At 40.5% G+C, this 68,203-nt stretch overlaps 2 protein-coding genes across 2 annotated transcripts; both read right to left on the bottom strand.

Moving 5' to 3' along the window:
• Positions 1 to 7,636: 7,636 nt before the first annotated feature.
• Positions 7,637 to 9,583, bottom strand: LOC138885012 (uncharacterized). Its single transcript, XM_070165895.1, has 3 exons — positions 8,893 to 9,583; positions 8,465 to 8,830; positions 7,637 to 8,361 (listed from the first exon to the last, which is right to left on the bottom strand). Exons 1-3 carry the CDS (start codon positions 9,581 to 9,583, stop codon positions 7,637 to 7,639), a joined length of 1,782 nt encoding a protein of 593 aa, XP_070021996.1.
• Positions 9,584 to 23,184: 13,601 nt separating this feature from the next.
• On the bottom strand, positions 23,185 to 24,061 carry LOC138885011 (secreted RxLR effector protein 161-like). The gene is made up of 2 exons (XM_070165894.1): positions 23,970 to 24,061; positions 23,185 to 23,686 (listed from the first exon to the last, which is right to left on the bottom strand). The coding sequence occupies exons 1-2, from the start codon at positions 24,059 to 24,061 to the stop codon at positions 23,185 to 23,187; spliced, it is 594 nt and encodes a 197-aa protein (XP_070021995.1).
• Positions 24,062 to 68,203: the final 44,142 nt, after the last annotated feature.

Genomic DNA, 68,203 nt, shown 5'->3' with positions numbered 1-68,203 from the left:
TCGTCTATTGGCCCATTTGTGATAGTAGGCAGGGGAATGTTCATCATATTAGGAACCTTTTCGTCCCGGGGAACGATTCTTTCAGCTTCAATCAAATCCTCAACTGCCATTTTGAGGGTCCAATGACCAACAGTCCTTTGTACCGTGCCCCACTGCTCCAGAGTGGTATTCACATCTAGTATCAGCTCGATGCAGGGAGGGGGGACTCGGTGTTTGGCCGATTTGGGGCCACTGGCTGCAGCAGACTTCGCCTGACTAGCTTTTGGAACAAGCCGAAGTATGATTCACCAATAGAGGTGAACTGATTCCTTTTGAAAGACTCTCTTGGGTGAGGATTGTACTGATGAACATTTGATTGGGGGGACTATATGGAGCTTGGTAAGGATGGGCGTTTCTGGGAGGTGGAGCTCAGTTTTGTGTATAATGTTGTGGCCGCGTGCAAGGTTGCTCATCACTGCATACCAACAAAACCAATCACCTGAACAGAATCTGGTTAATTTACTCACACACACAACCTTGTTAGTTTTGAAGCATTTAACATATAGGAAATCGCACGATGGGATGCAATGCACCTAAACAGTTAAACGCTTTTACCATGTGTTTGAACGGGTTGCATGTTTCATCCCGATCCTAAACTAGCCCTCTTCACTATGTACCTCTTTTCTTTTATTCTTGCCTCTCTTTAGTCTCTCTTGATCTTGTTTTTGCCGCTCTCTTTTTTTTTTTCTTTTTTTTTTCTTTTTTTTTCTATTTTCTTTTTCACTCGATTTTATTTTTCCTTTTCTTTCAGTTTTTTTTTCAATTTATTTTATAGCTATGATCGAATCCGATGGAGATTGCCTACGTATCATGACCCCGCATGAATCAGATCTTGCGTAGTTCGGGCCGAATGAAAGGTAAAAGCAATGAAACATTTTTTTCTTCATAATAAAAAATTGGGTTTCAACACTCACAAAATGCAACCGAACGGTTATTTTTGCAAACGTGGCCCCTTCCAAATTTCACATGAATTTTGAGGCCGGGGAGGATCATTTTACAAACTTGTCCGTTCTTTTACGAAAATAACCTTTCGACAACTGAAAGATACTCTAAGGCTACTTCGGCAAGAACGGTTTAAGACGCGACCGAAGCTGGCTCGGCTTATTATGACAAAATTCAAACGGTATTCACCCGACCGCTGACCCTTTGTTTTTTTTTTGTTTTTTTTTTCAAATTACAATAAAAACCTGGTGTTGCAAACACGGCCCTTCAGCGCCTCGGGGCGAAGGTTTTTTAAGGCTGTGTGGGTCAACTGGACAAAAAGATACTAAACAAGACCCAAAGGTGGCTGTTTATGCAAAGTCAGCCTTCCGGCGTCCCTTTCGGGAACATTCGGCTATTTATGACAAAACAACATCACCTGACTTATTTATGACTCTTTTTATCGTTTTTCAAATTAGAAAACTCAATATTGCCAACACGGCCTTTCAACGCCTCGGTGACGAAGATTTTAAGGCTGTGTGGGTCAACTGGACCAAACCTTAAAAAATGACCCAAAGGTGGCTGTTTATGCAAAGTCAGCCTTCCGGCGTCCCTTTCGGGAACATTCGGCTATTTATGACAAAACAACATCACCTGACTTATTTATGACAGATTTAAAATTTGACATATATTTTTGGCTATTTTTAGCAAAAGGGAAGGTTGGACACCACCCAACTTATTTATGGCAAAATTTAAAATTTGACACGTTTTTATTTATTTATTGATTTTGGCTATTTTAGCAAAAGGTGGGGTTGAACCCGATGAGGGTTGCCTACGTATCTCGCATCCTACGAGAATCAAACCGGCGTAGTTCTCGCATCGAAAATGGAGTAACTAAACTAACCCTTTTTTTTGGAATTTTTGAAAGAAATGCTTTTAAAAGAAGAAAGAATTTTTTTTATTTTGATTTTTGTTTTATATTTTAAAGAAAGACTTCTAAAAAATTTATTTTCTTTTGACTTGAACTTTGGGAATTTTTTTTGTGTTTTATTTTATATATTTATTTTTAAAAAAACGAAAAAAGAAAATGTGTTTGGTTGATTTTTTTTCATTTGTTTCACCTTTTCTACGGAAGAAAGAATGCATATTTTTTGATTTATGATGTTGCCTCTTAAATTTTGAAAGAGGGACTTTTAAGAAAATGAGGTGGAATTTCTGAGTTTTATTTATTTACAAAAGCACTTCTAAAGAAAAGTCCTAATATTTTGGAATTCAATTTTTCAACTATTTTTTTTGAACATTTTACAAAAGAGAGACTAAAAAGCAAAAGTATTTTTTTTTGGATTTTTATTGCTGATTTTTAATTCTTATTTCATTATTTCACATGAAAGACTTCAGAAAGAAGGAGATTATTTTTTATTTGAGTTTAAAGAAAACTTCTATATTATTTTTATTTCTTTTTTTGTATTTTCTAAGGAAAAATTTATAAAGAAAGAACTAAAGGGAAATATATTTTTTTGATTTTTGAAAATTGGGGCCGGAACCGATGAGGTTTGCCTACGTATCTCACATCCGGTGAGAATCAGACCCGCGTAGTTCGGTCAAATTAACCGAATTATTTTAGAACAAAATTCTTTCCTTTTTTTTTTCAACAAACAACTTTCCAAATATAAAAGACTATTTTTCTATCCTTTTGTTTTTCTTTTTCTTAGTAAAGTAAATTATTGAAAAAAATAAAACATTTTTCCTTTTTATTATCTCCAAATTTCAGCAGAGTTTTGACAGTAATTGGGCATTGTTATTTTTTCAAAGTAGAAAATTAACCCTATACACTGCTATATTTTTTTGTTTATATTTTTCAAATACTCCAAAAGTCAGTCAACATGCATGTCCGAGACAAATAAATGCACAGAAACAAATAGGATGCAACATGATGGCGTTTTCATTTCAGGTTGCTAGCCCTAGACGGACCCAACCCCTGTGTTGAGTCCCCTAAGTCAAATGCAACATGATGCAAATAAGTGTTCCTACTAGGGATCCGGCATGAGGCTTCGTTATACTAGGTTTATAACCTGGGTATTTGTTCTAGACTGTGTACCCGAGCGGACAACTCGAGTCGAGGAGGGGGCTACGTACCGGGGACCCGCGAGATCGTCCGGATTTGTAACTTGTCCGACCTCTTTCTTATTTCAGGTATCGACACTAACAGAATAGGGAGTCTCGACCTGCGAGCTTCTCCCCGGAGGTAAGAAGAGAAGGGTTTCGGCACAGTTTATATACAATTCAGATAATATCAAAGCGGTAAAAGACAACATTTAACACGTTATGCACAACATGTAATAAAGATCAGATAATAAAGCCAAATATAACAACTATTTTAAGCTCGAATTCTTGAACCCTGAACCACTGGTTCTGGGTTCACCTCCCCAGCAGAGTCGCCAGAGCTGTCACACCTCCTTTTTGCGCGCCCGCCCCCGAAGGGTTAGATGCGCGAGGGAGTTTTTCCAATTTAAGTGACAATATTCGAAATGTGATTATTTATTTAATTCAGAGTCGCCACTTGGGAAAGGTTTGGCTTTTGGTGTCCCAAGTCACCGGTTTATCTTGAATCCCAAATCGAGGAAATTTTCGACTTTTCCAAATGAAGTCTGCGAACCAGAAATTCTAAGTAAGGAATTCTGTTGACCCGAGGGAAGGTGTTAGGCACCCTCGAATCCCGTGGTTCTAGCACGGTCGCTTAAATTGTTATAATGGCTAAATATCTGATTTAAATACATGTTGTGACTTATGTGCTTTTATTAAGTTTAAACCGCTTTTATTATTATCATTTATTTTTATAGAATTGCAACGTCGTGAAAATGCATCTCGAACCACGTCACAATCAATGCACCCGTGGTCGTCGACACATTTTGACTCCGTTGAGATTCGGATTTGGGTCACATCAATGTGCACCCGTGTTTAAGAAGGTTAAATTATTAAGCCGCGCCTAAAGAGTCTAGCGCGTTATTATTTTTGTAGAAGGCCATGAAATTCACTAAACGGCCTATCCCGAATTCTAAAAATTTATTATGGTTATTTATTGAGGGCCCCGCAATTTTGCGTTTTATTTGGCGAGGCTCGTCTCTATTTTAGAAAGGATATCCTAAAGTGGCTACATTTCTAATGCGTTTGTCTCTAATACTAGAAGAAAAAGGTACATGCTAATTTAATTATATGCTTTGGCCTAATCCGGATTCTTATGGTTAATTATTTACAAAGTTGAGAAAACATTGTACTTCAATGGAAAAATGCTTTAATTTGACAAAGAAATCCGTTTATTCTAACGAAATACAACACTTAATCCGAATAAACATCTTTAAGTCGAATTTAGATTAACTTGCTTAAACAGGGTTAATAGAATTCCTTATTAAAGAATACTACCGATGATATTCAAAACTAGTCCTATAAACTGCCTAAAGAAATCGAAACTGGGTGATTCAAAACTGTATTATATTTGGCTAGATTTAACAGCCATTTGCCTCTACTTATTGAAAGCATGCTGAAAGAGTGAATTTAATTTTAACAATCGCACTAAATAGTTTCACATTCCATGAGTTATATTTACATCCTGTATGCTACTAAACGAATCAAACACCACAGTTTCAAATAAACATTAATTAAGTACAAACTTACTAATGTATTCTCTATTAGGCTACAAGTTAAAGGATTTATACAACTTTAACAATATTCGCAAAGCTATAAGTAAGGCAACGGATGATAAAAAAAATTCTTCAGATCTTTCGATTCATGCTTTTCAATGTTACAATTAGCTACACCAATGTGAGACTCGAAATGTGTACCTGGAAATACTGAAAATGCAAAGGAGAAGAGGAAGAAGATAGGGAAATCAGCAGCAGCAAGAAACAGAATAGCAGCAGCAGCAACAAGCAAAATAATTGGAATAGAATCAAGATCCCGGCTAGACCAAGTCCCAGAGTAAACCAACAAACAACCAGTAGACTCAGTTGGATTTAGAAGAAATCAGTATTGGACAAACAGGTCGAGACCAGTGAAATCAAGACAGCAAGAAGAATGCAATTTCTAGTTTTGTCTGTCTGTGTTATCAAACAAAGTTCTTTTCCAGTTTTTCTGCTTTTTAGAACTTCAACTCTCAATCTCCAAACTAAGTTTTCTGTGTGTATTCTCTTTTTCTCTGTCTGTGTGTGTGTATCTATGTCTGTGTGTGTATATCTTCAGTTCCCCCTCTCTTATTTTATCTCCTGATCTCCTGATCTTCCTCTCAATTTACTCTCTCTTCTCAATGTCTGTCCCTCTATGTGTGTATAAAAAATCTCCCTCTTCTATTTCTCTCTTCCTTTCAAAAATCTCTCCCCTCCCTGTTGTTATCCTCTCCTCTTATCAGATCTATCCTCTGTCTGTGTGTGTTAATGTGTGTGTATTTTTGCTCTCTCTTCTCCGATCTCTCTGATGTCCTGATCTTTTTTTTAACTGATGGAAGTCCCCCCTTTTATAGCCTAAATTCCACCCTTTAACATCCTGTTTAGACCATCAGAACACCCTCCCATGTGCTACCCCTTTTCAGTTTCCACTCACTATTTAAATAAGAACACAATCCCATGATATTCCCTTGGCAGGCTTACCTTTTGAGTAATGCTTATTATTTCTGAAACTAAAGCAGAATATGGGCAGCAGAATGTATTCTGACAGCACATGTTGTCCATTACTTTGTAATGCACATGCTGCCCAAAGCTGAGAGATTAGTAAACAATGCTATCAACTAAATTAAACCTAGCTAATAAATCAATCCTTTAAATGTCTTTCTGATTTGGCTAAACAAATTAATACCGAGTGGCAACAACATTAATCTGATTCAACAATGCTTCAGTAAATCACAAAAGCCTGAGTCAAATTGCTACCATTCTAACATGAAACCATTTGACGACGTATATCGATTCGACTATACTAGTTAAAACACATACAATCGAAGCCAAAATCAGACATTTAACAGTATCGAACTTATGATTTGAATTGTACTGACTAAGCAAAATTGTACTCGAGGAATCAGTTGATCAGTCAAAATTTGAAGTTCAATTGTCCGCACAGCACATACACATATACACATTATCAGTAACAAGTAGAGGAAAGACTCAATCAAACATAGAGGTTCAGGCAAGGTGGACAGGACACAGTTGGTAAAATTCAAAAACACAAATTAAAATAAAACATGAATAGACCTTTGATCAACACATGGAATAAAGAAAAGAAAAGAAAACAAAACTCACCTTAAATCCCGAAAAGTCAAAGAGCCTTAGCTTGGATTCGAACAGGCCTTTCTTAAGGCTGAACGGACTTTAATCGAAGTGTTTCTTAGATGAGAAACACTTCGATTAAGGTCCATTAGACCTTAATATCTGTGGCTTAAATAGATACGGAACATGCACGAGGTTTAAGCCTAATCCCTTGGTTTAAACAAGCATGGAACAAACACAAGGTTAACCCTAATCTCCTGGTTTAAAACAGGCACGGAACAGGCACGAGGACAGGCACAGAACATGCACGGAACAGGCAAGGAATAGACACGAGGACCCTAGGGTTCAGAACATCAGATCTGGGATTTGTGTTTCCCTGGTCAGATTCGGACCAAACCAAGCATGGTTTGGTCACGAGGGGGTCCGGGGACTATCTGGTATGAAACTGGGGTTAATAGGTATAGGTTAAGTTCCGACTCGAATCTTCAAATGAAGATTCGAGAAGGTGGGAGGGGATTCGAGCTAAGTGGTTAACAAATCCATGTTCAGGGTGGCAAGGGGGTTCTATGGTGTTAAGGATGGGGTCACCGACGTCCATGCCGCCGGCTTTCATGGTGAAAGTATACAGGGGCGGCTAGGGTTTGAAGGTCTGAGGTCTGGTGAAGACGACCTAAGGCAGGGGGGGGGTTTGGATCAGGGCGCGGGGTGAAGGGTTGTAGGTTTATATAGTTAGTGGATAGATGGATCCTGGCCGTTGGATGAGACACGATGAAGGGCCAGGATCCTTCAACTAACGGGAAACGGTGTCGTTTCAAGGGTGAAGGGTTGGGGTCGGTCCGGGTGAGACGGGTCGGGTCTGTTAGTGGGTACGGGGTGTGAGATCTTGGCCGTTGATCATTCAGAGATCAACGACTCTGATCAGACTCAACCACTACGACGTCGTTTGGACGTTTTTGAAGTAGGCTGGTCCAGACCGGGGCAAGCACAGGTTTTTGGGCTGGGTTGTTTGGGCTTTGAATTAAAAACGAAAATCAGCCCAAACTGATTTTCAAACTAATTCTGCACTTATCTCTTATATGTTTTTTATTATTATTACTTTTTTTTATTTAAAAACAAAACCTAAGTAAATCAAATTAAAATCAAATAAACACTTAATACAATTATTTGCACACACATATTAAAATATTTAAAGCAGGTAAAATCAAACAAAAATCACGGACAAAGATACCTATTTATGGTTTTTCTTTTTAACAACCGGATTACGGTTCAAATTACGCATGACACATATATTTTGTATTTTATTTTAATAAAATGGGCAAAAATCATAAATAATTAACAAAATGCCACGTAAAATCCGAAAATTGTACAGCAGGACCAATTGTTATTATTTTTATTTCTTTTGGAGCGATTGTCGCGTAAAACAAAAATCACGTGCTCACAACGCTGGAATTATTGAATCCAGACAAGATATGCGCCTTTGGTATCTTTTTTTCTTCAGCTTGCATTTCACGTAATACCCTTAGTAGGATAATATTTACAGAACTTCCTGGATCAATCAAAACTCGTTTCACATTAGTATCATATACAAATAGAGATATTACCAGTGCGTCATTATGTGGAGATAATACACCATCCGCGTCTTCATCATCGGAGGTGATACTTTCTTCCTCCAAGACTTGTCGTACTCGCTTCTCGTGGGTAACAGTAACTTTAGAAACTTTATTGGATGCTGTATACGTTACACCGTTGATATCTTCTCCCCCGCTTATGACGTTGACGGTTCTTTTGGGAGATGGTGGTTTTGGGGGCACCTGCCTATTTTTCATATAAGCCTCATTGCCTTTCTCACTGAACAATTCAGTAAGATGCCCTTGTTTTAACAAATGATCGACTTCACTTTGTAAAAATCTGCAATCAACGGTTTTATGGTCGTGGTCATTATGAAACTCGCACCAATGATCAGAGTTACGTCGGTTTGGATTCAACCTCATTTCTTTTGGCCTCCGGACCTTATCTCCCATGCTTCTTAAAACTGCTACGAGCTCGGAGGTGGTGACATTGAAATTATAACCAGCGAATCTCGCCTTTAAATTTCTATCATCATCTCGTGACTCATGATTGTTTCGCTCATTCCTAAACCTTGATGAGGAACCTGATTCATTGTTTCTAGATTTATGATCGTACCTTTGATTATCTTTGTCTTGACCGTGAGTCTTTTCCCGCAGGTCCCATATAAGGCTCGTATCTGTTTTTACCGGACCTCTTTTCATTTTCTGAACGTCTCGAACCTACCTTTTCCTCTTTTTGATATCGTGGAACAATATCTTCTTCAATCCGCAGCTTCTTGCTGTACCTATTATAAACATCATTCCACGTTGTAGCGGGAAATTCTCGAAGGCTCTCCTTAAGTCTCCTCGTGGCCTCTGAGCTTTTTTCATTCAAATTACTTGTGAAGGCTATAGCTGCCCAGTTGTCAGGTATACATGGTAAAGTCATTCTTTCACGTTGAAATCTATCCACGAAATCACGAAGTAGTTCTGAATCTCCTTGCTTGATTTTGAAGATATCTTTCATTCTCTTCTCTACCTTTTGAGCTCCTGAATGTGCTTTGATGAAAGAATCTGCAAGCTCAGCAAAAGAGTTTATAGAATTTTTAGGTAAGAGAGAATACCAGGTTAGCGACCTTTGGTGAGTGTTTCCCCAAACTTTTTGACTAATACTGATTCGATCTCCTGTTTGGTCAAATCATTGCCCTTTACGCCAGTTGTGAATGTCGTTACGTGATCTCGTGGGTCAGTTGTTCCATCATACTTTGGAATATCAGATATCTTAAACATTTTTGGAATTGGAAGGGGAGCAACACTTGGCTTCCAAGGTTGTTGTGAATATTTGTCCATATCCACTCCTTTGATCATAGGTGGAACTCCGGGAATTTGCTCTATGCGGTCATTTTGTTCCTTAAGCTGTCTCTGCAGGGTTTGCACTAAATTTTGCAAATGAGAATTAGTTGAATTACCTGGTTCTCCCTCTTGTGATGCACTAGGGGTTCCTCTATTTCCTGAGTTAACAAGCCCAGAACGAGGGTTCTCCAATGTGTTGTTATTGGGTGTAGGTGTAGGCGGTGCAGCAGGTAACTGACTAACTAGAGCCTGAACAACTTTGTGTGCAGCAATTTCTTTTTGTAAGGCCTCATCTACCCCTTCAAAATTCTCAGATTGCTCTTGTGCACCAACATGAGATTTAGGAGTGCCTTCACGAGATTGCCGTGATGAACCACGTGGAGAAGGAAACAGGTGAATGTTTTGTAAATCTCCCTGATCTTGCTGGTTTTGATTTACCTGATTTCCTAGAGTGTTATCATTGTTGTTTGCCATAGTAAATGAAAATAGATTATCAGATTCCCGGTAACGGAACCAATTTGTTTAACCAAAAAATAGGTTTTTAGTCAAAGCTAAAAATTAAGAAGAACACGGGTTACTGATAATCGGAAAAGAATATAAAGAAAAGACTTTTGAGAATAAGATAATAGGAAAGCAAGTAAATCAAGTGTATTCCATTAATTCCTTGTGTCGTACAATTGTTGGTTCTTTCCCCTTTTATAGCTTTTTTGAGACTAGGAGCCTTGCCTTAAGCTATAATGAGGCAATAATGAGTAATGAATGTCATTTAATAATATGTTACATAATCAAATATTAAACAAATATTCTCTAACGTTTTTAGTATTTAATACGCATTAAATACTGTATCTGGTCTCTCATAGACTACCAGGTTCATTCCTTTAATTCCCTTTGATCTTTGTGCTTTAAATGTCTTGAATAGGTGCGGGCTCTGCATCTTCTGAGTAATTGCCCGTGCCTCTTCCACAACCTTTGCTCGCATCTGTTATTGCTCGTGTCTCTTAGCTAACTTTGTTCTTTTGACTATTTGACTGATCCACGTGTCACAACACGTCATCTCTAATATGTAAACTCGATTTTTCCCAATACACGCCCCGCCTTTTAAAACACTGGTCTTATCCATTTGAAATTTTTATTGACACGGTGGACTAAAAAAGAGAATAGCATTTTCTTGAAACGTGTATTTTCTAAAACTTTTAAATAGAAAAATTATAGTAGCATAAATTACTAGTGATGATTTGTTTCGTCTTGTAATTTGAAATATTTAAGCTATTTGTTTTACGAAAAAAATGTTAGTGTCACATTTAATTATTTTTTATTTTAGCTTGCGTTTTATTTACTCAGTTAGATGTGTATGACTTTCATTGTACTAGTCTTTGGGTACGCGCTTTGTGCGTGTACTCCATCTCAATATGTAAATATATTTAAAATAATTATATAAATATTCTATTAAAATTATGTTTGAGTTATAAAATAAAAATTTACATAATTTAAATAATATAAGAATTCGTATAATATGTACAATATTAAAAATTTAAATACAATTTAAATAGTGAAGGATTTAATGCATAAAATTTAATTAATTAAAAACTTTGAAATATAAGGGAAAAGTTAAATAATGATAATGATTATACTTGATATACATAAATTAAATGATACGGATGTAATAATAATATCTTTGTCTGCTCTAAAATTGGATGTATCATTTGAACTTGACGTGCAATTGTCAAGTATCCTTTTATTAATTAAGTATTTCTAGAATCTGATATTGATTTAAAGAGTATAATATGTACTTATATTTTTATACATAAATGTTAAAGAATGCGTGTTTATTTTTAAGGTTAAAAGATTGTTCAATTTTATATAAGGATTTTGATCTATCGATTTTGCATGAACTTGAAAAGAATGTCCTTTAACTATATCTTTTGAAAAATGTTATTATTTGTATGACTTAATATTAAATCTTAAATTATGGATATTTGTTACTCCATATGCATTTGTCATAATTTCTCAAAGATTTTTAAATTAATACAAATAACTTACTATATGAAAAATTACATTAAGTCATTTGGTGGAATCAATGGAAAAAGAAAAGGTTTTCCTTCGGTGAATTTTGTATGTAGGTGAACACAAAGCCACCAGATTTGGTAGGATTTTTAGAAGACATAATTGAGTGTTTGTAGGCTTTAAACTTGTTTCCATTCATAAAGACTTTAACGTTGAACATTGTTTGAGAATAAAAATGAGATTCATTAATGATCTCAAACTCCTAAATATAAGTAGTTCTTTTTTATAAAAGGAGATTTAGTGCATTTAATATTTCTATACAAAAAGATACATATTTTAAATAAGGAAAAACTTAATGATAAAAATCTTAGATAATTTTAAAGTCCTTAAAATTAGGAAATAACTAAATTACTATTTTGTCTAATATATAATATATTTTTAAAGGTTTGAAAAAGAACAAAACTTTCCAATTGAGGGGATTGAAAATCAAACGAGACTTTGTTAATGAAGAAATTGAAAAGAACTAAACTTTTGTAATGAAGGAATTGAAAAATTAAATGAATTCTCTAAGAGTTAAAGCTTTCCTAGAATGATAAAATTATGACCGAAAAATAGAATGCATATTATTTTTGAGTATTCTTAGAATGTCGTCGTTGAACTCCTAGAATGGCAGGAAATTCAAATATCAAAGCTCTAAATATTAGGAAAATAATTCATTGACTACTCCTAAATATTAGGAAATTAACCAAATAAATATTTTCAAATATTAGAAAAATAGTCAAATGACTATTTTATTTAGTATGAGCTCTATTTTTAAAGGGTAAAAAGGGCGAACGACATTTCGCTAAGAGCCTTCGTGCTTTTAATATAGTATAGATAAGAGGTTTAAGTGTTTGATTTTAAAACATATAAATAACATTATTGTTTTTGCGACTAATTCTCATTGTACAGTGGGATTCAAGTATATTTGCTGGGTATTTACTAAGGGTATTCATGGACCAGATTGATTTGGTTTTTATTAAAACCAAACCAAACCAACTATATCAGTTTGGATTGGTTCAGTTTTGTCGGATTTTCGAGTTTTTTTTGTTACATGAATACTATGTCAATCTTACTTTGTTAAATTTTTCTAAGTAAATATAGGTTTAATAAATTTTATAAAAATTAACAAACATATGATCTATTAAAAATTTCTTATGGGAATTTTTTTAGTGACACATAATAGTTATTTTTTTAGTTATCTGACAATAATTTTTCGTTGATGTACACTTTCAAGGTTAACCGAATTAAATAATTAAATATAGAAATTAATATGATACCTAAATAATGATATATTATGTTTATTTTTTAATTATCGAAATACCACTTCAAATTCGAAAAAGATTTAAGAATTTAATAGATCTTGACATATGAATAAGGAAGAACAAAAAGTTTGTCGCATTTCAACAACACTTGATAAGAAAGTGATCACACAACACATTATTTAAAACTAATAAAAAATGGAGCACTTCATATTTTATTAAATATTACATCCCATAAGAGAATCCCATATTAAAAGGAGAAATGGAGCTGGGTTAGAGAGTGAGAGCTTGAGTCGGTTACAGAGAGAAGGAGAGAGAAAATCTCAATTATATTTCTTCATTCTTAATTAAAATGTATATGTACATGCCTATTTATACAACTTACTAACTAACTAACTTAACTATCTTCTAACATAGTCCTTAACTAACTAATTGTGCAACTAAGTACTACTCTATATCCATCAAGTACAACTGTCACAACTACTAATATTTCTACACTCCCCCTCAAGTTGGGTGATAAAATACATTGATCATCCCTGTGACGACCCAAGGGGTCATCACTTGCTTTTAGTTGATTTTTGTGTCTCTGAGGCCTTAAAACCTCATTTAGAATCACCTCGATTTGCGTGTGCAGTCCGGACGCGTAGCCGGAAAGCTTAAATATGATAATCTGTGAAAAACGATAAGTTTTGATTATAGAATGAGCTAATTTAACTTTGGTCAATGTTTTGGATAAACGGACCCGAACCCATGAATTGACGGTCCCGGAGGGTCCATAGGAAAATATGGGACTTGGGCGTATGCCCGGAATCAAATTCCAAGGTCCCAAGCCTGAGAAATGAATTTTTTAAGTGAAATTGTTTTCAGAAATTTGTTTAAGGAATTTGAAATGAAAACTGATTAGAAAGTAATGGTATCGGGCCCGTATTTTGGTTCCGGCACCCGGTACAGGTCTTATATATGACTTGAGTCATTCCTGTGAAATTTGGTTAAAAACGGACGTCGTTTGATGCAATCTGGACCTTAATTGAGAAATTTGATGTTTAAAAGAGTTTTGAGAAATTTCATTGATCTCGAGGTTTAATTCGATGCTCGTGATGTTATTTTGGTAATTTGATTACACGAATATGTCCGTAGGATGTTTTTGAGGGTGTGCGTACGCTTGGGGTGGAGTTTCGAGGGCTCGGGTGAGTTTCGAGTAGGTTTCGGAATGCCTTAGGCTTAGAAAGTCAAATGTTGCAGGTTTAGGAAGTTGCAGGTCTCTGAACCCTTTAATGCGGTCCGCGAGAAATCGCGCGCGACCGTGGAGGGGCCAGCGAGGCCGTGGTCGCCTTTGTGCGGAGTGCGGTGGAGGCTGTGCGGCCGAGTCGCCTTTGTGCGGTCCGTACAGGGTGCTGAACTGCAGGTCTTCAGGGAGGCCTGTACGGCTGCGGTCCATTTGATGCGGTCTGCATAGGGGGTCTGAGAAGGGTATAAATAAACGGGAATTTCAGCTATTTTTCACTTTTCAAAACCCCAAAAACATAAGAGGCGATTTTTCAAACAACCTTCCTTCTCCAAAACATTGGTAAGTGATTTCTAACTCATTTTCTTCACTCCTTAACATCTTTTAACATAATTTCAACTTCAAATCAAAGATTTTCATGGGGGAAATTGGGTGTTTTGGGTAGAACCTAGGTTTTTTCTAAATTGGGGATTTGGACCTCAATTTGAGGTCTCATTCAAAAAAAATTATATATTTGGATTCGTGGGGAATGGATAATCGGGTTTTGGTCCGAACCTCGGGTTTCGACCACGTGGACCCGGGGGTAATTTTGACTTTTTGGGTAAAACTTTGGGAAAACTCATTTTCATGCATTGGGGTTGATTCATTCAGCACTTATTGATGTAATTAAGTAACTTGTGACTAGATTCGAGTGGATTGGTGGTGGAATCAAGGGGTAAAGCTATAATTGAAGCTTGAGTGGTGTTCAAAGCTTCGAGGTAAGTGTTTGGTCTAACCCTAGCTTGAGGGATTAGGAGTTGAGTCATACTTGCTACTTGCTTCTTGTTGAGTACGACGTATAGGCATGGTGATGAATATCTATACATTAGTATCAAGCATGACCGTGAGTCTTAAATTGAAAGTTGTTGTGTTCTTGAATGACACTTTGTATGTTTTAATTAATGATCTTCTATGATTGAGCATTTCCATTAATTGAACTGAGTACCAGCTAAGTGAGATTGGTTATAGCTGATTCTCCCTTGCCGGGATGACTATTTCGATATTGTTGTTCCCTTGCGGGGAAATTTTTATATTGCTTTTGTTCCCTTGCCGGGAAGTTATTATATCACTTTTGTTCCCTTGTCGGGATTTCTTGTGATTGTGTGATGAACTGTAAAAGGGAGCGGGTGGTATGCCTACCACAAGATAATAAAATGGGAGCGGGTGGTACGCCTACCACAAGATATGATGAAATGGGAGCGGGTGGTACGCCTACCACAAGATATGATGAAATGGGAGCAAGTGGTATGCCTACCACAAGATATATGGGAGCGGGTGGTATGCCTACCATAAGATATTATGAAATAGGAGCGGGTGGTATGCCTACCACAAGATATGATGAAATGGGAGCGGGTGGTACGCCTACCACAAGATATGAGAAATGGGATCGGGTTGCATGCCTGCAACAAGATGGAAACTGAAAGTGAAAGCCGTCTTTACTTCTCTTTATCTGTGTTAAAGGTTATATTGTTAGCTTCCTTGTTATTTTGTTTTGTCAGCTACCCCCATAGCATGTTTCCCTTCCCCAGCTTTAATTTCTTATTACTTGTTACTTTCTGCCATATGTTATATAACTGCACAGGTTTATCTGGAGTCTGGTCCTAGCCTCGTTACTACCTCACCGGGGTTAGGCCAGACATTTGCCAGCACATGGGGTCGGTTGTGCTGAAACTACACTTTGCACTCTGTGAAGATCCTGGAGCAGCTTTCGGACAGTAGTTGGAGGGCTTCCTTCAGTCCACTCGGAGACCCAAGGTAGACCTGTAGGCATCTGCAGGCCCTGGCGTCTCCCTCTATCTCTACTTCCTGTTTCATTTCCTTTGTTCAGAAACAGTGTATTGCATTTCTTCAGACCTTGTATGTAAAAACTCTTAGACAGTCTGTGACATTGTGACACCAGGTTTTGGGGTATTTGAGGTTTCAAAAGTTGTAATAGACGTAGCCTTCAGACATTTCATGGTTATCTTCCGCTTAATTGTTTAAAGTTCTATTGTTTTTATGTTATTGCTTGTAATTGTAAAAAGGAAGTAATTTGGTAAGGAATTAGATAGTTAAAGGTTGGCTTGCCTAGCTCTCATTAGTAGGCGCCATCACGACTCCCGAGGGTGGGAAATTCGGGTCGTGACAAGTTGGTATCAGAGCTCTAGGTTACATGAGTCTCACAGTTCACAGAAAAACTTAGTTGAGTCTGAGTGATCAGTATGGAGACGTCTGTATTTATCCCCAGAGGCTACAAAGTTAGGAAAACTTCACATTTGTTCTTTCTTGTCGTGCGATTCTGTTTCCCAATACTTATTGAATTTCTACTCCATTCTTTCGCAGATGGCGAGAACACGCGCTTCCTCATCTATCACTTAGCAGCCCGAGCCCCCAGCAATAGCTTCTACTAGGGTCAAAGGGTGGGGCCGAGGCTATGTTAGAGGCCGAGGTAGGGGCAGATCTCAGCCCCGAGCAGCAGCCCTAGTGACGGAGCCTCAGGTTGATTTTGATGAGGAGGTTCCGACTCTAGCAGTTCCGGTGGGCCTAGCTCAGGTCTCAGAAGGGTTTATTGCTACCCCAGTTCTTCAGGATGCTCTGGTCCGATTAGTGGACCTCATTGGAGAGTGTCACCCGGGCAGGCTTGCTTCCTATAGCACCAACCATCTCTCAGGCTGGAAGAGGGGCTCAAACTCCTGCTATAAGCACTCCGGAGCAGGTAGCTCCCCAGATTCAGACTCCAGCGGTTCAGCCAGTTGGAGCAGTTCAGCCGGGTGTCGCAGCTCAAACCGGCGATGGAGCGGCGATGTTTGTCGATGCTTTGTGGAGGCTGCATAGGTTCACCAAGCTCTTCACTACTACTTTCAGCGGTGCTTCTTCTGAGGATCCCCAGGATTTCCTATATAGCTGCCATGAGGTTCTCAGGAGCATGGGCATTGCTGAGACCAATGGGGTCAATTTTGCTACATTTCGCTTGTCTGGATCCGCTAAGACTTGGTGGAGGGATTATTGCTTGGCTAGGCCAACTGGATCACCATCTTTGACTTGGGAGCAGTTTACAGTATTATTTCTGGAGAAGTTTCTCCCTGTTACTCAGAGAGAGGCCTATCAGAGGCAGTTTGAGCGCCTCCAGCAGGTTCCATGACGGTCACCCAGTATGAGACCAGGTTCATCGACTTGGCTCACCATGCTCTTGTCATACTTCTTACCGAGAGAGAGAGGGTGAAGAGGTTTATCGACGGTCTTATTTAGCCAATTTGTCTTCAGATGGCCAAGGAGGCCGGGAGTGAGATCACTTTTCAGGAGGCGGTCAATGTGGCTCGCAGAGTTGAGATGGTTCTGTCGCAGAAGGGGGTCATGGGTCAGATAAGAGGCCCCGCAATTCAGGAAAATTCAGTGGTACCTTGTTTGGAAGTAGAGATTCATATGGTAGAGGCCATCCTCCTAGGCCCTTTCAGATAGCTCTTTAGGTTTCTCATGGTGCTTTAGGTGGCTGTGGTCCTCCGATGCAGTATTCTGATCAGTAGTCCTTCAGTGCACCACCAACACCTATCAGCGCACCACCGCTTCAGAGTTTTTAGGGTCGTCAGCCCCAGTAGTCGAGGGCTTGTTTTACTTGTGGTGACACGAGGCACATTGCTAGGTATTTCCCTTGAGCTTCGAGCAGTTCTTCGTATCAGGGTTCCCTTGCTATGGTTCAGGCACCTGATGTTCCACAGCTCACCCAGCCAGCTAGAGGTGGGGGTATAGGTGCTAGAGGTGGAGGTAGAGGTCCTAGAGGTGGAGCTCAAGCCGCCAGAGGTGGAGGCCAGCCAGTTGCAGGCTGTCCCAGAGAGGTAGTTCAGGGTGGTGGGGCCCAGCCCCGATGTTATGCTCTCCCAGCCAGTCCCGAGGCTGAGGCTTCAGATGCAGTTATTACAGGTACAATTCTAGTTTGTGATAGAGATGCTTCAGTGTTATTTGATCCAGGGTCTACATACTCGTATGCATCATCTTATTTTGCACCGCATCTGGTCATGCCTAGTGATTCGTTAAGTATTTCTATTTATGTGTCTACACTGGTAGGTGACTCTATTGTGGTAGATCGAGTCCATCACTCTTGTGTAGTTGTGATTGGGGGTCTTGGGACTCGTGTGGATTTGTTGCTTCTAGACATGGTCGACTTCGATGTTATATTGGGGATGGACTGGTTATCACCTTACCATGCTATCTTGGACTGTCATGCCAATATTGTGACCTTAGCTTTACCGGGTATGCCTCGTTTAGAGTGGAGAGGAACTCCTGGTCATTCTACCCGTAGCGTTATTTCTTATGTGAAGGCTCGGTGTATGGTCGAGAAGGGGTGCTTGGCCTATTTAGCTTATGTTCTTGATTCTAGTGCGGAGGTTTCCTCTATTGATTTTGTGCCCGTTGTTCGTGAGTTTCCTGAGGTATTCCCTTCAGACCTACCGGGTATACCGCCCGACAGGGATATTGACTTTTGCATTGATTTGGCTCCGCGCACTCAGCCCATTTCCATTTCGACGTATCGCATGGCCCCGCCATAGTTGAAAGAGTTGAAGGAGTAGTTGCAGTACTTTCTTGAGAAGGGTTTCATTAGACCCAGAGTTTTTCCTTGGGGTGCGCCGATTTTGTTTGTTAAGAAAAAGGATGGTTCGATGAGAATGTGCAATGATTACGGCAGTTGAACAAGGTCACCATCAAGAATAAGTATCCACTACCGAGGATTGATGATTTGTTCAATCCGCTTCAGGGTGCCAAGGTATTTTCAAAGATTGACTTGAGATCTGGCTACCATCAGTTGAGGATTAGGGCATCCGATGTCCCTAAGATAACTTTCCGCACTCGGTACGGGTATTATGAGTTCTTGGTTATGTCATTCGGGTTGACAAATGCCCCAACAAATTTTATGGATTTGATGAACCGAGTGTTCAGGACTTATTTGGACTCATTCGTGATAGTCTTCATTGATGATATCTTGATATATTACCGCAGCCAGGAGGAGCATGAGCAGCATCTCAGAGTGGTTTTTCAGACTCTGAAGGATAGTCAGTTATATGCTAAGTTCTCGAAGTGTGAGTTCTGGTTGAGTTCAGTTGCATTCCTGGGTTATGTCGTATCAACAAAGGGTATTTAGGTTGATCCGAAGAAGATTGAGGCAGTTACGAACTGGACTAGACCAGCATCAGCTTCAGAGATTCGGAGTTTCTTGGGATTGGCAGGCTACTACCATCGGTTCGTGGAGGGCTTCTCATCTATTGCAGCCCCGATGACCAGGTTGACCCAGAAGGGTGCCCAGTTCAGATGGTCGGACGAGTGTAAGGCGAGCTTTCAGAAGCTCAAGACAGCTCTGACTACGACACCAGTGTTAGTTTTGCCCACAGGTTCAGGGCCTTACACAGTTTATTGTGATGCTTCCCGTATTGGGCTTGGCGCAGTGTTGATGCAGGATGGCAAGGTCATTGCCTACGCTTCAAGACAGTTGAAGATTCATGAGAAGAACTATCCAGTTCATGATTTAGAGTTGGCAACCATTGTTCATGCATTGAAGATTTGGAGGCACTATCTGTATGGCGTGGCATGTGAGGTGTTCACGGATCATAAGAGTCTTCAGTATTTGTTCAAGCAAAAGGAGTTTAATTTGAGGCAAAGAAGGTGGTTGGAGTTGTTGAAGGATTATGACATCACCATCTTATATCACCCGGGAAAGGCCAATGTGGTGGCCAATGCTCTGAGTAGAAAGTCAGCCAACATGGACAGTCTTGCTTATATTCCGGTCGGTGAGAGGCCGCTTGCGTTGGATGTTCAGGCTTTGGCCAATCGATTTGTGAGATTAGATATTTCTGATCCTAGTCAGGTATTAGCTTGCACAATCGCTCATTCTTCTTTATTGGAGCGTATCCGTGATCGGCAGTATGATGATCCCCATTTGTGCATCCTTAGAGACACGGTGCAATATGGAGGTGCTAAGGAGGTTACCTTAGGTGATGATGGAGTTTTGAGATTGTAGGGTCGAGTTTGTATGCCTAATGTGGATGGGCTTCGAGATTTGATTTTAGAGGAGGCCCATATCTCCTGGTACTCTATTCATCCGGGCGCCAAGAAGATGTATCAGGATTTGCGGCAGTATTATTGGTAGCGTAGAATGAAGAAGGATATCATTGCATATGTGGCTCGATGTTTGAATTGTCAGCAGATTAAGTACGAGCATCAGAGGCCTGGTGGACTGTTTCAGAGGATTGAGCTTCCCGAGTGGAAGTGGGAGCGGATTACTATGGACTTTGTTGTTGGACTCCCGCAGACTCAGAAGAAGTTTGACGCAGTTTGGGTCATTGTTGATAGGCTGACCAAGTCAGCGCATTTCATTCCTGTGGTAGTTTCCTATTCATCCAAGAGGTTAGCTAAGATTTATATCCAGGAGATTGTTCGTCTTCATGATGTGCCGGTATCTATTTTTTCGGACTGAGGTACGTAGTTTACCTTGTGCTTCTGGAAAGCAGTTCAGCGAGAGTTGGGCATCCAGGTTGATTTGAGTACAACATTTCATCCTCAGACGAACGGGAAGTCCGAGCGGACTATTCAGATATTGGAGGATATGCTACGAGCTTGTGTTATTGACTTTGGAGGCTCGTGGGATCAGTTCTTGCCTTTAGCAGAGTTTGCCTACAACAACAGCTACCAGTCGAGTATCCAGATGGCTCCTTATGAGGCTTTGTATGGTAGGCAATGTCGATCTCCGGTTGGTTGGTTTGAGCCGGTAGAGGCTTGATTGTTGGGTACGGATCTGGTCTAGGAGGCCTTGGACAAGGTCTGGATCATTCAGGATAGGCTTCGTACAGCTCAATCTAGGCAGAAGAGTTATGCAGACTGCAAGGTTCGAGATGTGGCTTTTATGGTTGGTGAGCGGGTATTGCTCCGAGTGTCGCCTATGAAGGGCGTGATGAGATTTGTGAAGAAGGGCAAGCTTAGCCCTAGGTTCATTGGCCCGTTTGAGATTCTTGATCGAGTGGGAGAGGTGGCTTATAGACTTGTTTTGCCGCCGAGCTTATAAGCCGTGCATCCAGTGTTTCATGTGTCTATGCTTTGGAAATAATACGGCGATCCATCCCACGTGTTAGATTTCAGCACTGTCCAGTTGGACAAGGACTTGTCTTATGAGGAGGAGCCAGAAGCTGTTCTAGACCGACAAGTTCGACAGTTGAGGTCGAAGAGTTTTCCTTCTGTTCGTGTTCAGTGGAGAGGTCAGCCTCATGAGGCATCGATCTGGGAGTCCGAGTCCAATATGCATAGCCGTTATCCTCATCTTTTCCCCGACTCAGGTACTTCCTTCTTCTGTCTGTTCGAGGACGAACAGTTGTTTTAGAGGGGAAAAATGTGACGACCTAAGGGGTCATCACTTGCGTTTAGTTGATTTTCGTGTCTCCGAGGCCTTGAAAACCTCATTTAGAGTCACCTCAATTTGCGTGCGCAGTCCGGGTGCGTAACCGGAAAGCTTAAATATGATAATCTATGAAAAACGATAAGTTTTGGTTATAAAATGAGCTAATTTGAATTTGGTCAACGTTTTGGGTAAACGGACCCGGACCCATGATTTGACGGTCCCGGAGGGTCTATAGGAAAATATGGGACTTGAGCGTATGCCGGAATCGGATTCCGAGGTCCCAAGCCCGAGAAATGAATTTTTTAAGTGAAATTCTTTTCAAAAATTTGTTTAAGGAAATTTGAAATGAAAACAGATTAGAAAGAATTGGTATCGGGCCCGTATTTTGGTTTCGGCGCCCGGTACAGGTCTTATATATGACTTGAGTCATTCCTGTGAAATTTGGTTAAAAACGGACGTCGTTTGACGTGATCCGGACCTTAATTGTGAAATTTGATGTTTAAAAGAGTTTTGAGAAATTTCATTTATCTCGAGGTTTAAATCGATGCTTGTGATGTTATTTTGGTAATTTGATTACACGAATATGTCCGTAGGATTTTTTTAGGGTATGTGTACACTTGGGGTGGAGTTTCGAGGGCTCGGGTGAGTTTCGAGTAGGTTCCGGGATGCCTTAGGCTTAGAAAGTCAGATGTTGTAGGTTCAGGAAGTTGCAGGTCTTTGAACTCTTTCGTGTGGTCCGCGAGAAATAGCGTACGACAGCGGAGAGGCCAGCGCGACCGCGGTCGCCTTTGTGCGGAGCGCGGTGGAGGCTGTGCGGCCGCAGTCGCCTTTGTGCGGTCCGCACAGGGTGCTGAACTGCAGGTCTTCAGGGAGGCCTATGCGACCACGGTCCATTTGATGCAGTCCGCACAGGGGGTCTGAGAGGGGTATAAATAAATGGGAATTTCAGCTATTTTTCACTTTTCAAAACCCCAAAAACATAAGAGGCGATTTTTCAAACAACCTTTCTTCTCCAAAACATTGGTAAGTGATTTCTAACTCATTTTCTTCACTCCTTAACATCTTTTAACATGATTTGAACTTCAAATCAAAGATTTTCATGGAGGAAATTGAGTGTTTTGGGTAGAACCTAGGTTTTTTCTAAATTGGGGATTTGGACCTCAATTTGAGGTACCATTTCAAAACAAATTATATATTTGGATTCGTGGGGGAATGGGTAATCGGGTTTTGGTCCGAACCTCGGGTTTCGACCACGTGGGCCCGGGGGTGATTTTGGCTTTTTGGGTAAAACTTTGGGAAAACTCATTTTCATGCATTGGGGTTGATTCATTTAGCACTGATTGATATAATTAAGTAACTTGTGACTAGATTCGAGTGGATTGGTGGTGGAATCAAGGGGTAAAGCTATAATTGAGGCTTGAGTGGTGTTCAACGCTTCTAGGTAGACCTATAGCCGTCCGCAGGCCCTGGCGTATCCCTCTATCTCTACTTCCTATTTTATTTTCTTTGTTCAGAAACAGTGTATTGCATTTCTTCAGACCTTGTATGTAGAAACTCTTAGACAGTCTGTGATACTGTGATACTAGGTTTTGGGGTATTTGAGGTTTTAAAAGTTGTAATAGACGTAGCCTTCAGACATTTCATGGTTATCTTCTGCTTAATTGTTTAAAGTTTTGCTGTTTTTATGTTATTGCTCGTAATTGTAAAAAGGAAGTAATTTAGTAAGGAATTAGATAGTTAAGGGTTGGCTTGCCTAGCTCTCATTAGTAGGCGCTATCACGACTCCCGAGGTTGGGAAATCCGGGTCGTGACAATCTTTAACTTGCATAACATTTCACTGTGCAGTTGTTTCCCCAAAGCCTTACTTAGAATGTCTGCAACTTGCTCTTTGCTGGCAACATGGTCCGTCTTGAATAACCATTGCTACAATTTTTCCTAGATGAAATGATAGTCTATCTCTATGTATTTTGTACGCTCATGGTACATGAGATTCGATGCTATTTGAAGAGTTGCCTTATTATCACAGAATAACTCCATTGGTAGATCAACACCTCCATTCCCAGTTCCTCTAATAACCCATGCAACCAAACCAACTCTACTGCTGTGGTTACCATACTCCTATACTCAGCATCAACTGAGCTTCTCGACACTATACTCTACTTTTGGACCTCCAAGAAATTAGTGATTCTCCCAGCTTTATGCAAAAACCAGTAACAGATTTTCTAGACACCATACAAGATGACCAATTAGCATCACAAAAAGTAGTGATTTTCCTGGACTTATTGCTGCTCATCAGAAGTCCTAAGCCTGGATGGCTTTTCATATATTTAACCACCCTTAATGCAACTTCATAGTGTGACTCTTTTGGAGCATGCATAAATTGGCTCAAAGTTTGGACTACGAAGGATATATCTGGTCGTGTGATTGACAGATAGAGCAGTCTTCCCATCAATCTCTGATAAGGTCTTCTATCTTCCATCTCTTTATCATTGTCAAGTTCAAACAATTTGCCATACTCCAAACTAGTGAGCTTCTGATTCTGATCCAAATGGATTATAGCTGGTTTTCCTCCCCTAAGCCTCATTCTGATATCAACTCTAGCGCATATCTTCTCTGGTTCATGAGTATGCCTTTGGATGACCTGGCAAAATCTATTCCCAATAAATACTTCAACTCACCCAAGTTTTTCATTTTGAAGTTGTTATTAAGTATGTGCTTGGCCTCTTCTATCAGCTTGATGTCATTACCAATAATTAGCAAATCATCAACATACACTAATATTATGACAATGTGTGTATCCTGCCTTTTAGTAAATAGGGAATAATCTAACTTGCTTTGAGTGAGACCTGAGTTGATAAAAGTAGTGATAGGCTTCAAGTTCCATTGCATGCTTGCTTGTTTGATGCCATATAGTGATTTGAGGAGCCTACAAACCTTATTCTCCCCTGGCTACCAAATCCTTGTGGCAAAGACATGTAGACTTCCTCAAACAAGTCTCCTTGAAGGAAGGCATTGTAGACATCCATCTGGTAAAGTGGCTAATTATGTTGAGCCGCCAAAGACACAATACATCTGATAGTTACCATCTTTACTATAGGAGAGAAGGTGTCATAATAATCCAGACCATCCTGTTAGGTAAAACCCTTGTCCACCAATCTGGCCTTATACCTTTCAACACTACCATGTGCCTTATACTTCACCTTATACACCCATTTACATCCAATGAGTGTTTTTCCTACAGGCAAATCTACCCCTTCCCATGTATGATTGTCAGTGAGGGACTCAATCTCAAGCTTCATAATCTGAATCCACTTGCTATCCTTGGCAGCTTGATCAAAGGATGCAGGTTCAATAATAGAGGAAAGGGCTGTCAGGTAGGCCTGATAGGAAGAAAAAAAGGAAGAATACGATAATGAGGTAGAGATTGGGTAGGGGTGATAGAAGAGTAGACATAATCATTGAGCCATATGGGAGGTTTAGATATCCTAGTGGACTTTCTCAAAGGTGGTAGTGCTATAGGAGATGAGTAGGAACTAGAGGTAGATAATAGGTCAGGGTTTGTAGATTGAGAGGTAGGTGATTGATGAACAGGTGAGTCCAGAGATGGTAAGGAATCAGTGATGCTTTGTTCAAGAGGTTGAAGGACTGTACAATTTGGAAAGGAGTCATCTATGAATGATGAAGTAGTAAAAAAAGAGGTAGATGGTTCAAGGAAGGTGAACTTGGGAAATCTGAAAGGAAACACTGACTCTCTAAAGGACATATCTCTACTAACAAAGAAAGACCCAGTGGCAATATTGTACAATTTGTAGCCTTTTTGAGTGTCTGAATATCCCATTAACACAGTTGGGATTACTTTGAAGGTGAATTTATCAGTGAAGTTGGGTTTGGTTGCATAATATAGACAACCAAACACCTTGAGGTTTTGAAATGAATGGGGTTTACCATGAAAAACCTCATAAGGAGATTTTCCAGAAAGGACCGAGGAAGGCAACATGTTTATCAGGATACAACAGTAAGAATGCATTCACCCCAAAACTTTAGAGGTACATAAGCTTGAAACCTGAGTGCCCTTGCTATCGCAAGCAAGTGCATGTGTTTCCTCTCAGCTACCCCATTCTGTTGAGGGGTATGAACACATGAACTTTGATGCACTATTCCAAGAGAAGTAAAAAGAGTAGTACATTGAGAATTGAAAATTTCAAGTCCATTTTCTGATCTAATAGTCATGATAGAAGCAAAAAATTGATTTTTAATCAAGGCACGGAAATTTCTGAGCAAAACAATGACATCACTTTTCATTCCCATCAAATAAACCCAAGTCATTCTAGAATAGTCATCAATAATAGTAAGAAAATATCTATAACCATTGTAAGTACATTGTCTATATGGACCCCACACATCCATATGTACAAGCTCAAAAGGAGAAGCAGTTTTAGAAGTACTAGTAGGAAATGAAAACCTAGTTTGTCCTGATAAAGGACAAATTGTACAGGACAAAGACTCTATATTGAACAAATGACTTTGTAAAAAAGGAAGTTTCTAAAGAACAACAGCTAGTGCATGACCAAATCTCTGGTGCCACACTGAGAATTGATGAGAGTGAGCAGAAGAGAAGCATTGTTGAGAAGACACAGGGCGGACTAAAGTACCGGGAACATATGCTTTGACAGGTGACAGCTTCTTGGTAGGTTGAAGTAAATATAGACCATCCTTCTCCTTACCAATACCCTTCACCTTGCTAGTTCAAAGGTCCTAGAAGATATAGAAATCAGGATAAAAATCCACACAACATTGCAGTTGTTTGGTCAGTTTTGAGATGGACAAAAGATTATATTTGAAAAGAGGAACACAGAGGACATTTGTTAATTCATCATTAAACAGTGAAAGTGAACCAACATGTGTAAAAGAGGTCACATGACCATTTGGTAAATGAACTTTGTTGGCATTAGGTGTAACTAGTTTAGGATGTAGCAACAAGCTAGAAATCATATGATTTGTTGCCCCTGTGTCGATCACCCATGGAATGGATTCATTGCCTTCAGATAAACTAACATTGGATCAAGTAGATATACCTGCCATATTAGCAACTGCTTCCTGTGAGGGTACTGGCTTGTTGATTAGCTGTAGGATCTGTTGATAATATTCAGGAATGATAGTGGGCATTGGCATGTACTGAGCAGATGGTTGAACTGTAATATTGGAGCCTGATGCATCTGGATGCCCAAAGTAATTGGCACTATTGACTAAAGGTCCTTTGTTATTGGTTCCTAACTGTTATGGCCTCTCAAAACCTTTCTTCCTATTAGTATTAAAATTTTGTAGTGTCACGATCCAAGTTCTCCCTCCGTGAACAGTCGTGACAACACCTAGTCTCTATGACTAGGTAAGCCTAACATTTGTGGAAAAGGAACGAAAACATAAAAAGCTATCAACTAACAAGTAAATTTAAATGAGGAAATGAGATGTTGCTCGACATATACAATAATCACTTTAGAAAAGTACATAAACTCTTCCAAAACCCGAAATGTCATAAGTCACAAGCTAAAGAAAGAAACAGTACTCTCATACTCCAGAGTCTAATAAAAGAAGATATTACAAGAAGTGTTTGACATAAGGAGGAATAGATAGGGACTCCGAGGTCTGCGGATGCGGCAGATATACCTTGAAGTCTCTATAGTTGGCTCGCCTTACTGGTAATGCGGTTGATAAGCAGTACCTAGATCTGCACACAAAAAACATGTGCAGGGAAGGGCATGAGTACACCACAACGACACCTAGTAAGTGCCAAGCCTAACCTCGGTCGAGTAGTAACGAGATCAGGTCAGGGTCCTACTAGTATAAATATAATGGAATAAGACAGAAAGAAATATTACAGCAAAATAAATACGGAAATATAACAGGAATAGAATTCAATGAAAACCAACAACTCAAAATACAGTAATAGCAATAGGGGATCTCCCGGGATACTGGCTTGTAGTCCCAAACGTAAATGTGCAGGGAAATCTCCTGGAGTACTGTTCCATAGTCGCAAAGTAAATATGCAGTGCTGGGGGATCTCCCAGAATACCGTTCCGTAGTCCCAAAGTAAATATGCAGTACAGGGGGATCACTCGGAATACCGTTCCATAGTCCCAAAGTAAATATGCAACTCAACCAATATAACTAGCAGTCACAACAAGAAAATCTATGGTTTGGATTAAGTTCAAATCAAGAAAACCAGGTAATTTCGCTAAACATGTTGTATAAAGTTCAAATAGGCAGTTAAAAACACATAGGCATGCTTTTCTAATCCAAACAGGATAGTACATATGCTAATGTAATTCAAACAAGGAGAATACATGTATGACTTAGTGAAAAATGGAGTTTTACAATAAATAGCCTGTGTACGTACTCGTCACCTCACGTACACGGTGCTCATATATCAAACAATACCAAATCCTAAGGGGAGTTTCCCCACACAAGGCCAGACAAGCCACTTACCTCAAACCTAGCATAATCAATCCGTAATAATGCTCTTTTCACGAATATCCAACTCTGGATGGTCCAAATCTAGCCAAAACCAATTACATAACATAAATATAGCTACAAGAAACTAATATAGCTAACAAAATCAAAGCTAAGGCAAGAAATTAGAAAAACGCCCGAAAAAGTCTCCCCGGGCCCACGTCTCGAAATCAGGTAAAAGTTACAAATTATGAACACTCATTCACTCACGAGTTCACTCGTACCAAAATTATCCAAATCCGATGTCTAAATCCCATTCGAAACTAAGAAATTCGATTGGGGAACTTTTCCCCTATTTTCCCAACTTTCTCAATCAAAATCCTTAACTAAATAAAGAAAACAACAACAAATTAATAAAATATAGCCAAAATCGAGTAAGGAATCGTTACCCACAAGCTTGCTCTAAAAATCCTTTAGATTATCACCTACGAGCTCTCAAAGTTAAATGGTGAAGAATGACATAAACCCTTGATTTGGCCCCCTTTTCTGCCAGTTAAACCACACCTACGGTCCATTCATTGCACCTGCGGGAAATTCATCACAGGTATGAAAAATCGCTTAACTCCTCACGACCGCATCTGCGATAAGGAGGCCGTATCTACGCATGCGTGCCTGCGGAAAGTCTCCCGCTTCTGCGGTCCTAGGCCGCTTCTGTGGTTGCTTATTCATATCCGCGGGCATCGCAGATGCGGAAATAACCTCGCACCTGCAATCCCGGCCTGGGCTGCCCAATTCTGCTTCTGCTCTCCAAGTCCCGCTTCTGCGGGCTCGCACCTACGGTGACCTCTCCGTAGGTGCGATTACACCAGCACCAGAAAATCTTCAGCAATGGCCTAAGTCTAATTTTCAACCCATTGAGCATCTGAAACACACCCGAGGCCCCCGGGACCTCAACCAAACATACCAACAAGTCCTAAAACACCATACGAACTTAGTTGATCCCTCAAATCACATCAAATAATGCTAAAATCACAAATCACCCTCCAATTCAAACTTAAAGAACTTAAAACTTCAAAATTCTACAACTGATGCCGAAACCTATTAAACTACATCCGATCGACCTCAATTTTTTCACACAAGTCATAATCAACCTACAGACCTACTCCAACTTGCGGAATCGGATTCCGACCCTGATATCAAGAATTTCACTACCGGCCCAAAACTCCAAAATTTTGACTTTCACAATTTCAAGCCTAAATGAGCTACGGACCTCAAAAATACAATCTAGACAAGCCCCTAAGCCCAAAATCATCCAACGTAGCTGACGAAATTGACAGAACTCCATTTCGAAGTCATCTTCAGACTATTCCAACTTTGGTCAAAATTATATCTTTAGCCTCCGTTTTAGGGACTGTGTCCCAAACTCTTCCAAAAAACAAAATGAACCTCTTGGCAAGTTACAATAGCAGAAATAGATACGGGGGAAGCAGTTAATAGGGTCTCTAACTCTCGAAACAACCGGCCAGGTTGTTACATCCTCCTCCTCTTAAAATAATTGTTTGTCCTCGAACAAGCATATAGACATACCTGAAATGGTGAAAAAATGAGGATAACGGTTGCATATATCCTGCTCGGTCTCCCAAGTCATCTCCTCGACTGGCTGACCCCGCCACTTAACCTTAACTGATGCAATGTTCTATGACCTCAGCTTCCGAACCTGCCTGTCCATAATAGTCACTAGCTCCTCAACATAAGATAGATCTTTGTCCAACTGGACTGAGCTAAAATCCAATACATGTTACGAATCACCGTGATATCTCCAGAGCATCGAAACATGAAATACCAGATAAACTCCTGCTAGGCTCGGAGGCAAGGCAAGCTCATAAACAACCTCCCCAACTCGCCGCAACACCTCAAAGGAACCAATAAACCTTGGGCTCAGCTTGACCCTCTTTCTGAACCTCATAACACCCATCATAGGCGAAACCCGAAGCAAGACCCGCTCTCCAACCATAAATGAAATATCGCGAACCTTCCGGTCTGTATTACTCTCTGTCTGGACTGGCCTGTGCGAAGTCTATCTTGAATCACCTTAACCTTCTCCAAGGCGTCCTGAACCAAGTTTGTGCCCAATAATCTAGCCTCGCCCGACTCAAACTAACCCACTGGGGACCGACACCGCATACCATAAAGAGCCTAATACGGTGCCATCTGAATGCTGGACTGGTAACTGTTGTTGTAGGAAAACTCCGCAAGTGACAAGAATTGATCCCAAGGACCTCCAAACTCCGTCACACACACACGGAGCATATAGTTAAGAATCTGAATAGTGTGCTCGGACTGCCTGTCCGTCTGAGGGTGAAATGTTGTGCTCAACTCCACCCGAGTACCCAACTTATATAGTATGGCTCTCCAGAACCGTGATGTAAACTGCATACCCCGGTCAGAGATGATAGATACCAGCACGCCATGAAGTCTGACAATCTCACGGATATAACTTGAGCCAACTACTCGGAAGAATAGGTAGTCATCACAGGAAGGAAGTGAGCTGACTTGGTCAGTCTATCCACAATCACCCAAAGTGCATCAAACTTCTACTGAGTCCGTAGGAGTCCAACAACGAAATTCATAGTGATCCACTCTTATTTCCACTCTGAAATCTCTAGCTTTTGAAGCAATCCACCGGGCTGCTGATGCTCATATTTCATCTACTGGCAATTTAGGCACCAGACTACATATTCCACTATGTCCTTCTTCATCCTCCTCCGCCAGTAATGCTGCCTCAAGTCCTGGTACATGTTCGCGGCACCCGGATGAATAGAGTACCGCAAGCTATGAGCCTCATGAAGAATCAACTCACGTAACCCATCCACATAAGGCACACATAGCCTGCCCTGCATCCTCAAAGCACCATCATCCCTAATGGTGACCTCCTTAGCATCATCGTGTTGGACCGTGTCCTTAAGGACAAGCAGATGGGGGTCATCATACTGATGCTCCCTGATACAATCATAAAGAGAAGACCGGGAGAACACACAAGCCAATACTCGACTAGGCTCAGAAATATCCAATCTCACAAACTGGCTGGCTAAGGCCTGAACATCTAACTCCATGGGCTCCGTTGCTGGTAGATAAGCTGAAGTCCCCAAACTCTCTGCCTGGCGACTCAAAGCATCGGCCGCCATATTGGCCTTCCCAAGGTGGTACAAAATGGTGATATCATAATCCTTAAGCAGCTTTAACCACCTTCTCTGATGCAAATCAAGATCCATCTGCTTGAATAAATGCTTCAAACTCCGGTGATCAGTGTAGATCTCACAAGGGACACCGTACAAATAGTTCCTCCAAGTCTTCAAGGCATGAATAATAGCAGCTAACTCAAGGTCGTGGACAGGATAGTTCTTTTCATGCACTTTTAGCTATCAGGACGCGTAGGTAATCACTCTACGATCCTGCATCGACACCACATCGAGGCCAACTCGTGACACATCATAATAAACTATATAAAACCTCGAACCTGAAGGCAATACCAATACTGGGTTGTAGTCAAAGCTGTCTTGAGCTTCTGAAAGCTCTCCTCACACTCTTTTGTCCACCTGAATGGAGCACTATTCTAGGTCAGCCTGGTCATGGGTGCTGAAATAGATGAAAATCCCTCAATGAATCGACGGTAATAGACTACCAAACCAAGAAAGATCCGGATCTCTGCACTGCCTCCACGTTCTTCGGATCCACATTGATCCCTTCACTTGACACTTCATTCGATACCACATGACCCAAGAATGCTACGGAATCCAACCAGAACTCATATTTTGAGAACTTTGCATATAATTTCTTCTCTCTCAAGGTCTGAAGCACAATCCTCAGGTGTTGCTCATGATCTTCCCAACTCCGGGAGTACACCAGAATGTCATCAATAAAGAAAATGATGAAAGAGTCAAGATAAGGCCGGAATACACTGTGCATCAAATGCATAAATGCTATTGGGACGTTGGTTAGCCCAAATGACATAACAAGGAACTCATAATGACCATACCAAGTTCTGGAAGCAATCTTCGGGATATATAGCTCCCAAATCTTCAACTGCTGATAACCTGAATGCAAATCAATCTTAAAAAACACTCGAGCACCCTGTAACTGATCAAATAGGTCATCAATACGAGGTAAAAGATACCAGTTCTTCACTGTAACTTTGTTCAACTAGCGATAATTAGTGCACATACGCATAGAACCATCCTTTTTCTTCACAAACAAGATAGGAGCACCCCAGGTGACACACTGGGCCGCATGAAGCCCTTACTAAGCAATTACTGCAACTGTTCCTTCAACTCTTTCAACTTATGAGGGGCCATATGATAAGGAGGAATAGAGATGGGTTGCGTGCCCGGCAACAAATCAATACCAAAATCAATATCTCTGTTGGGTGGCATGCCCAGAATATCAACTGGAAACACATCAGGGAAATTCCTCACTATTGGGACTGAATCAACTGTCGAGTATCAATACTGACATCTCTCACATAGGCTAAATACGCGTCACACCCCTTATCAACCATTCGTTGAGCTTTAAGAAATGAAATAACTCTATTGGGAGTATCATCTAAGGTACCCATCCACTCTAATCGCGATAAACCTGGCATAGCCAACGTCACAGTTTTGGCGTGACAATCAAGAATAGCATAATAGGGCGACAACCAGTCCATGCCCAAGATAACATCAAAATCTACCATGTTGAGCAATAATAAATCAGATCTGGTTTCAAAACCACTAAGAGTAATCAAGCACGACCAATACACGCAGTCCACAATAAGAGAATCTCATATAGGAGTAGATACATTAATAATGGAACTCAAAGAATCCCAAGATACACCCAAATGCGGGGCAAAATAAGAGGATACATATTAATAAGTAGAGTCTGGATCAAATAAAACCGATGCATCTCTATGACAGACCGAAACAATACCTGTAGTGATAGAATCGAAAGCAACAACATCTGTACAAGCCGAAAGAGCGTAGTATCGGGATCCGGACTCCCCCTCTAGGGCGACCTCTACCTCCCTGACCTTCACCTAGAGCTGGATAAGCAGGTGGGGTGGCAGTTGGTGCCGTAATCATAGCCTAAGAACCCTGTGGAATACGCTGTGATTGAGAAGTTTGAGGAGGTGCTCCCCTCATAAGTCTGGGGCAATCCCTTACCATATGTCGAGTGTCGCTACACTCAAAAAAAGCTTTGGGAGGATGTGGCGGTTATGGTTGGCTCGGGCCAGGTCTGCTGGACTGACTGCTAAAAGCACCCCGTACAGGAGGCATACTAGATACTAGAGGTGCATAATAAGGTTCTTGAGGTCTATGAGGGGCTGGAATACTACTGGCGGCTGGAAGGGTTGAATGAACGAGGCGACTCATATAACCCCTACCATGACGAACTACAACTGGGGCACTGGCACCAGAATAATGGCCTGACTCTCGAGATCTCTTGGCCTCTCTCTCCTTTCTATCCCGAGCAAGAATGCCATCCACTCTCCAAGCAATACTTACCACCTGCTGATACGTTATATCCATCTCTAACTCCCGGGCCATGCTAGTCCTAATACTGGGAATGAGCCCCTCAATAAGCCGGAAAACACTTTCTCGAACTGTAGAAACCAAGGCCGGTGCACACTACAAGAAATCAACCTTATTGTGGTGACTAAAGTTTCCACAAAGTCCCTAGGAGTCGCTGCTAAAAGGTATTAGTGGCGACTTTTGTATTGCCACAAGCACAACCATAACTAAAGGTTATTTGTGGCGACATTTGACGTCGCCACTAAAAGAACATATTTTGTGGAGACAGAGTTGCCACAAAAGGCTGAAAAAAATGCTACAAAAAATTATTCCATAAGAACAAATATTAGATGGGTCGCCACTATATATTCACCTTTAGCAGCGACTATGGTCGCCACAAAATATATTTATGTTCAGTGGCAAGATTATGTCGCCACTATAAATATCCTTTAGTAGCGACTAAAATCGCCATAAAAAATATTTATGTTCAGTGGCAAAATTATGTCGCCACTATAAATGTCATTTAGTAGCGACTAAAGTGGCCACAAAAGTTTTAACCATGAAATAAACAATATTTTCGGTAGCGACTAAAGTCGTTGCAAAAGAAATTGACCTTCTGTGGCAACTTATATATCACAACAATTACTAATTTTTTGACAAAACTATGTCGCCACTAAAATTTATTTTCTCAGCAATTATAACGAGCGAAATTATATATATTTCCATGCCAGTAGGAACCTAATTCTCTAAAATTTCATATAGAGATATTCATATCAATTGACTATCAATATTAAAGCCAATAATGCTTGACAAATACCAAAAAAATTTCTCAAGCTGAATATTATAAATATTATCATTACTAAAAAGTCAATTACATATATACTACCCGACACTTCATTGTTCATTGTAATTGTACGCATATACATATCCCAAAAATGACAAAATATTAAGTGCATTGTAACTGCTCCTTGCCCGACACATCCTTAAACGATACCACTGTTTAAGTGACTTGTCCTTGCTAGACAAAAGTAACATATGTAAGGAACATATTGAGATTTGTTATATCCATCTACTATAAAAAATCTAAGAATTTATTAGAATTTTCAATCTATGTCAAAGGAAAGCCAGAAGTTGCGATATGGTTCTATGTGTAGGACATCATTCATAATAAAGTCAGCTATCCAACTTTCCTAAAAATATTAACCTCAACAAGAAGTCAACCCCAGACAAAAAGCTGGGAGAAATCAAAAAGTAGACCTGCTTGACATGATCATGAGTACAGCGACTCATCCCAAGTGCTACAATGAACTATATATACAAAGATGTAACATACTAAAAATGGTAAGACAAGGAATGTGGTGCTATATGATGTATCTTAGTGTTCATATATGCTCAACTGATTATATTGTGTGTCTCTTTTATATGATGTCAGGTTACAGGATATCTTCCTTAAACTTACTTCCAATCTAGTGTATTTCTTTATTGTGTTATTTATGTTTTACTACAAGTATTATTCCACAATACTTACATTCCTTTTGCCAGTGGGTTGCATTTCATGATGCAAGTACAAATATTGAGAGTAGGAGTGTTCATGGTTCAGTTTGGATCGGTTTTTCACTAAAAAGAAATCAAATCAAGTAAGTCGGTTTTTCAAATATTAGAACCAAACCAAACCAATTAAAAGTCAGTTTTTTCTCGATTCGGTCTATGTCGGTTTTTCGGTTACTTGTCCGCTTTTTCTTAAATATAAGACATACACTACCAAACGCACATTTCGGCGACCACATTTTCAACGTAACACTATCAAATCAATTGCCCTTTGAGAAATCTATTATTTACCAAGATATATTGATGATAATTGAATCAAATAGTGATGAATAATTTAAGGACTCAATTAAAAATATAATATTTTAAACATGAAATAGATTCTTACACTTAACAAAAGAAAACTACCAATTAAACTAGAATGTAAAGGTAAAGAACTGTACTAAAAGTGCAAACGATTAATATTTACTATAAAAAATTTAAAACTTTGTATAAAGGTATACATATATATAGGTGTAATAATAAATTTAAAATAGCTTCTCCTATATTTGGTTTGGTTTGGATTTTTTTTAATTAAAACCAAAACCAAACCAAATGTGATCCGTTTTTAAATTTCAAAACCAAAACCAAACCAAACCAAAAAGTATCGGTTTTTGGTCGGTTTGTTTTGTTTTCGGTTTGGTTCGGATTTTTGGATTTTTATGAACACCCCTAGTTGAGAGTAGTCAAACTATCAGGTAGGCATCAATTTGTATTTCAGTTGTGGTGGGTGAGCCTCACTTCTACCCGAGGCTAAGTCTAATACTATTACGTGTACTTTCGAGATCCTTTATAAAACTTTAGATATTTATCCCTCAAAGTCTCAGCACTTTCCTCCATTTATTGGATATGTTCTACCACAAACAAAATTTAGAGACCCTCACTCATTATAAAAGAACATCAACAAAAGATGAGCAAATCATGTGGACATCTAGTGTTGCATGAATATCATTCACACTGTATATATCATATCGAATACCTACTTGATCCTAGGATATAGTAGCCACTGATCATTATCAAACAGATCAATAGAATGATTCATATTTTAGGATTTAACCATCTAACCATGGACCATACCACAAATAAGCATAACTTTTAGCATTTGAAATCTTATTTACAGAACAAAATTTTATGCTCGTAATAAGGAAGGATACTCAACTACTCCTTGAGGAACTTATTTATAATACTCTTAAGTAAAATATTTTAATACTCGTAGTCTCGTCATTCCAGACAAACCAGGTTCCTCAACCCCAAGTAGCCTTAGAACAAACTATCTAAAAAAAATACTCAATCAATGAGTAACTGTCGTTCTCAACATATTGTGTTTCACTTTTAAGACCATAAGAAAAAGTGAAAGTGTGTACATAATATAAGTGCCAAAATATTAAGTAATATTGTCAGATAGAAACCTCAAATAGTCAAAATTGATTATAATCCTTCAAATGCAGCATTATCACCAACATGAACTAATAAAAGTTAATATCCCACATATTTGCAGGACCAACCAATTATCATTTCATTCCTCAACTTATCAACCATTATTACATCGGATCAAACATGTCAAATAGAATCAATACAATACAAAAACCAGAGATACTAACACATTACGTACTAAAACCAACCTTTCTGTTGAAATAGAACCAACACATTACTAAAATCAGAGATACTAACACATTACTAAACCCCTGAACATGAAGTCACTACGGAAGGAAGGAAGAAGAAATGTTGAGAAGGAAGAAGAATTGTTAAGAAGGAGCGGAGCAAGTACCTATTGTTGTTGCATTTGTTAAAAAAATAATATTTTTAATATCTCAAAAGAATGAATATTTTAATATTTTAATATCTCAATGCTTATGAACATTGAATGGGTATTGAAATCAGTTACATTTTTTGTAATCTTAAAATTAACCAAAAGGTTTGTCTGTTTGCTAATATAAGTGTGATAATGATTTCCTTCAACTTTTGAAAAGAGTAATTATAACAGTTTCCTAATTTCTTTAATTCTTTGCCCATTTATAGTGATACATTTTCAAATTCTTAGACATCAGTTTTCTTATTGAATTCATGACATTTAATTCTTTGCCTTACGTTTTCAAATTCGCAGGCATCAGTTTTCTTATTGAATTCATGGCACTGAATTATTAATGATTCTCAATGTTCAGATTTATGTCTTTGGTTTATATATAAACTTATCAACTTGTGTTCGTGTCGTAGAGGGAAAAAAGCTAAAAATCTTTTTTTCCCTTTTCTTTGTGCTGGGTTTTCTTCTCATAAAACTTTGTTGTTTCTGCTCCTAGTTATACTAGAAGAGCTTGTTGAATCCTGGGGGATATGCCTAATATTATTTTTCACGGTGTGGGCGAAATATCTTTAAGGATAGTGTCCTTGACACGCCTCAAGTTAAACCTTTTATTCTCCATAATCATCCATTATTTTTACAACATTCTTAAGGAAATTTTACGTTGTTATTATGGAGAATAACGCTGCTATTGATGCTACTACTCCTGCTGCACTAACTGTTTCTGTTGCTATTTTTGGTGGAGATAATTTTAACTGCAAGCACGCTTTTGTTAACAAAGGAAAAGACATTGCTACTAGAAACAGCCTTGTGGAGGAGAACAACCGTCAGAGAAAATCAAGTAACAAGTATGATAACAGAAATGGTTATAAACCCAAAATCAACAATCAAACCTTCAAGGAAAAAGGGAACTGCTTTGTGTGTGGCACACCTGGACACTATGTTGCTCAATGCCGAAAAAGGGTTGGGAATGGCAATCCCACTAAGGCTAAAGTAAATTTGACAGAAGCCAAAGTGGATGATATAATTGTTGCGGTTGTTTCCCAAGTGAACCTTGTGGCCAATGTGAAAGATTGGTGTTAGATTCCGGAGCCACTAAGCACATATGTGCTAACAAAAAAGACTTTATGTCCTACACCCAAGTTGACTCAAGAACTACTCAAGTTCTTGGAAAAGGCAAAGTTCTTCTCAAACTCACCTCTGGCAAAACTTTGGCATTAAATAACGTGTTGCATGTTCCTAGTATCCGAGCCAATTTGGTCTCTGTGGGATTATTAGGAAAAGTGGGGGTGAAGGTTTATTTTGAATCTGATAAGGTCATGTTGACCAAGAATAATAATTTTGTTGGCAAGGGTTATTATAATCATGACTTGTTTGTATTCAATGTTATCAATGAAAATGCTAGTACTTCTACTTACTTGATTGATTCTTTTAATTTATGGCATGCTTGATTAGGACATGTTAGTTTATCTTATATTAAGAAAATGCATTCTGATGGTCTTATTTCAAATATTGATAAGTGTGAAGTTTGTGCCAAAGCTAAACAAACTAAGAAATCATATACTTTAGTATTTAGAAAATTTGAATTATTAAGATTAATCCATACTGATTTAGGAAACTTGAAACAAACTATGACTAGAGGAGGAAAAAAATATTATGTGACTTTTATAGACGATTTTTCTAGATATACAAAAGTTTATTTGTTGAGAAATAAAGATGAAGCTTTTGATAAGTTTTAATTTATAAATCTGAAGTAGAAAATCAATTGGATAAGAAAATCAAAAGAGTTAGATCGGATAGAGGTGGTGAATTTATTTTATTGAATGATTATTGTGAGAAAGAAGGCATAATTCACGAGATAACTCCGCCATATTCTCCACAATCAAATGGTGTAGCGGAAAGAAAAAATAGGACCTTAAAGGAAATGATGATGTCACGACCCTAACCCCGAACCAGGTCGTGATGGCGACTCTCATGAAGATGAGACCAGCCAGACCAAAATAGAACACCTCTTTTAAACAGTTAAATGCCATAAATAGTTCTAAAACATGACATAATGACCATAATTTGTGGAAATAACGATAACAACGGTAGAAACCATCCCGACACAACCCAAACCGGGGTGTCACAAGTAATGTGCAACTAATAAATTTGGATACCAGTCTACTAGATACAAAATCCGATACAAAAGTTCAAGAACATGATAATAGTAAGATAAGGGAGGCACGGGGGTTGCGGACGCCAGCAGATACCTCGTAGTCTCCAAAAACACTGCCTAGACTGGAAGGATCAGCACCTAGGAGCGGAATCTGCGATGCCTGAATTTGCACACACGGTGCAGGGAGTAATGTGAATACTCCGACTCAGTGAATAATAATCATAATAATGGCTGAAAGCAAGAAAACACGTAAAGGCACAAATCAATTCTATATCAAGCAGTAAGATCATTTAATGCAGTAAATCCATGAAGAAGTCAAATGAAATTCCTTTAAACCAAGTAAAACAGGTAATTTAGCAGGTAAATAACAAGTAGAAATATGCCCCTCGGGCACAGTAACAATCGCTTAGAATAGTATCAGCCCCTCGGGCTCACTCTCAGTACAGTATCAGCCCCTCTGGCTCACTCTCAGATCATGATGGGTACCCGCGCTCAATGTGGGTGTGCAGACTCTGGAGGGGCCCCTTACGGCCGAAGCGCTATATCAAGCCACCTCATGGCATCATCTCTCGGCACTCGGCCTCCCATCACTCGGCACTCGGCCTCACATCACTGAAGCCACCTCGTGGCATATAAAGTATCTCAGGCCCTCAGCCTCATATCACTCAGCATATCCTCACATATGTCCCTCCACCTATCAAGCCACCTCGTGGCATCATCTCTCGGCACTCGGCCTCCCATCACTCGGCACTCGGCCTCACATCACTCAAGCCACCTCGTGGCATATAAAGTATCTCAGGACCTCAGCCTCATATCACTAAGCATATCCTCACATATGGCCCTCCACCTCACTCAGTCCAAAAATCATCACAAGCCCCTCGAGCATTCATAAAACAGTAGTTCTCAGCCCAAAACATCATTTGGAAATATCATTTAAGTTTCAAATCTGAGTGAAAGTAGCTGAGTTCGTAAAATAGTACATACCAATAGGAATGAGTTCAAATAATAAGTCAAAACAATGAGGAAACTGTGATAAAAATCCCCGAAGGATTCAAATGGTTGGCACGAAGCCCAAATAGGGCAATCGGCCCAAATCATGATGATAACAAATAAGTTTCAATCAAATACGCGGTAAAATCATCGATCGGGACGGACCATGTCGCAATCCCCAGTAGTAAAAGACCCCGCGCTCATCATCCAGCGCGTGTCTCACCTCAATATAGCACTACGATGTGCAATCCGGGGTTTCAAACCCTCAGGACATCATTTACAATCATTACTCACCTCGAACCGGCTACAACTCTAGCTCGCGATGCCTTTACCCCTTGAATCGGCCTCCACGCATGTCAAATCTATCCAAAATCAGAACGAATACATCACAATATGCTAAGATAATAAAACCCAAGCAAAAACAATCGAAAAATATCGAAAATCCCGAAATTAGCAAAACCCGAGCTCTGGGCCCACTTCTCGAAACTCAGAAATTTTCACATCATTAGATCCTTATCACCCCACGAGTTCATACATACCAAAAGTTCTCAATTACGAGCTCAAATGGTCCTTCAAATCCCAATTCAAAAGCTCAAAATCCTAAGCCCTAGTTCTTCCATTTTTAGCTTAAGTTCCAAGAATTTCTAGGTTAATTTCACAATAGATTCGAGTTTTAGGTTCAAAAATCTTACCTCATATCAATTCTCCTTGAATCCCTCTTTAATCACCTTCAAAAAGCTCTCAAAATACTCAGCTATGGAGGAATAATGGCTCAAAATCACGGATAAAATGACTTATAAACGCGGTCAACCTCTCGTGTTCGCAAAGCACAACTTCGCATTGACCAACTTTTCCTCTTCGCAAACGCGACTCACCCATTGTAAACGCGATGCTTCTTCCTCCTATACCTTCGCGAACGCGAACCCCTTACGCAAACGCGATAAACAAAAAGGCCTTGATCTCAAATTACACTACACGATCGTGAGTACCCTCTCGCGAATGCGATGCCCAACCTGCCAACCCTCCGCGAATGCGAAGGTCCACTTGCGAACACGACGACTTAACCCTGGCCTTCCACAATTCCTTCTTCGCGAACGTGATGACCCCCTGGCGAATGCGAAGAGATAAATCTCTGCAACACTGAACCTGCATTTTTTGCAGTTTCCCAAACACCAAAATGGTCCGATTCACTACCCAAAACTCACCCGAGGCCCCCGGGACCTCAACCAAAGTCACCAACACATCCTAAAGCCTCATTCAAACTTGTTCTAATCATCAAAACACCTCAAACAACATTAAATTACCCAAAACTCATCGAATTCAAGCCTAAGTTTTCCAAAAACTTCCGAAATACGTTTTCGATCAAAAACCCAACCAAACCACGTCTGAATGACCTGAAATTTTGCACACACATCCCAATTGACATAACAAAGCTACTGCAACTCTCTAAATTCCATTTCGACCTCTATGTCAAAATCTCACCTATCAACCGGAAATCGCCAAAATACTAACTTCGCCAATTCAAGCCTAATTCTACATCGGACCTCCAAAACCAATTCCGATCACACTCCTAAGTCATAAATCACCTCTCGAAGCTAACTGAACCATCGAAACTCACATCTGAGTCCTCTAACTCATAAGTCAACATCCGGTTGATTTTTTCAACTTAAACCTTCTTAAAAGAGACTAAGTGTCTCATTTCTTACCAAATCCACTCCGAACGCAAAATTCTCAACTCGACCATATAAAACACAGATAACGAAGCATAAAGAAGTAGAAATGGGGGAAACGGAGAAGAAACTCATGAGACGACTGGCCGAGTCATCACATCCTCCCCAACTTAAATAAACGTTCGTCCTCAAACGAGTCAAGAAACATACTTGAAACTTCGAATAGGTAAGGATATCTGCTCCGCATCTTCCACTTGGTCTCCCAGGTAGCCTCCTCTATGGGCCGACCTCTCTACTGCACTTTCACTGAAGCTATATCCTTTGACCTCAACTTCTGAACCTGACGACTCAAAATAGTTACTGGCTCCACATCATAGGTTAAATCATCATCCAACTGAACTGTGTTGAAGTCCAAAACATGAGACGTATCCCCAATATACTTCCGGAGCATAGAAACATGAAATACTGGATGCACACTCGACAAGCTGGGTGGCAAAGAAAGCTCATAAGCCACCTCCCCGATCCTCGAAGTACCTCAAAAGGCCCAATGAACCACGGACTCAACTTTCCTTTCTTCCCAAATCTCGTAACACCCTTCATGGGAGAAACCTTCAGCAAGACCTTCTCACCAACCATGTAGGACACATCTCGGACCTTCCGATCCGCATAACACTTCTGTCGCGACTGCGCTGTACGAAGCCTCTCCTGAATCACCTTTACTTTCTCTAAGATATCCTGAACCAAATCTGTCTCCAATAGCCTAGCCTCGCCAGGCTCGAACCAACTGACTGGAGATCTACACCGCCTCCCATACAAAGCCTCATATGGAGCCATCTGAATACTCAACTGGTAGCTGTTGTTATAAGCAAACTATGCAAGCGGTAGAAACTTATCCCATGAACCTACGAAATCGATAACACAAGCATACAACATGTCCTCCAGTATTTGAATAGTATGCTCGGACTGCCCGTCTGTCTGAGGGTGAAAAGTTGTGCTCAACTCCACCTGAGTACCCAACTCTCGCTGAACAGACTTCAAAACTGGGAAGTAAACTGAGTACCCCGATCTGAAATGATAGAAACTAGAACACCATGCAGTCGAACAATCTCTCAGATATATAACTCTGCTAATCGCTCTGAAGAATAGGTAGTACACACAGGAATGAAGTGCGTGGACTTGGTCAGCCGATCCATAATCACCCAAATAGCATCGAACTTCTTCAAAGTCCGTGGAAGTCCAACAACAAAGTCCATAGTAATCCTCTCCCATTTCCACTCAGGAATGACCATCTGTTGAAGCAAGCCACCTGGTCTCTGATGCTCATATTTCACCTTCTGATAATTGAGACACCGAGCTGCAAATCCCAAAATATATTTCTTCATTCTTCTCCATCAATAGTGCTGCCTCAAATCCTGATACATCTTCGCGGCACCTGGATGAATGGAATACCGTGAGCTATGGGCCTCTTCCAGAATCAACTCCCAAAGCCCATCCACATTGGGCACACAAATCCGGCCATGCATCCTCAACACCCCATCATCACCGATGGTCACATCTCTGGCATCATCATGCTGAACTCTATCCTTAAGGACAAGCAAATGCGGGTCATCATACTGGCGCTCTCTGATGCGATCAAATAAGGAAGACCGAGAAACCACACACGCCAACACCCGACTTGGCTCCGAAATATCCAACCTCACGAACCGATTGGCCAAGGCCTGAACATCAACTGCAAGAGGTCTCTCCCCAACTGGGATGTATGCCAAACTCCCCATACTCACTGCCTTTCAGCTCAAAGCATCGGCCACCACATTGGCCTTTCCCGGATGGTACAATATAGTGATATCATAATCCTTAAGCAATTCCAACCATCTCCGCTACCTCAAATTAAGATCCTTTTTCTTGAATAAATGTTGAAGACTGCGATGATCGGTGAATACCTCACAAGATATACCATACAAATAATGTCTCCAAATCTTCAATGAATGAACTATGGCAGCCAACTCCAAATCATGAAGAGGGTAGTTCTTCTCATGAGGCTTCAACTGAAAAGAAGCATAAGCAATAACTCTACCCTCCTGCATCAATACACAACCTATCCCAACTCTCGAAGCATCACAATACACTGTATATGAACCTGAGGCTGATGGCAAAACCAACACTGGAACTGTGGTCAAAGCTGTCTTGAGCTTCTGAAAGCTCTCCTCACACTCGTCTGACAATACAAATGAAACACCCTTCTGAGTCAACTTGGTCAAGGGCGATGTGATAGATGAGAATCCCTGAACAAACCGGCGATAATAGCCTGCCAAACCAAGAAAGCTACGAATCTCTATGGCTGAGGACGGTCTAGGCCAACTCTGAACCGCCTCTATATTCTTCAGATCAACCTGAATACCCTCGCTGGACACCACGTGCCCCAAAAAAGCCACTGAACTGAGCCAAAACTCATAATTAGAGAACTTTGCATAAAGCTTCTCCTCTCTCAATTTTTGCAATACAACTCTCAAATGCTCCGCGTGCTCCTCCTGGCTACGAGAGTACACCAGAATATCATCAATGAAGACTATAACAAACGAATCAAGATAAGGCCGGAACACGCTGTTCATCAAATGCATGAACGCTGCTGGGGCATTGGCTAACCTGAAAGACATCACAAGGAACTCATAATGACCATATCTGGTCCTAAAAGTAGTCTTAAGAATATCTGAATCCCTGATCTTCAACTGGTGATAACCCTAATGGAGATCAATCTTGGAGAACACTCTCGCTCCCTGAAGCTAATCAAATAAATCATCAATATGAGGCAAAGGATACTTGTTCTTAATGGTTACTTTGTTCAATTGCCTATAATCAATGCACATTCTCATCGTGCCATCCTTCTTCTTCACAAACAAAATCGGTGCACCCCAAGGTGACACACTAGGCCGAATGAACCCCTTATCTAGGAGTTCCTGAAGCTGTTCTTTCAATTTCTTCAACTTCGCTGGTGCTATATGATACGGCAGAATAGAAATGGGCTGAGTACCCGGTACCAAGTCAATACCAAAATCAATATCCCTGTCCGGTGGCATGCCTGGCAGGTCTGCAAGAACACATCGGGAAAATCCCTCACAACTGGGACAGAATCAATACTAGGAGTATCAGCTCCAACATCCCTCACAAACGCTAGATATGAAAGGCAACCCTTCCCAACCATACGCTAGGCCTTCAAGAAGAAATCACTCTACTAGGAACATAATTAGTCACACCATGCCACTTGATCCGTGGCACACCCAACATCGCCAAAGTGACTATCTTAGCATGACAGTCTAGAATAGCACGGCATGGAGATAACCAATCCATGCCCAAAATGACATCAAAATCCACCATGCTTAATAGCAATAGATCCACTCGGGTCTCTAGACCCCCAATAGTCACCACACATGACTGATACACACGGTCTACAACAACAGTATCGTCCACCGAGGTAGATATATGAACAGGTAAAGCAAAACACTCACGAGGCATACCAAAATAATGAGCAAAGTATGATGACACATAAGAAAAGGTGGAACCGGGATCATATAACACAGATGCATCTCTGTGGCATACTGAAATAATACCTGTAATGACAGCATCTGAAGCAATGGTGTCTGGCCTTCCTGGAAGTGCATAGAAACGGGCCTGACCGCCCCCTGATAGACCTCCCCCTCTAGGGCGACCCCTGGCTGCCTGACCTCCACCCCTAGCTGGCTGGGCAGGTGGTGAAGTAACTGGAGCAGAAGTCGAGGGCTGACCCCTATGCTGGGACGAACTAGCAACACGACGAGGACACTGCCTCCACACATGCCCAAACTCTCCACACTCAAAACAACTCCCAAGTGCTGGAGAAGGGGACTGAAGGGAACCCCTTGAATCGGAGTGACTAGCTGATGCACTCGGCATAGAAGAACCCTAAGCTGACGGAGCACGGAATGAGCTCTAAGCTAGAAGGGCACTAAGTGATGACTGGCCCTGCTGAGTACCGTGATAACCATGACCCGAAGATGCCCCACGATAACATGGGTGGGCTGACTGAGCAAGCCTGAAAAAATGACCTCTACCATGTTAGAACTGGCCCCTCGAAGGAGCACCACTGTAACTGCCCGATCCTCGAGGCCTCTTGGCCTCCCTCTCCTCTCGATCCTAATGGCGAACCATCTTAATCATGCAAGTGATATCAACCATCTCCTCGAACGTAGCACCCAACACCCTCTCTCGGGTCATAAGAATACAGAGATGATAGTTAAGGCCATTAACAAATCTCCTGATCCTCTCATGATCTGTTGGAACCATCCAGACGACATGACGAGCCAACTCAGAAAACCTCGACTCATACTGTGACACAGTCATATCCCCTTGTCGCAACCACTCAAACTGTCTATGCAACTCCTCTCTACGAAAATACGGTACATACTTCTCCAAGAAGAGAGTGGAGAACTCCTACCAAGTGAGGGGCGCTGCTCCCACAGGCCTACGCCTCTCATACGCCTCCTACCAAGTGAAGGCGGCCCTAGAAATCTGAAAAGTAGTAAATGCCACACCACTAAAATCAAGAATCCCTGCTGTACGGAGCATCCGCTGATACTTGTCGAGAAAACCCTAGGCATCCTCACCCTCAGCACCACTGAATGACGGAGGCTAGAGTCTACCAAATCTCTCAAGACAACACTACTCATCATCCGGCATAACTGGCACAACAAACTCCTGAGCTGGTGTAACTGGCTGCGCTGGAGGTGTCCCCAACGTTTGAAGTCCCTGCACTACCTGCTCAGGTGTGCGAGCAGTGGGGGTCTGATTGCATCCCCCGGCCTGTGAAGTAGTTGCTGCTGTTGTGGTGGCTGAAATTGCCTGAGCCAAGCCAGTGCAAACTGTCAAGATCTGTGCCAAGGCCTCCTGTAGACCCGGGATCACGATGTGCACAGCTGGTGCCTGAACTGGTGTTGTTGGAGCCTGATCCGGAGCTGGGGCAGCTGGTGGATCAATAGGTGCTGCCCTCGTTGCTCTGCCTCTGCCACGACCACGATCGCGTCCACGGCCTCTGGTGGCCTCAATGGGTGGCACTGGTGGTTGTCCACCTCGTCCGGTAGCTTGCGTCCTCACCATCTATGAGAGAATAGAATAATAGGAGTTTAGTTCTTGGATCAACAAGGTCGCACAACAAGAATTTCAAGAATATGAAGTTTTCCTAAAAAGGTTCTGCCGCCTCTCGAGGATAAATATAGACGTCTCCGTACCGATCCGTGAGACTCTACTAAACCCGCTCATGACTCGTGAGACCTATGTAACCTAGGCTCTGATACCAACTTGTCATGACCCTAACCCCGAACCCGATCGTGATGGCGCCTCTCGTGAAGACGAGGCCAGCCAAACCAAAATAGAACACATCTTTTAAATAGTTAAATACTATAAATAGTTCTAAAACATGATATAATGACCATAATTTGCGGAAACAACGATAACAATGGTAGAAACCATCCCGACACAGCCCAAACCGGGGTGTCACAAGTCATGAGCAACTAATAAATCCGGATACTAGTCTACTAGATACAAAATCTGATACAGAAGTTCAAGAACATGATAATAGTAAGATAAGGGAGCCACGTGGGTTGCGGACGCCAACAACTACCTCGTAGTCTCCGAAAACACTGCCTGGACTGGAAGGATCAGCACCCTGGAGCGGACTCTACGATGCCTGAATCTGCACACACGGTGTAGGGAGTAATGTGAGTACTCCGACTCAGTGAGAAATAATAATAAATAATGGCTGAAAGCAAGAAAACACGTAAAGACACAAAACAATTCTATATCAAGCAGTAAGATCATTTAAAGCAGTAAATCCATGAAGAAGTCAAATGAAATTCCTTTAAACCAAGTAAAACAGGTAATTTAGCAGGTAAATAACAAGTAGAAATACTCCTCTCGGGCACAGTAACAATCGCTCAGAACAGTATCAGCCCCTCGGGCTCACTCTTAGTATAGTATCAGACCCTCGGGCTCACTCTCAGATCATGATGCGTACCTGCGCTCACTGTGGGTGTGCAGACTCTGGAGGGGCCCCTTACGGCCCACGCGCTATATCAAACCACCTTGTGGCATCATCTCTCGGCACTCGACCTCACATCACTCAAGCCACCTCGTGGCATATAAAGTATCTCAGGCCCTCAGCCTCATATCACTTAGCATATCCTCACATATGGCCCTCGGCCTCACTCAGTCCGAAAATCATCATAAGCCCCTCAGACATTTGTAAAATAGTAGTTCTCAGCCCAAAACATCATTTAGAAATATCATTTAAGTTTCAAATCTGAGTGAAAGTAGCTGAGTTAGTAAAATAGTAGATACCAACAGGACTGAGTTCAATTAATAAGTCAAAAACAGTGAGGAAACAGTGATAAATATCCACGAAGGATTCAAATAGTTGGCACGAAGCCCAAATATGGCAATCAACCCAAATCATGATGATAACAAATAAGTTTCAGTCAAATACGTGGTAAAATCATCGATTGGGACGGACCAAGTTGCAATCCCCAGTAGTAAATGACCCCACGCTCATCATCCAGCGTGTGTCTCACCTCAATATAGCACTACGATGTGCAATCCGGGGTTTCAAACCCTCAGGAGATCATTTACAATCATTACTCACCTCGAACCTGCTACAACTCTAGCTCGTGATGCCCTTGCCCCTCGAATCGGCCTCCACTCGCGTCAAATCTATCCAAAATCAGAACGAATACATCACAATATGCTAATGGAACAAAACCTAAGCGAAAACAATCAAAAAATATCGAAAATCCCGAAATTAGCAAAAACCGAGCCCCGGACCCACTTCTCGAAACTCATAAATGGTCCTTCAAATCCCAATTCAAAAGTTCAAAATCCCAAGCCCTAGTTCTTCCATTTTTAGCTTAAGTTCCAAGAATTTCTAGGTTAATTTCACAATAGATTCGAGTTTTAGGTTCGAAAATCTTACCTCCTATCAATTCTCCTTGAATCCCTCTTTAATCACCTTCAAAAAGCTCTCAAAATACTCAGCTATGGAGGAAAAATGGCTCAAAATTGCGGATAAAATGACTTATAAACTTTCTGCCCAGGTGTGACTTTCCTTCTACGCGAACACGGTCAACCTCTCTCGTTCGCGAAGCACAACTTCGCGTTGACCAACTTTTCCTCTTTGCAAACACAACTCACCCATTGCGAACGCGATGCTTCTTCCTAATATACCTTCGCGAACGCGAACCCCTTATGCGAACGCAATAAACAAAAAGGCCTTGATCTCAAATTACACTACGCAATCGCGAGTACCCTCTCGCGAACGCGATGCCCAACCTGACAACCCTCCGCAAACGCGAACTTAACCCTGGACTTCCACAATTCCTTCTTCACGAACGTAATGACCCTCTCGCGAACGCGAAGAGATAAATCTCTGCAACACTGAACCTGCATTTTCTGCAATTTCCCAAACTCCAAAATGGTCTGATTGACCACCCGAAACTCACCTGAGGCCTCCGGGACCTCAACCAAAGTCACCAACACATCCTAAAGCCTCATTCAAGCCTGTTCCAATCATCAAAACACCTCAAACAACATCAAATTACCCAAAACTCATCGAATTTAAGCCTAAGTTTTCCAAAAACTTCTGAAATACGCTTTAGATAAAAAACCCAACCAAACCACGTCGGAATGACCGGAAATTTTGCACTCATCCCAAATAAAATAACGAAGCTACTGCAACTCTCGAAATTCTATTCTGGCCTCTATGTCAAAATCTCACCTATCAATCGGAAATCGCCAAAATACTAACTTCGCTAATTCAAGCCTAATTCTACACCGGGCCTCCAAAACCAATTCCGATCACACTCCTAAGTCATAAATCACCTCCCGAAGCTAACTGAACCATCAAAACTCACATCCGAGCCTTCTAACTCATAAGTCAACATCTAGTTGACTTTTCTAACTTAAACCTTCTTAAAAGAGACTAAGTGTCTCATTTCTTACCAAATCCACTCCGAACACAAACTTCTCAACTCGATCACATAAAACACGGATAACAAATCATAAAGAAACAGAAATGGGGGAAATGGAGCGGAAACTCATGAGACGACTTGCCGGGTCGTCACAGATGAATAGCATGCTTGTTAGTTCTAGTGCCCCGAATAATCTTTGGGGTGAAGCTATTTTATCTACTTGTCATTTACAAAATAGAATTCCCAATAAGAAAACGGGTAAAACTCCTTGTGAGTTGTGGAAAGGGTGTTACCCTAATTAGAAATATTTGAAAGTGTGGGGGTGCCTTGCTAAAGTTATGTTACCCAATCTTAAGAAAAGAAAAATAGGATCTAAAACATCTGATTGTATGTTTACTGGGTATGCTGAAAGCAGTGCATCATATAGATTTTTAGTAGTCAAAAGTGATGTACTTGAAAACAATACTATTGTTGAAACAAAAAATGTTGAATTTTTTGAAAATATTTTTCCTTTAAAATTTGAGAAAATTTCTGATGCTCATATTATTCCAAGTGATAATATTTCACATGTTTCAATTATTCAAAATGATTTTGAAAGTGAGGATTTAAGAAGAAGCAAAAGACCAAGGAAAGAAAATTTTTTTGGTAATGATTTTTATACTTATCTTGTGGAAAATGATCCTTTAACATATTCTGAAGCTATTTCTTCATCTGATGCCTCATTTTGGAAAGAAGCTATTGATGTAGAATTAAATTAAATTTTACAAAATAAAACATGAATTTTAGTTGATTTACCTCCGGGGGATAAACCTATTGGTTGTAAATGGAATTTTAAGAAGAAACTCAATCCGGAAGGTTCCATTGATAAATACAAATCTAGACTTGTTACAAAAGGTTTTACCCAAAAGCAAAATGTTGATTATTTTGATACTTATGCTCCTGTAACTAGAATTTCCTCGATTCGTGTTTTACTTGCCTTGGCTTCTATTTATAAACTTTATATTCACCAAATGGATGTTAAAACTGCATTTTTAAATGGTGATTTGGAAGAGAAATTTACATGGAGCAACCTGAGGGTTGTATAGTGTTTGGCCAAGAAAACAAAATATGTAAATTGCTCAAATCTTTGTATGGTCTAAAGCAAGCACCTAAATAGTGGCATGCAAAATTTGATCAAGTATTGATTAATGATGGTTTTTCATCAATTGAAGTAGATAAATGTGTTTATACAAAATGTGTAGATGGTACATCTGTTATTATTTTCCTTTATGTGGATGACATGCTTATTTTTAGTTCTAGCCTTGATTTGGTACGTAAAACCAAATTTTTCTTGTCTTCTAATTTTGAGATGAAAGACATGGGAGAAGCTAGTGTTATTTTAGGCATGAAAATTATAAGAGATGGTAGCAGTTTGAAGTTGACTCAAGAACATTATATTGGAAGAATTCTTAAAAAAATTGATAATTTTGATGTGGTACCTATAAGTACTCCTTATGATGCCAGTAGTCAGTTAAAAAAGAATAAGGAAGATGTTGTAGATCAAAATAAATATGCTCAAATTATTGGTAGCCTAATGCATTTGATGAATTTTACTAGACCTGATATTGCATATGCTGTGTATAAATGAGTAGATATACTCAAAACCCGAGTCATGATCATTGGAATGCATTAGTAAGAGTAATGAAATATTTGAGAGGTACCATGAACTATGGTATTAAATATAGTGGATTTTCCACTATACTAGAAGGATACAGTGATGCTAACTGGATCTCTGATTCAGATGAGATAAAATCCACTAGTGGTTATGTGTTCACCCTCGGTGAGAGTGTTGTGGCATGGAAATCAGCTAAACAAATAATAACAATAGCTAGATCTACCATGTAATCTAAGTTTGTGGTATTAGAATTAGCTGGCAATGAGGCTGAGTAGTTAAAGAACCTTTTGGCAAGTATTCCACTAGGAATAAAACCGACACCTTCTGTGTCGATGCATTGTGATTGCCAAGCTGCAATAGTCATTGCTAAAAATAAATCCTTTAATGGGAAGAATAGACATATCCGATTGAGACATAATGTGATAAAACAGCTGCTGAGAGATGAAATTATTTCCATAGATTATGTGAAGTCAGAAGTGAATTTGGTCGATCCTCTAACTAAACCTTTGGGGAGAAAATTAATATCTGAAACATCAAGGGGAATGAGACTTTTGCCAATTTGAGTTATATCAACTATGATGGTAACCCAACCTATGTGATTGGAGATCCCATGAAGTAGGTTCATATGGGTAATAACAAGTCACTAGTTGATCAAATATGCACTATTAAATTATATCCCTTCCTATGGTGTGTGTATATATAGTGCAAGACTACAAGGGATGTGAGGTTGAGTTATTAAACTCTTAATCTAATTCATAACCTAATTTTAGGTGGTATATTGCGCTGCAAAATTCACTTGATGGATGGACATATATAAGTATGGAGTGGGGCCGCTCCTATGAAATTTATGGCAAAAAGTTTCTAGAGCACTATGAAAACCAGGCACGCGCATGGCCTATTAGCGCAAAACCGTGATAAACAACAAAGTGTGTGGGGGTATAATATGATAGATATGACACTAAACTTACAAAAGAATTCTTGGTTCATAGAAGTTTTGAACTTTACCAATTGTTCTGTAAGTTTAATCTTATTTTATCTAGGTCTGGTTCATAGTCCAAGAGACACCAGATGCGACGCGTTATTCTTATTTGTGAAAACCCAAAATATTTTTTATTTCATTATGATATTCTTTTGAGCTATGTGGGGGATTGCTAAAAAAATAATATTTTTAATATCTCAAAAGAATGAATATTTTAATATTTTAATATCTCAATGCTTATGAACATTGAATGGGTATTGAAATCAGTTACCATTTTTTGTAATCTTGAAATTAACCAAAAGGTTTGTTTATTTGCTAATATTAAGTGTGATAGTGATTTCCTTCAACTTTTGAAAAGAGTAATTATAACAGTTTCCTAATTTCTTTAATTCTTTTCCCATTCACAGTGATACGTTTTCAAATTCTTAGGCATCAGTTTTCTTATTGAATTCATGGTATTTAATTCTTTGCCTTACGTTTTCAAATTCTCAGGCATCAGTTTTCTTATTGAATTCATGGCATTGAATTATTAATGATTCTCAACCTTCAGATTTATGTCTTTGGTTTATATATAAACCTATCAACTTGTGTTCATGTAGTAGAGTGAAAAAGGCTAAAAATCTTTTCTTCCCTTTTCTTTGTGCTGGGTTTTCTTCTCGTAAAACTTTGTTGTTTCTGCTCCTAGTTATACTAGAAGAGCTTGTCAAATCCTGGGGGGATACGCCTAATATTATTTATCACGGTGTGGCGAAATATCCTTAAGGACAATGTCCTTGACACGCCTCAAGCTAAACCTTTTATTCTCCATAATCATCCATTATTTTTACAACAACATTCTGGTCAAGAAACTAGCAAATTGTTCCTGCTTCTTCTTCTCCACTTGTAGAGAGATCCCCTTGTCTGCTTCTGCATTTGCGTGTTGACGCTCCTCATTTGCGTGTTGACGCTCCTCTGCCAACTTCCTTTCCAACTCAATTTCCATATTTCATTGCAACTCAGCAACCATTTGTTCATGTTTCTTGCAACTTCCTATCCATCTCGGCTTGCATCTCTTGATACACAATATCAATAGTAGAAGACACGCTGGCCTCTATGTTTGCCTGTTGAATGTTACTCTTTTTATGAGGCTTCTTTTTGTGTTCTTTTCCACGAACATAGCATGTTCTCTCACCAACAATGGAGGATAAAATCTCATCTCTAGTCATGGGATGCTCGATCTCCTCATATTGTTGCTGAGCGATAACTTCCTGAAGTTGACCATACATTTATGCATAATCATTTAAATCAAAATATAATAAAACATATTAAATGAAATTAAAGAAACATAGAACTTTATAAGTATTTTTAGATAATTACATGAATTTGTTGGGACTGTGAATCCAACCACACCAGTTCGCCTCTATCATCCTTACGTGTATGTTGGATCTCGCAAACTTTATCTGGTGTGCCCAATTCTCCAGTAATAGGATTTCTCTACAATATAGTTGTGATGACCCGAAAGGTCATCTCTTTTTTTAGAAGTAAAAACTATATTTCGAGGCCTTAAAAACCTCCTTTTGTCTTACCTCGATTTGTGTGCGCAGTCTCGACGCGTTTCCGGAAAGCTTTTATGTGAAATTTAAGAAAAATAATTGATTTGGCCTTCAAAATTGATTAAAGTTGATTTTGGTCAACATTATTGGTAAACAGATTCGAACCCGTGATTTGATGGTCCCGTAGGGTCCGTAGTAAAATATGGGACTTGGGCATATGCCCGAAATCAAATTCTGAGGTCCCTAGCATGAGAAAAGTATTTTTAAAGAAAATTGTTTGCTGGAAAATATAAAGACGTTTAGAAATGAAATGATGCGTTTTCTTGATGGTATCGGGCCCGTATTTTGGTTCAGGAGCCCGGTACAGGTTTAAAATAATAATTAAGTGGAATCTGTAAAATTGGGTAAGAATCGGAATTGATTTGGTATAAATCGGACATTTAGTTGAGAAAATGGAAATTTCAATTTTCTTAAGGAATTTCATGAATTTGAGGTTAAATTCATAGTTGTTGAGTGTTGTTTTGATGATTTGATCGCACGAGCAAGTCCGTGTGATGTTTTTAGACTTGCATGCATGTTTGGTTTGGAGCCCCGGGAGCTCGAGTGAGTTTTGGATAGGCCACGGAGTGAATTGGACTTAGGAAATTTCAGATTTTTCATCTGGTATTTGTTGCGGGCTTTGATCTCGCAATTAAAAGATTAGGCTATGCAATTGCGAGCCTCCCAGGCTTGGTAATTGCGATGGGGATGATCGCAATTGCGATGTATGCCCTGGCCAGCCTTGTTCGCATTTGCGAGCACTTCTTCGCAAATGCCAAGTCCTCACTAAGTTTCCAGCAGTCGCAAATGCGACGATTTCTTCGCAAATGCGAAAGTAGCAGAAATTCCCAAGGCTCGCAATTGCGAACCCCTGATTGCAAATGCAATAACTGCACCTGTTAAATGGGATTTTAGACGGGATTCTTCTTTATTTTACAACTTTTTCAAACCCTAAACTCTCATAGGCAATTTTCTTAAAGAGAGTTCTTCCCCAAATCATAGGTAAATGATTTCTAACTTATTCTCTTCAAGCTATAACATCTTTTTACATGATTTCACTTCAAAATCTAGGGGTTTTTATGGGAAATTGGGTGTTTTTGGGTAGAAATTAGAATTTTTAAATTTTAATGATTTGGACCTCAATTCGGGGTCGAATTTCAAAACTAATTGCATATTTGAGTTCGTGAGTGAATGGGTGATCGGGTTTTGGTTCGAACTTTGGGTTTTGACCAAGCGGGCCTGGGGTCGATTTTTGACTTTTTGGGAAAAATAATGAGAAATCTATTTTCATGCATTTGAATTGGTTTATTTAGCATTTATTAACATTGTTAAGTAAATTATGACTAGATACAAGCAAATTCGAAGTGGAACTGAGAGGTAAAGCGGTAATTGAGGCTTAATCTTATCTGTGAAATCGAGGTAAGTATTTGGTCTAACCTTAGTTTGAGGGAATAGGAGTTGCGGTCTATTTGCTATGTGTTAGTATCGAGTACGATGTATAGGTGTGGTGACGAGTATCTATACGTTGGTGTTAAGCATGCATATGGGTCTTTTATCATAATTCTTGTGACTCTATTATGTATCGATCATGCTCAAATTGATGATTATTAATGTTGAACAAAGATTACGAAATTTTCTTGGTAGTGGACTATTGTTGAGTATTGACTCAAGTTAAGTTTCATTTTGTAAAGTAATTGTTGAAAACGAGATTGGTTATAGCTGATTCCCTTGCCGGGATGTTATTGTTGATATTGTTAATTCCCCTGCCTGTCACGATCCTAAACCGAACCCGGTCGTGATGGCGCCTATCGTTAAACAAGTCCAGCCGACACAAACCCCCAATATCAATTAAACAGTTATAATAATTCAATTTAAGTCATTAATAACTATAAATCCCAAAATAAAGAATGAAATAGAACAATTGTGGAAACACCACAGCCCGACATCAGGGTGTCACCAGTAATGAGTATATAAACATCCATCTAAGAGTATTAAAAAGGACTACACAGTCTATTACAGAGCTAATACAAAGGAAAGTAAAGATATGAGGGAGAAGCACTGGGCTGCGAACGCCGAGCAGCTACCTAGTGAACTCCGAATAGCCTGCTGGAAGAAATCAGCCCTCGCTAGCGTGACCCGAGACTCATGGATCTGCACACAGGGTACAGGGAGTAATGTGAGTATGCCAAATCAGTAAGTAATAAAAGTAAAGGCAGTTGAGTGATAAGAGAACACGTAAAACACAGCAAAATGCTACAATGAGGTAGTATAAAATCAGAGTAATGCAATAAGATGGTAAAAGCTCGTAGAAACACCTTAGTTCAGTAAAACCTTTTTAAAACATCTTTTAGAAGTTCAACGAGTGAATGAAAACGGGGAGAAAAGATAGAAAACATAAATCAGCCCCTCGGGCAAAATACCAAAAGAACTAGCCCTTTGGCTATCTCACGATCACTCGTATCAGCCCCTCGGGTAATAACATGGAACAACATCAGCCCCTCGGGCTATATCACATCTCACACTGGGTACTCATGCTCACTGGGGGTGTACAGACTTCGGGAGGGCCCCCTTACGGCCCAAGCGCAATAACAAGCCATCTCGTGGCATAATAAAACAGGCTCTCGGCCTCATATCAAGCCACCTCGTGGCATAACAAATCAGGCCTTCGGCCTCATAATCATGAATCAGTATAATGCTGTTGCGACGCGTAGCCTGATCCCATGGTATCCTCACATCACTGGCCCTCGGCCTCACTTATTCAGAATCTCACAAGCCACTTGGGAAATAGTAAAACATGATGCTTAATCTAGAATATCATTTAAAATATCAAAACAAGTAAAGGTGGCTGAATTGTGAAAACAGTAGAATATAGCATGACTGAGTACAAATACAAAGTCAAAACAGTGAGGAATAGTATTAAAAATCTCCTAAGGGTCCAAACAGTGAGAAATAGTATGTATATATGTATATGGAATATGGGAAAACGTTACGGCATTATATACGCATCACCACCTGATCAGTTGGTATACGTTGATGATTTGCCCACAGTGGCCGAGATGATATGATGGGATGCCCTCAGAGGCGTGATGATGTTATGACATTATACGCGTATATATATATATGTGTATATATATATATATGTATATGGGATATGAGAAAGGTTATGGCAATATATACGCACCACCACCTGATCAACTGGTATACATTGATGATTTGCCCACATCGAGATGATATGATGGGATGCCCTTAGAGGCTTGATGATGTTATAAACACAATACCTATGCACTACATGACATTCATACGCATATGCATGACATTATAAGTATTTCATGATTTATATAGCTATCCATACTTACAGGTTGAGTCCTTTACTCCATGTTTCTTCCATGTCTTTAATTAATGTTGACTTACTGTTATGTTCCAATTACGCCTTACATACTCGGTACATTATTTGTACTGACGTCCTTTTGTTAGGGATGTTTCATTCATGCCTGCAGATATAGATAATCAGTTTGACGAGACCTCATAGTAAATGAGGTTAGCATTCAGTGAAGGATCAGTGAGACTCCACCTCATTCGGAGTGCAGCTGAGTCTATGAGTCAACATATCAGAGTTTTACTACAGACTTATGGGTAGGCCGGTACCCTGTCCCATTTTATGTCAAATAATTTTAGAGGCTTTGTAGACACAGAGATTTAGATTGTACAGTATGTCAGAGGCCTTGACGGCCCATATGTATTCACGTTTTAAGCAAAAGTGATTTAGTGATACAATATTTTTTTGACTTACAATTGTACATTACGAGTTGTGGCCATATTGGCCCATGATAGTTACAAAAGGAATGAGTGAGTTATAGAGTGGTTCGCTCGGGCCACTACAGCTCCGGGTTCCAGCCATGCCTCCCCAGGTTCAGGGCGTGACATTTATGTCCAAAAATTTTCTAAATTCCACTTTTGATCTAAAAGTCTATCAAACTATGTCTGAATGACCTAAAATTTTGTACACACATCCCAATTGACACAACGGACCTACTGTAACTCCCGGAATTCCATTCTGATCCCTATATAAAAATTTTACCTATCAACCAGAAAATGCCAAAATTTCAATTTCGCCAATTCAAGCCTAAATCTACTCCGGACCTTCAAAACACACTCCGATCACGCTCCTAGGCCCCAAATCACCTCCCAAAGCTATCTGAACCCTCGAAATTCATATCCGAACCCTTTTTCACATAAGTCAACATCCGGTTGACTTTTCCAACTTAAGCTTACTCAATAGAGACTAAGTGTCTCAAACCTTACCAAAACCTTTCTGAACCCGAGCCAACCAACCTGATAACACATAATACAGTTGAGCAAGGAAATAAGAAGCAGATATGGGAGAAATGGGCAAAATATGATGACTCGTATGAAAAAGTGGAACCGGGATCAACCAATACAGAGGCATCTTTGTGGCAGACAGATAAAATACATGTAAACACAGCATCTGAAGCAATAGCATCGGGTCTAGTTAGGAGTGCATAGAAACGGGCCTAACCACCACCTGATCGGTCTCCCCCTCTAGGGAGGCCCCTAGCTAACTGACCTCCACCCTTAGCTGGGTGGGTGGGTGGCAGTGAAGTAACTAGCGCTGAAGCTGATGACTGACTCCTCTGCTAGGATGAACCTCAAAGACGACGAGGACACTGTCTCCACATATGACCCAACTCTCCACACTCATACCAACTCCTTGGTGCTAGAGACGGGGACTGAAGGGAACCTCTAGCACCGGAATGACTAGCAGATGTACCTGGCATAGAAGAGCCCTGAACTGATGAAGCACAAGACGAACTATGGGCTTGAAGGGCACTGGGCGATGACTGGCCCTGATGAGAACTGTGAGAACCATGACCCGATGACGCCCCACGATAACCTAGGCGAGCTGACTGAGCATGCCTGAATGGATGGCTTCTACCGTGTTGAAACTGACCCTTCAAAGGAGCACCACCATAACTATCAGATCCCCGAGGCCTCTTGGCCTCCCTCTCATCCCCCTCCTGGCGACGAACTAACTCAATCTCACGAGCAATGTCAACAACCTCCTCAAAAGTAGCACCATACACCCTCTCCCTAGTCATGAGAATCCGAAGTTGATACGTGAGGCCATCAACGAACCTCCTAATCCTCTCTCTCTTCGTAGGAACCAACCAAACAACATGACGAGCTAACTCTGAGAACCTCATCTCATATTGCGTCATAGTCATATCTCCCTAACGCAACTACTCAAACTGCCTGCACAACTCCTCTCTGCGAGACTGTGGCACATACTTCTCCAAAAGGAGAACGGAGAACTACTAACAGGTAAGAGGTGCTGTACCAACAGGCCTACGCCTCTTATAAGCCTCCCACCAAGTGAAGGCAGCTCTAGAAAACTAAAAAGTAGTTAATGCGACCCTGCTGGTTTCCAGAATACCCGTTGTACGAAGAATCCTCTAACACTTATCCAAGAAACCCTGGGTATCCTCGCACTATACACCACTGAAAGTCGGAGGCTGAAGTCTACCAAACCTCTCCAACCTGCATTGCTCATCCTCTGGCATAGCAGGAGCTATATAGTCCTGAACAACTGCAATCGGCTGGGCTGGAGGTGCCACAGGTGTCTGAAGTCCCTGCACGACCTGTTCAAGTGTGTGAGCGGCGGGAGTGTGAGTGCCTCCCCCAGCCTGAGAAGTAGTTGCGGCTGTAGTAACTAAGACCGCCTGAGCTAGGCCAGTGCATACTGATAGAATCTAAGCCAAGGCTTCCTGAAGAACTGGAATCACCATAGGCACAACTGGTGCCTGAGCAGGTTCTAGTGGAGCATCCACAACTGGGACTTGATCATGAACTGGGGTGGCTGGTGGATCTGCGGGTGTTGCCCTAGCAGCTGTGTGGGCTATACCCATGTCCCTGCTATAGCCTCGAACACGTCCTTAGCCTCTAGTGGCCCCAACTAGTGGTACCGGTGGTCGTCTATCCTGACCAGTAGCACGTGTCCTCACCATCTGTGAGAGAATAAAATAACAAAAGTTTAGTACTCGGATCAACAGATTCGCACGACAAGAATTCCATGAATATGAAGTTTTTCCTAAAGGTTCTGCAGCCTATCGAGGATAAATACAAACGTCTCTGTACCGATCCGCGAGACTCTACTAAACCTGCTCAAGACTTGTGAGACCTATGTAACTTAGGCTCTGATACCAACTTGTCACGACCCTAAACCAGACCCGATCATGATGACACCTATCGTGAAATAACGCCAATCGACACAAACCCCCAATATCAATTAAACAGTTATAATAATTCAATTTAAGTCATTAATAACTATAAATCCCAAAATAAGGAGTGAAATAGAATAATTGGGGAAACAACACAGCCCGACATCAGGGTGTCTCCAGTCATAAGCATCTAAACATCCGTATAAGAGTATGAAAAAGGACTACACAATCTATTAAAGAGATAATACAAAGGAAAGTAAAGATAGGAGGGAGAAGCACTGGGCTGCAAACGCCGAGCAACTACCTAGTGAACTCCGAATAGCATGCTGGAAGAAACCAACCCTCGCTAGCATGACCCGAGAATCCTGGATCTGCACACAGGGTGCAGGGAGTAATGTGAGTACGCCAACTCAGTAAGTAATATAAGTAAAGGTAGCTGAGGGATAAGAAAACACGTAAAACACAGGAAAATGCTACAACGAGGTAGTATAAAATCAGAGTAATGGAATAAGACGGTAAAAGCTCGTAGAAACACCTTAGTTCAGTAAAACCTTTTTAAAACATCTTTTAGAAGTTCAACGAGTGAATGAAAATAGGGAGAAAAGATAGAAAACATAAATCAGCCCCTCGGGTAAAATACCAAAAGAACTAGCCCCTCGGGCTATCTCACGATCACTTGTATCAGCCCCTCAGGCAATAATATAGAACAACATTAGCCCCTCAGGCTATATCACATCTCACACTGGGTACCCGCACTCACTGGGGGTATACACACTCCGGGAGGGGGCCCTTACGGCCCAAGCGCAATAACAAGCCATCTCTTGGCATAATCAAACAGGCTCACGACCTCATATCAAGCCACCTCGTGGCATAACAAATTAAGCCTTCGGCCTCATAATCATGAATCAATATAATACTGCTACGACGTGCAGCCCGATCCCATGGTATCCTCATAATATAGGCCCTCGGCCTCACTTAGTCAGAATCTCACAAGCCACTCGGGCAACAGTAAAATATGATGCTCCTCCCAGAATATCATTTAAAATATCAAAACGAGTAAAGGTGGCTGAGTTGTGAAAACAGTATAATATAGTATGACTAAGTACAAATATGAAGTCAAAACAATGAGGAATAGCAGTAAAAATCTCCTAAGGGTCCAAACAGTTGGCGCGAGGCCTAAATATGGCATTCAACCCAAAACATGATGATAGCAAATAGTTTTCAACCAAATACGCCGTTAAACAATCATACGGGACGGACTAAGTCACAATCCCCAATGGTGCACGATCTCACGCTCGTCATCTAGCATGTGTGTCACCTTAAAGTAGCACAACGATGTGAAATCCGAGGTTCCATACCCTCAGGACAGAATTTACAATCATTACTTACCTTTATCCGGTCTAAACTCTAGCCCGCGATACCCTTGCCTCTCTAATCGGCCTCCGGATGCTCCAAATCTAACCAAAATCAGTATATAAGCATCAAAACATGCTAAGGGAACAACGTCCACTTGAAAATAATCAACTTACAACAAAATCCCGAAATTTACTAAACCCAACTCTCGGGCCCACGTCTCGGAATCTGACAAAATTTATATCAATGGAATCCTTATCACTCCACGAGTTCATTCATATCAAAAGTACCAAAATCCAACCATAAATGACCTCTCAAACCCTTAATCAAATGTCTCCAATCTCAAGCCCTAGTTTCTTCAATAATTACCCACAAATTTCCATAAATTTCAAGCCTAATCAATGAAATAACACCACAGGAACGGGGTTTATGTTCAAAAATCTTACCTCAATGAAGTTCCCTTGGATTACCTCTTCAAAATTGATCGTGGCAAACCCTACACTACAATTGAGTAGCGAGAGAGGTCGAAGCAGTTCAAAAATCTCTTGAGTACGCCTCAATTCCTTGTTGGACCAATTTTAGAGACTTAGGCTCTCTTTCTCAAGAAGAGCCAAAGTCAACTAAACACAAACTAGTGTTTGCAACCACTAACTCAGCAATTAAACATGAAATTAGTCCGAATATCAAACACCCATAGACAATCAAGCATCAAAACACAAGATCCATCAATTACCCACACTAGGGTTGAGCCACAACCCTAGCTTATAGGTCTAGCTACTCATAATTGAAGAAGAAAACAAAGAAATAGATAAAGAAAAACTCATATTAATTAATTTCTAAAATAAACTAGAAGATTCAATGTTGAAATGAAGCTAAAATTGCCCAAAATAGCTAAAGAAACGGAAGTCATGCGCGCAACTCAGTACAAAAACTATCTGATGACCTAAAAATGGGAAAAGAAGTTATTTATACTAAGTAGAAAAATCTGGACAAAAATACCCCTACGGGGCTAGTGCGGACCATACAAATCACGTGCGGCCACACTAAGGCTCTTGACTTAAAATCTAGCTCTCTGAACTCGGGCAATGCGGACCGCACAGAATCGAGTGCAGCCGCGGTGGCTTCTACTGCGGTCCGCATGAAATGGAACGCGGACTGCATTGGGCTTCAAACTCCAAACTGGCACTTCACTGATTCTTGGCTCTGCGGACCGCACTAAATCGAGTGCGGCCGCAGTGACTCTAATGCGGACCGCAGTAAATCCCATGCAACCGCATTGCCTATCTTGCCTGAGTTGCATACTCTCTGAAGCTCACTTGTGCGGATCGCACATAATGGTGTGCGGCTGCACTGACCTTGTTTTGTCTGAGCTTTATCTTGTCTTGATACTTGTGCAAGTTTCACTCCTCTTTGAGCTGATCTTTGACATCTTGTCACCTTGTTGATCAAACCTGCAATCAAGCACAACTTGTGAGCCTTTGGGACTATTTTTTACACATTTCTAATCAAAACTTAAGCAAGAAGGAGTATAAAATGTATCAAAATCTATAGTTATCAACTCCCCCAAACTTAAGCTTTTGCTTGTCCTCAAGCGAACAAAATAAAACCCACCCTTTAAGAGAAAATCCAAGAAAATTCAGTTGTCCTAAAGTGACCTCATCTAGCATCAATTGGGACTAACAATTGCCCTCAATAAAAATGAATCATTAACAACATTTACCCTTTTAACACCATGGATTAAGTGCGACACAAGAGCATCAAGAGTTGACTCAACACATCAAAGAAACTCTTTCTATTACTTTGGGCATTGTGGAACCCAAACTCACACATCCTCAATTCTCCCTAAGCAAACCTCACCTTAAAGATAGTGGCACACAGAACGAGGTTAATGGAAATTCACTCATCTCTCTCAAGAAAAAGTCACAACTCGGCTCTAAGTACCACATGTTTGCCCCTTATGTGAGTCACCACTAATGTAAGCTTCATTCAACTCAAGATCATATAGGGCTTTTGTGGGGACATAGTGAAGGCTTTAGGTTTAGGGTAGGAAATGTTTGGTCTAAGTAGGTTCCATCTTCTCTTAAGCACTTCTTTTGTTTTATTTGGCACACATTCACTTGACTCTTTGAGTCATTTCACTTCTTTCCAAGGGATTAGAGAGACACACTGTCACGCTTTCTTGTTCATTTCAAATCTTATCTCCTTTCTCAACTTTCCACACCTTTTATTCTTTGCTTTTCTTAAATCCCTTTTTATTCAATTCTACATTGAGCATTCTTTTTGTCTTTTTGCTTTTCTTTATTTTTCATTGCCTTTCCTTTTCTTCATTTTGTACCTTTTTACCACTTTGTTGTCATTCTCGTCTCTCCCCCAAAACTTATATTTTTTCCATGTGCTAAGGAAAGTTTGGGTGCCAAGAGTGGGTATTTTTTACAACGGGTAAAAGTTTGTATCATGGTTCTTGAAGGAAAAGGGTCTAAGGCTCAAAATGGTTGACTAGGGATTTTATCATTGGTAGGCTATGAAAGTGTTCAAGCTATCATTTGGATCAAGGAAAGTCTATAATCATGTCTCAAGTCAAAATTCACTTAGGATTTCGCCTCAACAAACATTCAGGGCAAGTTCTAGACCAATGGCTCGGGACTTGGACTTGAAATGCAATTACTTACCACACAAGCTATGGGATCGCTAAAGACACAGAGTCGGGGGGCCACAACGACCTTAGATAAGATTTCAACATACAATGGTCCCGAAAAACCACTTGATGATTATCGGTCAATATAAGAGTCTCAAGGTCACGACTTTCACCATCCTAAACACAACAGTTTGTTTTTGACCATGAGATCAAGGCAAATGTGCTAGGCCCAAGTGAAGCTCTGCTTGAGGTACCCTTACCGCTAACTACTAAAAGCAAAAAGAGAAACAGACTCAAACCCTTAAGAAGGTTGTCACACCATCCATCATTGGGAAAAGCCACCCGGTTCACACAAACTCCATCTTTGGAAAGAACCGTGACATTAAGAAAACCAAAAGCTTATTGCAAATGTTCAAAACAAGAAGCTACGAGCATAAATAAGAAGCTATGGAAAAGAGAAATGTGGAAAGTAAAATGAATATTTACAAGAAGGGATTTAATCGAATATACAATAGAGAGGATAAATATATACAATGTAACATAAACTTTATATATAGACCCAAAGTAAAATAAAAGTACGAGAAATGTAACGAAATGTTAAAATTATATACAAACCAAAGATGAAAAATAACGAAAGCATAAAAACTATCAAATATATACAATCATCCTACAAATCAATGTAGGCCCTACCCCCTCAAATGAAAGTTGGCATTATCCTCAATGCCAACTAAATCAAATAAGCACCAAAAATAAAAGGGAAAAAGATATAGAGACTCCCTATGGTCCGTCTGTCTGCATGGGCTCCTGAGTGGTCCCTAGGTCCTCAATATGCTCGGGAAACCCAGACTGGTTCCCTATGGCCTGCTGCTCTACTGCTAGAAACTGGGCCTGGATAGGCTCCTGGGCTGCATCTTGTGGTTGACTGGAGGAGGTCTCTGGTGGGTCTGTCAACTGGATGACTACATCATCTGCTTGGGGAATCATCTTCTTCCTCTTGGGAGGCCTCTGGGACTACTCTGGCTGGGGGTGAGCTGCTGGCACAGGGTCTTGTAACAATAAATCCAAAGGCAGATGAATTGCCTTCAACCTGTTAAACTCAAACCTCAACTCCTTTACGGACTCCTTGGAAGCCCGCGTCTTTATCATTTTCTTGGCCTCCCTAGAAAGCTCCTTGAGAGATCTTCCATGAGACTCCACAACATCCGTAAGAACTTTTTGAGTGTCAAGGATTTTCTTCTGGTTGTCCAGAATATCCTTGAGGGCGTCCTAAATAGACTGTGGGACCTGTGGAGGTGGGGGTGCTGACTGAGCTACTACTGTAGTAGTGAGGACAAAAAACTTAGAGGAAGCTGTCTACATCCAATTATTGATGCTGAGAAGGGCCTGGCTCAGTCGGTATGCAGTCACTGGGTAGGCTCAGGAAGAGGGTATATCTGGATCTGCTAAAGTGGATGGACTAGGGGGAATGTCCGCTGAGGTGGAGGTAGGCTGAGTAGAAGCCAATAGCACAACTGGTTCTTCAGACTGTACAGGTGGAGCAGTAGTTGTACCCTTGAAGTTCTTGCTTTTTGGGTTGTCATCCCCCTGTATGTTGTACCATGAGAATGGGGCCTTTGCTTTTACTTTGAAATCAAATGGCCGCTTTTCAACTTTGATGTCCCTGAAGTACATGGTCAAGAAGATGGTGAAGGGGTAGTTTTTGTCACCCTCACCGACTACCTGCATAATTACCTAAGACATTACCTTCCCGACATTAATCGGATACCCCGCCATGATCGATGCCACCAAAATTGCCCGGTGAAGAGGGAGGGAGTTGTCATGAGTAGTGGGGTCCAATATGTTGCATACAAATGTTTCCCACCCCTTGGCCTTGAAGTTCAAACTTCTTCTCAAAATCTTTACGCTCGCATTCAACCAATCGGGGGTGGTACCTGGGATTGCCAGATACTGTGCCAACCAGGGACGGACCTCCTCACCTAATTCCATCTTCGCCAAATACAGTGACTCATCCTCCTCATCAAAGCCCAAGTAGTAATTTATGGTTTTCCCATTGAACAACACTTTCAAATTGCGCACCTTGGTCACTTTGGTGCCCTTCTTGATGTGGGCAACATTGGTGTAGAATTCATTGACCAGGTGCTCGTTTGCATCCTCACAGTTGTTTAAGAAATACTCCCAGCCCACTCTCTCTCTAAATTGCCTTCTCACATTGGGGTTGTGAGGCAAAAGGTCTCTATATACAAAACTTCTCTCCGGAATTAATTTCCTCATAGGCCATGATTCTCTGAATTTATGGTAGGCCACCTCACTTACAAAGCGGTCTTGCCACACCTCCGAATTTCTAGTTCGTTCTACCCCGCCAACCTGGGGATCACCCCCTTCTCCTACTACCTTTTCTTCTCCTATTGTACCCTCTCCGGATATTGAAGTTGTGGGAGAGGTGGAGTATTCATCCCCACTACCTTCAGCTGAGCCCTCAGACGACCCAAAAGATACATTTACTGACGTTTGGGCAGCGGGGAAGATGGAGGAGTGTCTTTTAGTCTGTTTCTCTCCGGCCAGTCAGGGATGTACTCTGGGATTGAGTCTGAAGATATATCCTGGGAGGGCTCGTATTCACTCCCAGACTGGTCAATGGCCCTATCAGCAGCTTTAATGATCTTCCTTATGTTTTCAGTGTTTTGTCGGGCTTGAGGAGTCAGTCTTATCATTTTTTGTTTCCCTCCCCGAGAGGATTCACCTCGACCAGCTTATTTGCCTCTTTTTTCACCATTGTCTGCAAATAACATCCATTAGGCTTGTTAGTATCAGTAGAAGTAATTAAGATCAGAGTTGCAGAAAAGAAAAGGTTGCAGACAGTTTCAGATATTACCCAGTGCGGACCGCATAAAATGTAGTGTAACCGCACAAAATGTAGTGCGGCCGCACAGAGGTCAGTGCAGACCGCACAAAATGCCAATGTGGTCCTCATAGAGGTGGGGTTTTGACTACCCACTCTCTGAACAATTCTTCTGCAGACCGCACAAAATGGCAATGTTGTCCGCATTGAGGCACCGCGGACCGCACAAAATGCAATGCGGCCACGGTCTTTGAAGATCAAGTTTCAGGAAGTCTTCAATGTGGTCCGCATAGAATGCCTTTGTGGATTGCACAGGGGTACCGCAGATCGTACAATTTCCATCGCGGTTCGCACAGGGCACCAAAAGGCAGCACCAGCCTAGGGTTCTAAGGAATTTGACTTTAAGTCCAATTTTATACCTAATAAGGATCCCTAAGTGGTTGCCCAGCATTTTTAACTGCCTAATCCTATCTTAAAAAAGAAATTAACTACCCTAACCTAACAAATTGAAAGAAATACGGGAAGAACAGAATAATATACACGAAAAACAAAAAGTAAAGGAAAAATAACAAGATTAAAACAATTAAAAAGAAGTTAATGTTACCAGATGTGAGAAGAACTGAATATTAACAATTCCAAGCAGTTAAATACGAGCAAGAGAAAAGATGAACAGTGATTTTATGAGTTATGAGAGTCAAGAGATCGAAAAGTGTAAAAGTAGGGCCTCATGTCCTATTTATAGAAAAGGACCTGGGGCCCAGCTTACCAACCCAATGCGGACCGCACAAAATGGCAATGTGGTACGCACAACTCAAAGTCATGAGGTACAGACCAAGGCTGCCACTGTGGTTCGCACTAAATGCACTACGGCCGCAGTGGACCACCGCAGACCGCACAAAATGCAATGCGGCTGCGGTGGTAAACTTCATAGATCTGTTCATTTCATCCATCATCAGTGTGGTCGCATTGATTTTTATGCCCCCGCGCTGATTTCTTTGCGGCCGCACACAATGTAGTGCGTTCCGCTTTGAAAACTTCAAAGACTTGACAATTTTTTCATTGTGTCTTGCACTGCATCAACACAAACCTGTAACATCTCACAACCAGTCAGTCCAAAAATAAATCCTATCCTACAATGAAAAACAAAGAAAAACAAGAAGAAAAACACATGGGTTGCCTCCCAAGAAGCGCCTGATTTAACGTCGCAGCACGACGCAGGTTACCATCACATCATTTGAGGTGAAGAAGTGTCACCACATGGCTGTCATCAATTTTTCCCAAGTATTGCTTGACCCTATGCCAATTCACTCTGAAAACTTCTCCATTTTTGTTCTTTAAATCAAGTGCACCAAACGGGGTCACACACACCACTTCAAAAGGTCCACTCCATTTTGACTTAAGCTTTCCTGGAAACAGACGTAACCGAGAGTTGAACAAGAGAACCAAATCGCCCACTTTGAACTCCTTGCTACGAACATATTTATCATGAAGGTACTTCATCTTGTCCTTGTACAAGGACTAACTAGAGTAGGCATGGAATCGGAATTCATCAAGTTCATTAAGCTGCTCCACATGAAGATTTGTTGCAACATCCCATTCAAGATTTAGCTTCCTCAAAGCCCACATGGCCTTTTGCTCTAATTCAACCGGTAGATGGCAAGCTTTCCCAAACACCAACCGATACAGAGACATACCAATCGGAGTCTTGTAAGCAGTCCTATAA

Source organism: Nicotiana sylvestris, chromosome 2 (assembly GCF_000393655.2).
Source record: "Nicotiana sylvestris chromosome 2, ASM39365v2, whole genome shotgun sequence".
In the NCBI taxonomy this organism is placed as follows: Eukaryota; Viridiplantae; Streptophyta; class Magnoliopsida; order Solanales; family Solanaceae; genus Nicotiana; species Nicotiana sylvestris.
The sequence above is the reverse complement of the archived record's forward strand: the minus strand, read 5'-3'. Positions and strand labels throughout refer to the sequence as shown.

Excerpts from the sequence above, each read along its gene's own strand:
- LOC138885012 (XM_070165895.1), bottom strand. The coding sequence starts at position 9,583 with ATGGCAAACAACAATGATAACACTCTAGGAAATCAGGTAAATCAAAAC. Across the intron at positions 8,831-8,892 it reads TGGGGAAACACTCACCAAAG|ATTCTTTCATCAAAGCACAT; the intron begins GTCGCTAACCTG and ends CTGAGCTTGCAG. Across the intron at positions 8,362-8,464 it reads AGAAAATGAAAAGAGGTCCG|GTTCCTCATCAAGGTTTAGG; the intron begins GTAAAAACAGAT and ends ACAATGAATCAG.
- LOC138885011 (XM_070165894.1), bottom strand. The coding sequence starts at position 24,061 with ATGGATGTCTACAATGCCTTCCTTCAAGGAGACTTGTTTGAGGAAGTC. Across the intron at positions 23,687-23,969 it reads GGTAGCCAGGGGAGAATAAG|ATTTTGCCAGGTCATCCAAA; the intron begins GTTTGTAGGCTC and ends TATTGGGAATAG.